At 47.3% G+C, this 72,089-nt stretch overlaps 1 long non-coding RNA gene across 1 annotated transcript; it reads left to right on the top strand.

Moving 5' to 3' along the window:
- The first annotated feature begins 26,120 nt into the window (after window positions 1-26,120).
- On the top strand, window positions 26,121-41,613 carry LOC137541633 (uncharacterized). The gene is made up of 3 exons (XR_011025242.1): window positions 26,121-26,186; window positions 26,429-26,589; window positions 40,876-41,613. It is a non-coding gene; the product is annotated as an uncharacterized lncRNA (long non-coding RNA).
- Window positions 41,614-72,089: the final 30,476 nt, after the last annotated feature.

Genomic DNA, 72,089 nt, shown 5'->3' with positions numbered 1-72,089 from the left:
CATCCATCCCACCCACAAACACATGCTCCCCCTACCCTGCGGTCTCTGGAATGCCAGATCTGTCCGCAATAAACTTACAGCGGTCCACGATATCTTCCTCTCCAAAACCCTCACCATCCTCACACTCACTTAGACATGGCTTACCCCCTTTCACTCTGTCGCAGAGGCTGCTCTTTTCTATGGGGAGCTTCACCTCAGTCACACCTCCAGATCAGACAACAGGACTGGGGGAGGGGTGGGTCTGCTCCTCTCCCTACCCTGCACCTTCTGTGTCCTCACCCCACCTCCCTCCCTACAATTCACATAATTCAAGACCCTCACTATCTGCCTCTACCACTCCCTGCCAGCCATTGTTGTAGTCTTATACTGCCCTCCATCAAGCTCCATAGCACAATTTCTCAACAACTTTGGCTCCTGGCTCCCACACACCATCTCCTATGACCTCCCCACCATCATCCTTGGGGATTTCAATATTCCTATCCATGAACCTAACAACTTTGTCGTGACCTAGATATTCACCGTAGCCAACTCCCCTAGCCTAGTTCAACACACCCCCACCCACTGTGCAGGTCACACTCTCGACCCTATATTCGCTAAATCCACCACCATTACAGACCTTGACATTGCACCCTTCTAACCCTCAGACCATAATCTTCTCACCTTCAACCTCATCACGGAAAGCACCTCCAAACTATGTGCCCACCTGCCTGGTCGATGGTACCTACATAAGCTCATCCCAGTGTCCTTGCTGCAACCCTCCATGCCCTCTTTCACTCTCCCCACTCTAACCTGTCCCAATCTTGCTGCAGCTCAGTATCATCAAACCCTCTCCTTAGCCCTAGAGGAAGATGCCCCCCCCCCCCCAATATTCCACCACAACCGCCCCCCCTAACCCCCAGCCCTGGCGCAATAACCATACTCGCAACCTCCAGAGGGTAACACGTGCCACTGAATGGAAATGGAGGAAAACTCGACTTAACCAGGGTTTCCTACAGTACAAGACTGCTGCAGTTCCACACTGCCCTTGCTAATGCGAAGCAGGAATACTTCACCAAGCTCATCGGCGCACAAGCTTCAAACCCCCGCCACGTTTTTCTCAATTTCAACTCCCTGCTTAGACCCCCCCTCCACCCTCCATTTCATCCCTCTCTGCCACAGATTTAGCCACCCACTTCACCAACAAAATTGTCTCCACCTGCCAGGAAATATCTAATCTTCAATCTTCACCTCCCACCCCCTCCCATCCAGCTCCTTCACCCTATCCTCCCCTCACCTTCTTCACTCCTACTACCATTGAGGAAGTCAACCACCTACTGCAGACTCCCCATACCACTACCTCCCCCTTGACCCCATGTCTGCTGGTTTACTCCATCCTTACTCCATGGATTTGGTCCCAGTCCTCACTACAATGTTTAACATCTTTCTTTCCACAGGCACATTCCTCTCAGACTAAAGGCAGGCCACTGTACTACCCCTGCTCAAGAAGCCCTCCCTCGACCCCCTCACTACCCTCCAACTCCCGGCCTATCTCCCTCCTCCCCTTTGCTTCCAAACTCCTTGAGTGTCTGGTTCCCAAATGCCTGATCCAGTACCCCAATGCTAACTCCCTTCTAGACCCACTGCAATCTGTATTTTGGACTTCCCACTCAACCAAAACAGCTCTCACCAAAGTGGTCAATGACCTTGCCTTAGCTAAAGCTGAAGGTAAATACTCCATTCTCCTCCTCCTTGACCTTTCAGCAGGTTTTGACTAGTGTTGGGCGAACACCTGGATGTTCGGGTTCGGGAAAGTTCGCCGAACATGGCCGCAATGTTCGGCATGTTCGGGCCGAACCCCGAACTCCCCGAACATCCCGCTTTTGGGGGCCCTATGGGGTCGCAGGCATAAGGGGGGAGCATGCCCCGATCGCGGGGGGGGGGTCGGAAATTCCCCCCACCCCCTCCGCTAGCGCTCCCCCCTCTGCCCGCTTCCCCATTCAAAAGTTAGGAAGTGAAACTGTACCTGTGCGGCCGGTAGTGGGTGACTGGCAGTGGGCGGCACTATGGAGAGACTGAGGAGGAGGAGGAGTCCGGAGAGTGACGCGTTGAGGGAGGCCGGGCAGCGGGCGGATCAGCAGTAGTACCGTACTACTGCTGATCCGCCCACTGCCCGGCCTCCCTCAACGCGTCACTCTCCGGACTCCTCCTCCTCCTCAGTCTCTCCATAGTGCCGCCCACTGCCAGTCACCCACTACCGGCCGCACAGGTACAGTTTCACTTCCTAACTTTTGAATGGGGAAGCGGGCAGAGGGGGGAGCGCTAGCGGAGGGGGTGGGGGGAATTTCCGACCCCCCCCGCGATCGGGGCATGCTCCCCCCTTATGCCTGCGACCCCATAGGGGGCCAGTATTCGGGCGAACAGGGCCCTGTTCGTGCCGAACAGGGGCCCTGTTCGGCCAGGCAATGAGCCGTTCGGGCGAACCCGAACAGTTTGGCCGAACACCACCAGGTGTTCGGCCGAACGCGAACATCACCCGAACAGGGTGATGTTCTGCAGAACCCGAACAGTGGCGAACACTGTTCGCCCAACACTAGTTTTGACACAGTAGACCATCCCCTACTTTTCCAGTCCCTCCAGTCCATGGGCATTAATGACCTCGCCCTGGCCTAAATTTCATCTACTCCTTCATGACCTCCTTCAATGAGTACTCATCCACCGCTAACAACCTTTAGGTGGGAGTCCCCCAAGGCTCGGTCCTTGGGCCCCCTACTGTTCTTCCTATACACATGCTCAATTGGCAAGGTTATCTCCTCCATGGGTTTTAACTATCATCTGTATGCAGATGACGCCCAGATCTACCTCCACACTCCTGACATATCCTCCACTACCATGGACAAGGTCTCCTTCTGGATGTCTGCTAGGTTCCTGAAACTAAATCTGGACAAAACTGAATTTATCTTCCCTCCCTGGCCATCGCTGAACCTCCCAGATGTGCATGTCACTGTTAACCACACTACCATTTGCCCTACCTCTCAAGCCCGCTTTCTGCATGTCACCCTAGACTCTGTACTCTCCTTCACTCCCCACATCCAAAAACTCACCAAGTCCTGCAACTTCCACCTCCGTAACATCTGCAAGGTCCACCCTTTCCTGACCTGTGCCACCACAAAACTCATCCATGCCCTCCTAATCTCCCGCCTTGACTACTGCAATGCCCTTCTCTCTGGTCTCCCTATAACCCGAATTGCCCCACTGCAGTCCATCATAAATGCGGCAGCCAGAATTATTCACTTCTCCCATCATTCCTAGAGTTGAGCTGAAATTTTCGTAATTTCGCATTACTATAATTACGCATGCGAAATTTGCGATTACGATGCGAAATTAGCGTAGCGAAATTGCCATTAAAATCGTAATTGAAAATACCGTAAGCGTAATTTTCAACGCGAAATTTCGCGTTTCGTTCATGCCGTAATTTCGCATTAAACGCTACCGTAATTTCGCGTTAAACCGTAACGCTCCGTATAATATAAAAAAGCCGCCGACTTTAAGGGTTAATAGCAAAGCCCCCTTAAATGCTAAGAGCCTCAAATTTGGAGAATATATTAAGGAGATCAGGAGGAATAAGAGGAAAAATTTTTTTTTCAAAAAGACCTTATAGTTTTTGAGAAAATCGATGTTAAAGTTTCAAAGTAAAAATGTATACATTTAAAAACCCGCCGATTTTAACGGTTAATAGCAAAGCCTGCTTAAAGTTTAGGAACACCAAATTCCTAGGGTATATTAAGGGGATCAGTGGGAATAAGAGGAAAAAATTGTTTTTCAAAAACACCTTATAGTTTTTGAGAAAATCGATTTTTAAGTTTCAAGGGCAAAAATGTCTTTTAAATGCGGAAAATGTCAGTTTTTTTTGCACAGGTAACAATAGTGTATTATTTTCATAGATTCCCCCAAGTGGGAAGAGTTTTACTTACTTCGTTCTGAGTGTGGGAAATATAAAAAAAAAACGACGTGGGGTCCCCCCTCCCAGACCTCTTTAACCCATTGTCCCCCATGCAGGCTGGGATAGCCAGAATGCGGAGCACCGGCCGCGTGGGGCTCCGCACCCTGACTATACCAGCCCGCATGGTCCATGGATTGGGGGGTCTCGGAAGGGGAGGGGCAGCCAAGCTTTCCCCTCCCCCTCCGAGCCCTTGTCCAATCCAAGGACAAGGGGCTCTTCTCCACCTCCGATGGGCGGTGGAGGTGGAGGCCGCGATTTCCTGGGTGGGGGGTTCATGGTGGAATCTGGGAGTCCCCTTTAAAAAGGGGTCCCCCAGATGCCCACCCCCCTCCCAGGAGAAATGAGTATAGAGGTACTTGTAGTACCCCTTACCCATTTCCTTTAAGAGTTAAAAGTAAATAAACACACAAACACATAGAAAAAGTATTTTAATTGAACAAAAAACATAACCACGAAAAAAGTCCTTTAATATTCTTAATTAACCATTAATACTTACCTGTCCCTTTAAATAAATGATCCCACGCAATATCCTCGGAAATGTTCTATCAGTTACAATGTAACAAAGTTATTACAATATAACAACTTTGTTACATTGTAACTACGCCGCACCCGACGTCACTCACCGCCGCCGCCGCCTCCGCGTCTGCGCTGCAGGACCCGACAGAGCTCTGAGCTATAGCTCAGAGCTCTCGAAAGCATCTTTGTATTTGGGCTCCAAGGAGCCCTATTGGTCCTTAGCAGACCAATGGGGTTCCTTCTGATTTGAAGGAACCCCATTGGTCTGCTAAGGACCAATGGGGCTCCTTGGAGCCCAAATACAAAGATGCTTCTCAGAGCTCTGAGCTATATAGCTCAGAGCTCTGTCGGGTCCGTGCAGGACGCTAAGTCCCCGCCGGCTCCGCTGCCCTCCCCGCCTCTCCCACATGTCACCCACATGACACCCACATGTGGGTGACATGTGGGTGACAGATGTGGGCGGGGTGGACAGCGGGAGCTGCGGGGACTTAGCGTCCTGCACGGACGCGTATGCGGCGGCTGAGCGGGGAGTGGCGTCGGGTGCGGCGTAGTTACAATGTAACAAAGTTGTTACATAATAACTTTGTTACATTGTAACTGATAGAACATTTCCGAGGATATTGCGTGGGATCATTTATTTAAAGGGACAGGTAAGTATTAATGGTTAATTAAGAATATTAAAGGACTTTTTTCGTGGTTATGTTTTTTGTTCAATTAAAATACTTTTTCTATGTGTTTGTGTGTTTATTTACTTTTAACTCTTAAAGGAAATGGGTAAGGGGTACTACAAGTACCTCTATACTCATTTCTCCTGGGAGGGGGGGTGGGCATCTGGGGGACCCCTTTTTAAAGGGGACTCCCAGATTCCACCATGAACCCCCCACCCAGGAAATCGCGGCCTCCACCTCCACCGCCCATCGGAGGTGGAGAAGAGCCCCTTGTCCTTGGATTGGACAAGGGCTCGGAGGGGGAGGGGAAAGCTTGGCTGCCCCTCCCCTTCCGAGACCCCCCAATCCATGGACCATGCGGGCTGGTATAGTCAGGGTGCGGAGCCCCACGCGGCCGGTGCTCCGCATTCTGGCTATCCCAGCCTGCATGGGGGACAAGGGGTTAAAGAGGTCTGGGAGGGGGGACCCCACGTCGTTTTTTTTTTATATTTCCCACACTCAGAACGAAGTAAGTAAAACTCTTCCCACTTGGGGGAATCTATGAAAATAATACACTATTGTTACCTGTGCAAAAAAAACTGACATTTTCCGCATTTAAAAGACATTTTCGCCCTTGAAACTTAAAAATCGATTTTCTCAAAAACTATAAGGTCTTTTTGGGAAAAAATTTTTTCCTCTTATTCCCACTGATCCCCTTAATATACCCTGGGAATTTGGTGTTCCTAAACTTTAAGCAGGCTTTGCTATTAACCGTTAAAGTCGGCGGGTTTTTAAATGTTTACATTTTTCCTTTGAAACTTTAACATCGATTTTCTCAAAAACTATAAGGTCTTTTTGAAAAAAAAATTTTTCCTCTTATTCCTCCTGATCTCCTTAATATATTCTCCAAATTTGAGGCTCTTAGCATTTAAGGGGGCTTTGCTATTAACCCTTAAAGTCGGCGGCTTTTTTATATTATACGGAGCGTTACGGTTTAACGCGAAATTACGGTAGCGTTTAATGCGAAATTACGGCATGATACGACTGTAATGCGAAAATTACGCGAAAATTACGCTTACGTGAAATTTCGCGAAATCCTTCTTCATTACGATTATGTACTTACGGCCATAATCGTAATTACACTAATTACGCGAAATTTCGCAAAATCGTAATTAGGTCATTACGCTCATCTCTAATCATTCCACAACGGTGGCTTCCCTCTGTGAATCCCTCCACTGGCTTCCTATCCAGTCCAGAATCAGATTCAAGATACTGTCTGACCTACAAATATGTCCACAAAACCTGTCCAACCTACATTTCCGATCTTACTCAGAGGTACACACCTAACTGCTTGCTCCGCTTCTTTAATTAACTTTGCCTGGCCACCTCCCGCATCACCCAGTCCCATGCAGGCCTCCAGGACTTCTCAAGAGCTGCTCCAACACTATGGAACTTCCTACCTCCACCCATTCAGGTAGCCCTCTCCTTCAACCTCTTCAAGAAGGCTCTCAAAACTCACCTTTTCACTCTGGCCTACCACCCCTGACTAGTGCTCTAAACCCACAGCTGAACTCTGGTCCCCTACCTTTTGTGTCCCTACCTCCAGAGCCGTATTAACCACATAAGGACCACAGTCTTTACACCCCTTAAGGACCAGAGCCTTTTTTTTCCCATTCAGACCACTGCAGCTTTAATGGTTTATTGCTCGGTCATACAACCTACCACCTAAATGAATTTTACCTCCTTTTCTTGTCACTAATACAGCATTCTTTTGGTGCTATTTGATTGCAACTGTGATTTTTAGTTTTTAATATATTAATCAAAAAAGACATTAATTTTGTCAAAAAAATGATTTTTTTTTTTACCTTTCAAATAAAGTAAAATTTCTATATACATTTTTGTCCAAATGTATTGTGCTACATGTCTTTGATAAGAAAAAAATCCAATAAGTGTATATTTATTGGTTTGGGTAAAAGTTATAGCGTTTACAAACTGAATTTTCCCATTTTGAAGCATCTCTGATTTTCTGAGCACCTGTCATGTTTCATGAGGTGCTAGAATTCCAGGATAGCAGAAATGCTTACCAAATGACCCCATTTTGGAAAGAAGACATCCCAAAGTATTCACTAAGTGGCATGGTGAGTTCATAGAAGATATTCATTTTTTTTTTTTTTTTTTTTTTTTTTTTTTTTTTGTCACAAGTTAGCGGAAAATGACACTTTGTGACAAAAACTAAAATTAATTTCCGCTAACTTGTGGCAAAAAATAAAATCTTCATATGAACTCACCATACACCTAACTGAATACCTTGGGGTGTCTTCTTTCTAAAATGGGGTCACTTGTGGGGTTCCTATACTGCCCTGACATTTTAGGGGCCCAAAACCCTGAGGAGTAGTCTAGAAACCAAATGCCTCAAAATGACTGTTCAGGGGAATAAGCATCTGCAAATTTTGATGACAGGTGGTCTATGAGGGGCCACATTTTTTGGAACCGGTCCTAAGCAGTGTGGCCTCTTAGATGACAGGTTGTATTGGCACTGAAGTTCAGGAAGCGCAGGAGGTTCTCAAATCGTGACCTGGACATGGAAGCAGAGAACATGGGCATGTGATGTATTTGGTGCATAGACCAATAAGACCGCAATACGTTCTTTTTGACTAGACCCATGTTAAGGAGAAGGTCCCAAAAAAAATTACGTTTGGAAACGTGGAGTGGTTTCCACCGATAAAGCTGGGCATGGTAGCTTCTTGGATTGGCGGTTGCGTATTGTGTGGCATAACGGTTGGTCTCAGCCACAATTAAGTCGTAGAGACCAGCAATGATCAGAAAAAAAAATTCTCACTGCGGTGGGGCGGGTGAGAGTTTGCCCGGTGATCAGAAGCCTGCAGGGGGCAGATTAGGGCCTGATCTGATGGATAGAGGGGTGACAGGAGGTGATTGATGGGTTTCTCAGGGTGTGATTAAAGGAGTGAATAGATGCAAGCAATGCACTGGCGAGGTGATCGGGGGGGGGGGGGGGGGGTCTGGAGGTGATCTGAGGGTGTGGGCGGGTGATTGGGTGCCCGCAAGGGGCAGATGAGGGTCTGATATGATGGGCAGCAGTGACAGGTGGTGACAGGGTGTGATGGGGTGATTGATAGATCAGGGTGTGATTAGAGGGGAGAATAGATGCAAACAATGCACTGGCGAGGTGATAAAGGGGGTCTGAGGGCAATCTGATGGTGTGGGTGGGTAATTGGGTGCCCTCAAGGGGCAGATTAGGGTCTGATCTGATGGGTAGCAGTGACAGGGGTTGATTCATGGGTGATTGATAGGTGATTGACATGTGATCAGTGGGTGATTACAGGGAGGATAGATGTATACAGTACAGAGGGGGGGGGGGGGTCTGGGGAGGATCTGAGGGTGTGTGGGGAGGGGTGATCAGGAGCCCCAGGGGGCAGTTTAGGACCTATTGTAAAAAATAGCGTTGACAGGGGGTGATTGATGGGTGATTAGGGGGGTGATTGGGTGCAAACAGGGGTCTGAGGGGTTCATCAGGGGGGTCTGAGGGGTGCTGTGGGCGATCAGGGCGCAGGGGGGGGGGCAGAATCAGTGTGTTTGGGAGCTTCCTAAGGGGGCTGCCTCCTGCCCTGGTGGTCCCTCAATCACAGGGGCCACCAGGGCAGGAGGCAGCCTGTATAATACACTTTGTATACATTACAGAGTGTATTATAAGCTTACTATGTGGCAGATCAGGGGTTAACAACCTGCTGGTGCTTCCAAACGGCCAGTGGGTTTGATGTCATGGGTGGGTGGAGCCTATTGCTGACAGATGCATGCGCAACTAGTGTGCGATCCTCGTCCAGCTAGTCCAACAGGAGCCACCGCCGATTGGCATATTGCGGTCCTTGCGGGGTCCACTTTGCCGCCGCCCATAGGTAGTGGGCGGTCGCTAAGTGGTTAAGGCCAAATAGGGCCCTAAGCAAAATAGCAGATCCAGGCCCCCCGCCCTCAAGCCACCTCATGTTCCCCTCTGTTCCCCTATGCCATCTAGAGTTGGGCCGAACCTCCGCTATTAGGTTCGCGAACCCTGTTCGCGAACTTCCGCAAAAGGTTCGGTTCGCGAAAAAGTTTGCGAACCGCAATAGACTTCAATGGGGAGGCGAACTTTCAAAGTTTTTAAACGTTCTATCAGCTGGAAAAATGATAGAAAACATGTTTCAAAAGCTCTAATACCTGGAGCCACACCTAATTGAGTGAAATACACATCATTGCTGGAGGACCCACCCTCCCTCCTCCAAGCAAGGTCCTTTATACCATTTGCCTGCCTACACTAATTAGTTATGGGACAGCTGCTACACACTCTGCTAGGGAGATTTTAATTCCTCCCTCCTCCCTCCTCCAGGGGCGTAACTAGAAATCACTGGGCCCCCCTGCGAATATTTGGATGGGGCCCCCCCCATAGGTGCCAAATAATCGTAATGGGGCAGCGTTTCACTGTAAATTAATTGTAAAGCGGGCAGCATTTTACCAGACAATCGTAATGTGGGCCAGAAAATCGTAATGTGGGCAGAGTTCACCAGAAAATCGTAATGTGGGCACCAGTCACCAGAAAATAGTAACGTGAGCAGCAGTCACCAGAAAATTGTAACGTGGGCAGCATTCACCAGACAATCGTAATGTGGGCAGCGTTCACCAGAATATCGTAATGTGGGACAGAAAATCGTAATGTGGGCAGAGTTCACCAGAAAATTGTAACATGGACAGCATTCACCAGACAATCGTAACTTGGGCAGTGTTCGCCAGAAAATCGTAATGTGGGCCAGAAAATCGTAATGTGGGCAGCGTTCACCAGAAAATCGTAACGTGGACAGCATTCACCAGACAATCGTAACGTGGGCAGTGTTCACCAGAAAATCGTAATGTGGGCCAGAAAATCGTAATGTGGGCAGAGTTCACCAGAAAATCGCAATGTGGGCAGCAGTCACCAGAAAATCGCCATGTGGGCAGCAGTCACCAGAAAATTGCAATGTGGGCATCAGTCACCAGAAAATCCTAATGTGGGCAGCAGTCACCAGAATATCGTAATGTGGGCAGCAGTCACCAGAAAATCCTAATGTGGGCAGCAGTCAGTCACCAGAATGTCGTAATGTGGGCAGCAGACACCAGAAAATCCTAATGTGGGCAGCAGTCACCAGAAAATCCTTATGTGGGCAGCAGTCACCAGAAAAATCGCAATGTGGGCAGCAGTCACCAGAAAAATCCTAATGTGGGCAGCAGTCACCAGAAAATCCTAATGTGGGCAGCATACACCAGAAAATCGTAATGTGGGCAGCAGACACCAGAAAATCGCAATGTGGGCAGCAGACACCTGAAAATCGCAATGTGGGCAGCAGACACCTGAAAATCGTAATGTGGGCAGCAGACACCTGAAAATCGTAATGAGGGCAGCAGACACCTGAAAATCGCAATGTGGGCAGCAGTGACCAGAAAATCGCAATGTGGGCAGCAGTGACCAGAAAATCGCAATGTGGGCAGCAGTGACCAGAAAATCGTAATGTGGGCAGCATACACCAGAAAATCGCAATGTGGGCAGCAGACACCTGAAAATCACAATGTGGGCAGCAGTGACCAGAAAATCATAATGTGGGCAGCAGTGACCAGAAAATCACAATGTGGGCAGCAGACACCTGAAAATCACAATGTGGGCAGCAGTGACCAGAAAATCATAATGTGGGCAGCAGACACCTGAAAATCACAATGTGGGCAGCAGACACCTGAAAATCACAATGTGGGCAGCAGTGACCAGAAAATCACAATGTGGGCAGCAGACACTAGAAAAAAAAATGCACCTGTGAAAAAAAACCAATTCACTTACCTGACAGAAGTCTTCTCCTCTCCCGGCATCTGGCTCGCAGCTCCCCGAGTCCTCCTGCAGCACATCTCCCGCGCTGACAGGCAGAGTGCAGGGCTACGGCAAGATGGCTGCCGAAACCCTGTACTAGAGACACAAATAGTCTCCAGTGTAGGGCTTCTTCGACGGCCATCTTGCCGTAGCCCTGCTCTGCCTGCCGGAGACTATGCAGGCTGCTGGTGGAGCGGGGCTGCGGGGAATGAACTGGCAGACGCTGCGGCCAGTTGAGCACCTTGCTGGGGGGTCCAGAGCAGCGCTCCCCCCACGCACAGTGAGCGGGCCCCAGAGCAGCCCCGGGCGGCCGGCCCCCCCTGCGGCTGAGAGAGTCGCATCCCCGGTAGGTACGCCGGTGGTGACAGCCTTTCCTCCTCCGGGCCCCTGACTTGCTAGGGGCCCCCCTGCAACTGCAGGGGCTGCAGGGTCTATTCCTACGCCCCTGCCTTCCTCCCTTTCTACCCTTCTACCTATTCCCTCCTCCCTCCTACCGGAGGGAGGAGGGTCTCTTCTGCCAGGGAATTATACTATTTTAAAAACCAGTATAAATCATACCATAGCTGGGAATACATACATGAGTATACATCATACCATAGCTGGGGATACATACATGAGTATACATCATACCATAGCTGGGAATCGAACCCAGATCTCATTGTGTGGTGGGCACGTCACCCTAAGCACTGTACCACTACAGAAGTAAGTGAAGCTTGCCTAAAATTTAACATTTATGCTCAATGCAATAGAACCATTAGGTTGCTTAAAGGAGAACTGTAGTGAGAGGTATATGGAGGCTGCCATATTGATTTCCTTTTAAGCTATACCAGTTGCCTGGCAGCCCTGCTGATCTATTTGGCTGCAGTAGTGTGAATCACACCAGAAACAAGCATGCAGCTAATCTTGTCAGATCTTACAAAAATGTCAAACACCAGATCATACCATAGCTGGGGATCGAACCCAGATCTCACTGTGTGGTGGGCACGTCACCCTAAGCACTGTACCACTACAGAAGTAAGTGAAGCTTGCCTAAAATTTAACATTTATGCTCAATGCAATAGAACCATTAGGTTGCTTAAAGGAGAACTGTAGTGAGAGGTATATGGAGGCTGCCATATTGATTTCCTTTTAAGCTATACCAGTTGCCTGGCAGCCCTGCTGATCTATTTGGCTGCAGTAGTGTGAATCACACCAGAAACAAGCATGCAGCTAATCTTGTCAGATCTTACAAAAATGTCAAACACCAGATCATACCATAGCTGGGAATCGAACCCAGATCTCACTGTGTGGTGGGCACGTCACCCTAAGCACTGTACCACTACAGAAGTAAGTGAAGCTTGCCTAAAATTTAACATTTTTGCTCAATGCAATAGAACCATTAGGTTGCTTAAAGGAGAACTGTAGTGAAAGGTATATGGAGGCTACCATATTGATTTCCTTTTAACCACTTGAGGACCCACCCTTTACCCCCCGTTAAGGACCAGCGCTGTCTTAGCTGATCTGTGCTGGGTGGGCTCTGCAGCCCCCAGCACAGATCAGCGTGCAGGCAGAGCGACCAGATCGCCCCCCTTTTTTCCCCACAAAGGGGATGATGTGCTGGGGGGGTCTGATCGCTCCTGCCTGCCGGGTGTTGCGGGGGGGGGGCACCTCAAAGCCCCCCTCCGCGGCGAAATCCTCCCCCTCCCTCTCCTACCTGGCCCCCCCTGGAGATCCGGGCTGCACAGGACGCTATCCGTCCTATGCAGCCAGTGACAGGCTGTCTCGTGTCACATGGCGGCGATCCCCGGCCGCTGATTGGCCGGGGATCGCCGATCTGCCTTACGTCGCTGCTGCGCAGCAGCGGCGTACAATGTAAACAAAGCGGATTATTTCCGCTTGTGTTTACATTTAGCCTGCGAGCCGCCATCGGCGGCCCGCAGGCTATTCACGGAGCCCCCCGCCGTGAATTGACAGGAAGCAGCCGCTCGCACGAGCGGCTGCTTCCTGATTAATCAGCCTGCAGCTGGCGACGCAATACTGCGTCGCTGGTCCTGCAGCTGCCACTTTGCCGACGCACGGTATAAGCGTGCGGTCGGCAAGTGGTTAAGCAATACCAGTTACCTGGCTATTCTGCAGATCCTCTGCCTCCAATACTTTTAGCCCTAGACCCTGAACAAGCATGCAGCAGATCTGGTGTTTGACATTTTTGTAAGATCTGACAAGATTAGCTGCATGCTTGTTTCTGGTGTGATTCACACTACTGCAGCCAAATAGATCAGCAGGGCTGCCAGGCAACTGGTATAGCTTAAAAGGAAATCAATATGGCAGCCTCCATATACCTCTCACTACAGTTCTCCTTTAAGCAACCTAATGGTTCTATTGCATTGAGCATAAATGTTAAATTTTAGGCAAGCTTCACTTACTACTGTAGTGGTACATAGTGTTGGGCGAACACCTGGATGTTCGGGTTCAGGAAAGTTCGCCGAACATGGCCGCAATGTTCGGCATGTTCGGGCCGAACCCCGAACTCCCCGAACATCCCGCTTTTGGGGGCCCTATGGGGTCGCAGGCATAATCAGGGAGCATGCCCCGATCGCGGGGGGGGTCGGAAATTCCCCCCACCCCCTCCGCTAGCGCTCCCCCCTCTGCCCGCTTCCCCATTCAAAAGTTAGGAAGTGAAACTGTACCTGTGCGGCCGGTAGTGGATGGCTGGCAGTGGGCGGCACTATGGAGTGACTGAGGAGGAGGAGGAGTCCGGAGAGTGACGCGTTGAGGGAGGCCGGGCAGCGGGCGGATCAGCAGTAGTACCGTACTACTGCTGATCCGCCCACTGCCCGGCCTCCCTCAACGCGTCACTCTCCGGACTCCTCCTCCTCCTCAGTCTCTCCATAGTGCCGCCCACTGCCAGTCACCCACTACCGGCCGCACAGGTACAGTTTCACTTCCTAACTTTTGAATGGGGAAGCGGGCAGAGGGGGGAGCGCTAGCGGAGGGGGTGGGGGGAATTTCCGACCCCCCCCCCCCGCGATCGGGGCATGCTCCCCCCTTATGCCTGCGACCCCATAGGGGGCCAGTATTCGGGCGAACAGGGCCCTGTTCGTGCCGAACAGGGGCCCTGTTCGGCCAGGCAATGAGCCGTTCGGGCGAACCCGAACAGTTTGGCCGAACACCACCAGGTGTTCGGCCGAACGCGAACATCACCCGAACAGGGTGATGTTCTGCAGAACCCGAACAGTGGCGAACACTGTTCGCCCAACACTAGTGGTACAGTGCTTAGGGTGACGTGCCCACCACACAGTGAGATCTGGGTTTGATTCCCGGCTATGGTATGATGTATACTGGTTTTTAAAATAGTATAATTCCCTGGCAGAAGAGACCCTCCTGCCTCCGGGAGGAGGGAGGAGGGAGGCCAATTAAAATCTCCCTAGCAGAGTGTGTAGCAGCTGTCCCATAACTAATTAGTGTAGGCAGACAACTGAGTCAAATGGTATAAAAGGACCTAGCTTGAAGGAAGGGAGGGTGGGTGGGGTCTTTAGCACTGAAAGCAGTGTGTTTCACAGTAACATGTCTGCTGACAGTGAAATGGAGGCGAAAAATTTTGCTCAATACAGCTTTATGGGGCGAATCGAACTTCCGCAAAAGTTCGCCTGATGCAGGCGAACGCGAACCCCCAAAGTTCGCCTGGAACCGTTCACCGGCGAACCGTTCGGCCCATCTCTAATGCCATCTCTTGTCCTCCTGTCCCCTCTGTGCATCCCCTTGTGCCCCACTGGTTTTCCTGTGCCACCTCTTGTGTCCCTCTGTTCCACTTGTGCCACTCTGTTCCCCTCATGTCCCCTCTGTACCACCTTGTAGCCCCTGTGTCACACCGCCACAACACACACACTGCCTGTCCCGCCACAACACACACACACTGCCTGTCCCACCACAACACACACAGACCCTGCCTGTCCCACCACAACACACACAGACCCTGCCTTTCCCACCACAACACACACAGACGCTGCCTGTCCCACCACAACACACACACACTGCCTGTCCCGCCACAACACACACACTGCCTGTCCCGCCACAACACACACAGACCCTGCCTGTCCCACCACAACACAGACAGATGCTGCCTGTCCCGCCACAACACACACACTGCCTGTCCCGCCACAACACACACACACTGCCTGTCCCGCCACAACACACACACACTGCCTGTCCCGCCACAACACACACACACTGCCTGTCCCGCCACAACACACACACTGCCTGTCCCGCCACAACACACACACACACTGCCTGTCCCGCCACAACACACACACACTGCCTGTCCCACCACAACACACACACACTGCCTGTCCCACCACAACACACACAGACGCTGCCTGTCCCACCACAACACACACAGACGCTGCCTGTCCCGCCACAACACACACAGACGCTGCCTGTCCCGCCACAACACACACAGACGCTGCCTGTCCCGCCACAACACACACAGACGCTGCCTGTCCCGCCACAACACACACACACTGTCTGTCCCGCCACAACACACACACACTGCCTGTCCCGCCAAAACACACACACCCTGCCTGTCCCACCACAACACACACAGATGCTGCCTGTCCCAGTACAACACACACAGACGCTGCCTGTCCCACCACAACACAGACAGACGCTGCCTTTCCCACCACAACACACACAGACGCTGCCTGTCCCACCACAACACACACAGACGCTGCCTGTCCCACCACAACACACACAGACGCTGCCTGTCCCACCACAACACACACACACTGCCTGTCCCACCACAACACACACAGACGCTGCCTGTCCCACCACAACACACACAGACGCTGCCTGCCCCACCACAACACACACAGACGCTGCCTGCCCCACCACAACACACACAGACGCTGCCTGTCCCACCACAACACACACAGACGCTGCCTGTCCCATCACAACACACACAGACGCTGCCTGTCCCACCACAACACACACAGACGCTGCCTGTCCCACCACAACACATATATACGCTGCCTGTCCCACCACAAAACACACAGACGCTGCCTGTCCCACCACAACACACAGATGCTGCCTGCCCCACCACAAAACACACAGACACATAGAGACTGCAAGTTTGGTCAAGAGAAAAGCTTTGTGAAATAATCCAATCATATTTTCAGTGCTCTGAAAGTCACAACTTTCTCTACCCCTGCCTGCTGTCCTTCTCACCATCTTTGCCTTGCAGATGTCTGGTTACTGGGAGCAGTGGGAGATCTCTGCCAGCTAGCTGCCTGGGGCTGGTGATACAGAGAGGAGGCAGCTCATGCAGGGAGGGATAACATGAGAGGGTGTCAGACGGCCCTTTGAAAAGACACTGGAAATGCCTTCTCTGGAAATGCCTGCTCTCCTCTTCTGATTCTTCATGCTAAAGCTTACATTCCAGCTGGGATGGGAGGAGAGGGCATAAAGTGCAGGGAAACAGCCAGAGCAGACACAGGCAATTCAATGCTGCAGGAAGCATGGGCTGCTTCCGTTAGAGCAGAACCCGGCTTCCTGCTGTTGCCTGGCAACACACAGCCACAGCTCCGCAGCGTCTGAGAGCTAAACTATTAACTGAATGGGGGAGAAGAACTTTAGCAGTTAATGGAAGCAGCTCTGTTCTCCAGCGTCCTCCCTCCCTCTCTGCAGCAGGACCACATGAGCCTTGCTGGTTTTACGAGAAAGCAGCTAGGATACCAGGGCCAGATTACATGCTGATGGGGCCCCTTAGACTCTGCTGATGGGGCCCTAATCAGGTGATTGGAATGATTAGCGGGATAATCTGGCCCTGCCTACCTCTCCCTCTAGATTGTAAGCCTTTCCGGCAGAGTCCTCCTCCTTTTGTGTCCCACCTGATCATGCTCCTCCATTACTGTGCATCCCTGATATGCATGTGAGTGAACTCAGCTTGCCTAATCCCCAACCATGCTCCCATCCAGTGACTGACTAAGCATTACCTTGTACTCATACTGTGCTGTGTGATCTCCATGCTCCCATCCAGTGACTAAGCATTACCTTGTACTCATACTGTGCTGTGTGATCACCATGCTCCCATCCAGTGACTAAGCATTACCTTGTACTCATACTGTGCTGTGTGATCACCATGCTCCATCCAGTGACTAAGCATTACCTTGTACTCATACTGTGCTGTGTGATCACCATGCTCCATCCAGTGACTAAGCATTACCTTGTACTCATACTGTGCTGTGTGATCTCCATGCTCCCATCCAGTGACTAAGCATTACCTTGTACTCATACTGTGCTGTGTGATCTCCATGCTCCCATCCAGTGACTAAGCATTACCTTGTACTCATACTGTGCTGTGTGATCTCCATGCTCCCATCTAGTGACTAAGCATTACCTGGTACTCATACTGTGCTGTGTGATCTCCATGCTCCCATCCAGTGACTAAGCATTACCTGGTACTCATACTGTGCTGTGTGATCTCCATGCTCCATCCAGTGACTAAGCATTACCTTGTACTCATACTGTGCTGTGTGATCTCCATGCTCCCATCCAGTGACTAAGCATTACCTTGTACTCATACTGTGCTGTGTGATCTCCATGCTCCATCCAGTGACTAAGCATTACCTGGTACTCATACTGTGCTGTGTGATCTCCATGCTCACATCCAGTGACTAAGCATTACCTTGTACTCATACTGTGCTGTGTGATCTCCATGCTCACATCCAGTGACTAAGCATTACCTTGTACTCATACTGTGCTGTGTGATCTCCATGCTCCATCCAGTGACTGACTAAGCATTACCTTGTACTCATACTGTGCTGTGTGATCTCCATGCTCCATCCAGTGACTAAGCATTACCTTGTACTCATACTGTGCTGTGTGATCTCCATGCTCACATCCAGTGACTAAGCATTACCTTGTACTCATACTGTGCTGTGTGATCTCCATGCTCACATCCAGTGACTAAGCATTACCTTGTACTCATACTGTGCTGTGTGATCTCCATGCTCCATCCAGTGACTAAGCATTACCTTGTACTCATACTGTGCTGTGTGATCTCCATGCTCCATCCAGTGACTAAGCATTACCTTGTACTCATACTGTGCTGTGTGATCTCCATGCTCCATCCAGTGACTGACTAAGCATTACCTTGTACTCATACTGTGCTGTGTGATCTCCATGCTCCATCCAGTGACTAAGCATTACCTTGTACTCATACTGTGCTGTGTGATCACCATGCTCCCCTCCAGTGACTAAGCATTACCTTGTACTCATACTGTGCTGTGTGATCTCCATGCTCCCATCCAGTGACTGACTAAGCATTACCTTGTACTCATACTGTGCTGTGTGATCTCCATGCTCCATCCAGTGACTGACTAAGCATTACCTTGTACTCATACTGTGCTGTGTGATCTCCATGCTCCCATCCAGTGACTAAGCATTACCTTGTACTCATACTGTGCTGTGTGATCACCATGCTCCCATCCAGTGACTAAGCATTACCTTGTACTCATACTGTGCTGTGTGATCACCATGCTCCATCCAGTGACTAAGCATTACCTTGTACTCATACTGTGCTGTGTGATCACCATGCTCCATCCAGTGACTAAGCATTACCTTGTACTCATACTGTGCTGTGTGATCACCATGCTCCCATCCAGTGACTAAGCATTACCTTGTACTCATACTGTGCTGTGTGATCACCATGCTCCATCCAGTGACTAAGCATTACCTTGTACTCATACTGTGCTGTGTGATCACCATGCTCCATCCAGTGACTAAGCATTACCTTGTACTCATACTGTGCTGTGTGATCTCCATGCTCCCCTCCAGTGACTAAGCATTACCTTGTACTCATACTGTGCTGTGTGATCTCCATGCTCCCATCCAGTGACTGACTAAACATGACCTCGTACTCATATGGCTTGATTTACTAAACCGTGACAATTTGCGAAAATTCACGATTGCACCTGATAATTTGCGATTGCGTACAAACGCAAAAATTCATGCAAAAATGGCCTTGATATGACTTATCACGGTTTAGTGAATCAAGTCCATAGTGTTTTGTGTGACCTTATTGCTGTATGTCACCCCTAAATATTGTCTGTAACCGAAATTAATGTCCACCACTGCATAATATGTTGGCGCTTTATAAATACAATAAATATTTGCAGGCTAGGATAACTTTTACCAATTGTGGCCACTAGATGCCAATATTGCACTCCCCACCCCCAAGTTAGCTGCATTACCACCTGTGGACACCAGGGGGTGAATTGAGTGTCTTCCGAATTAGAGAATATCGGAGGATACTAAGACCTTCATGGCCAGAGGTGGCACTGTGGAGCACGTTTACTGGTCCAGGTCCCCCCCCTTTGGGAGGCCATATCTCTGGAGTCCTTATTCCCAGAGACCCTAAATTTCAGGTGTGTGTAGCAGAGGATCACGGCTACACGTGGGCATAATCGGGGTCATGCTAGCCCTCCAAGAACCAGAGATGCTGCACCCCAAAAAGAAAGACTTGGGAGCATTTTCTGTTAGGAACATACCAGGCTGTTGACATTTGATGTGTATGTAGAAGGCATATTGACTTTCTTACACTCCAAATTTGGGGTCACTGGCTCCCCCAGAGCCAGAGATGTGCCCCCACATTTTATTGAATTTTGTGCCTGTGTGCTCCCTCTTTGGGAGGCCATATCTCAGTGGACTTTTCCTCGAGTGACCCCAAATTTCCGGTGTGGTTATTAAAGTTTAGGGGCTACATGTGGGTACAGGTGCGGTCACGCTAGCTCCCCCAGAATTGGAGTTACCAGACCCCAAAAATGTAAAGAAAATTGTTCAAGTTTAAAATTGTCCAAGTTTGAGCATTCACTGCTTTTGAACTCCAGGGCTCAGAGCTTAGCTTTTAATGCCAGTCCCTAGCTCAAAGCATATTCTACATGCACTCCAAATTTGGGGTATCTAAATCCCCGAGCCAGAGATATTGGGTTGCAAATAAGGTAAAAAACCATATACTTTAAAAAAAAAATAACCCAAAACAGTTTTTGGGCTCTAGATCAGGAATACTTGGGGCCAGGGGCATGTGTCTTCATCAGGTAGTGGAACACCTGCATGCCAAGCTTGGGGCCCCTGGCCCCCAAAGTTCAGCAATGGGCATCAATGTCCATTTTTGGGTGGCCAGGGCACTTTCAGCAACTTCCGTTCTGTCAGTGCCAGTGGGCCTAAAATTGCCAGAGGGTGCACAGCAAATTTGGTGTTTCTGAGACTTGCAGTTCACCAGATATGGCCATTTCCCCCAGTTATTCAGACACTCTCCTGCTCCCCAACTTGTGGGAACAGTTTAGGGAGGGCCCCTTCCTATCCCGATGAGACTATACACTAGTGCCTATAGCAGTGATGGCAAACCCATGGCACACATGCCCGAGGCGGCCTGCAGAGCCATCTTTGAGGGCACGCGTGCTGTGCCTTCCACCACTACTGATCGCTGTGCTTCCAGTGCTGTCCCCACCACCGCTGCCTGTGCCCCACTCTTTCACTTATAGTAATAGACCTCAGAATTCTGGGCACCAGCCAAGCCAGAGAGGTACACGCTACCTGCGTCTAGTGTACTGCAAATGCAGAAGTGACATCAGTCACTGATCTGCTCTACTGCACAGGTGTGATGTAACGTTTCGTGAAGCAATACAGACGTCTGATTATGTGGTGATCTGCAGAATCACCAATAATGCAGACGCTATACCTGATTATGTGGTGATCTGCAGAATCACCAATAATACAAGTATTGCTAACAGGGAAAAGTGTGAGATGTGCTTGGTGCAACAGTAACTGAATAGTTAAATGAGACCTCACCAGAGGAACTGGTGGGTACTATCAGAAACAGTAACTAAGAAGATTTAGCTAAACCTCACCAGAGGCGCTGGTGGGTACTATCAGAAGAGCACCTCACCAGTGGCAAGGGCCCACTGGTGAGTAGAGAGGTCAGACAGGCTAAGTTCGGCAACTGAGAGGCAGGTACAGTACAAAAACAGAAGGCGAGAGAGTGGTGTGGATTCAGGCAGAGGTTCAGCAACTAGATCAGATGGGCAGAAGTTCAGAAACGTTAAGCAAAAGCAAGGTCAGAGATGAGCCAGAGTCATACACAGAATATCAATAATACAATAAAGCAATAATCCTAGTCTTGTGTCAAATCCCTGGTTTCCTCCCAGATCAAAGCACACCAGATACTAGTCTAAGGTCTGAGCGCTAACACTGATGTATTCGCAACAGCAGACAGGTTGCGAATAACCAGTGAAGGCTTAAAAAGCAGAGGAGACCTCACAGCCGCGCCCATAAAAATCAGCCAATCCTGAGCGGCGTGAGTCCCCTGTGCTGTCAGCCGACCAGCGGGACAGCTGACGCGCCTCCTCCCAGCATAAAGGTCCTGTCTACGCGTGCGGCCGCGCGATACAGCAACCCTATGTGCAATTGAAAATTCCGTCCTCGGCGTGCCACACGTCAGAGGAACAGCTGAACCCCCCCCCCCCCCCGAGCTGGAGAGTGAAGCGGCTGCGGAGTCACCAGGCGTATCCGCAGCCGCTGCTTCAACACTCATTACATGTGAGTTGCCTTTGCCTGCACAGGAGAGCAGACCCGATCAGGTTTGGCTTTTTCTGCCAGAGCCCAAACAGGGAGCCTCTACTGCGCCTGCGCTGGGGCCCTGATGGTAAATATTGCCGTGTGCTGCTGTGCCTGCGTAGTGCTGCTTGTTGGGCTAATTTATAGAGGAGTCAGCGCTGGATCCCCAAGGCTACAGAGGATGGGGAAAGTCTCATTAGGATCCTGAGGCTTCCCCTTCTCCAGGTAAGTACTACATATGGGCTGTGTGTTTCTTTTGTTACAGATGTACTTTAATAGCTACACTATATACTCCTACTGATCAGGGCCTCTCTTTATTATCAATTCTATGATAGTTCTAGGTAGAACCACCTTTATTTAAATCTATACTAATTGTGGGCGGGGCCTCCCTGAATTGGGAGCACTAGACTAATATACAAATACTGAAGAGGACCTCCTTTAACCCTTACCTTTTTTTTATATTATATGCGTTGCGGCATCACATTGGTTTGAGACTCCCACAGTGTAATGCAGAGCGGCACATGATATTTACCTGATCTGGATGCAGGATCAGCTCTCTTCTTTCACCACCGAGTGGCGCTGTAACACTGAAAGCCTCCTTCGGGTACCGATCACATCATATCGTCATCTGGATGTAAGGATGATGTCAGCATTACAGCGCCACTCGGTGGTGGGAGACGAGCCAAACCTGCATGCAGTTTAGGTTAATATTGTGCTCCCTTTGCCGCTTTGCTGGGGGAGGCAGCCCATATATATAGCCTGTTGCAGCAGCCCTGCCCCAAGTTTTAGTACACAAAATAACTCAGATGGGGCTGCTAAAGGGTTAATAAGGAATACTGTGCTGGGGATGGTCAATGAGATCCAAATTTTGAAGTGATGCAGCATTATGTAAATTTATGCAGCTTGAACATGAACCAATCAAATCCTGCTGAGGTAAAATCCAGTTGGTCCACTTTCTAGCTGCATAAATTTGCATACACAATTTGCATAGTCCTTCAGTAACTGGAAATGATTTGCATCGCCTTGGCCATCCCTACACTGTACTAATTCTAGGCATCACTACAGTGGCCTGCTTTTCACATGGCAATATATCCTGGCATGAGGGGGGTAAGGTTAGAGAGCGGAGGATTTGCCTGGTGTTGGTGGGGTGAGGACCCGCACCTAGAGTTGGTCCGAACGGTTCGCCTGCAAACGGTTCCATGCGAACTTCAGTGGTTCGCGTTCGCGTCCCGCAGGCGAACTTTTGCGGAAGTTCGGTTCACCCCATAATGCACCATGAGGGTCAACTTTGACCCTCTACATCACAGTCAGCAGGCCCAGTGTAGCCAATTAGGCTACACTAGCCCCTGGAGCCCCACCCCCCTTATATAAGGCATGCAGCGGCGGCCATTACGCTCACTCGTGTGCCTGCGTTAGTGAGAGTAGGGTGAGCTGCTGCAGACTGTCTCTCATAGGGAAAGATTAGTTAGGCTTAGCTTGTTCCTGGCTGCATACCTGTTCTGTTCAGTGAGCCCACCATACCTGTTCTGTTAAGTGAGCCCACTGGATACCTGCATACCTGTTCTGTGAACCCACCACTGCATACCTGTACTGTGAACCCACCACTGCATACCTGTACTGTGAACCCACCACTGCATACCTGTACTGTGAACCCACCACTGCATACCTGTACTGTGAACCCGCCACTGCATACCTGTACTGTGAACCCGCCACTGCATACCTGTACTGTGAACCCGCCACTGCATACCTGTTCTGTGAACCCACCACTGCATACCTGTACTGTGAACCCACCACTGCATACCTGTTCAGTGAACCCACCACTGCATACCTGTTCAGTGAACCCGCCACTGCATACCTGTTCAGTGAACCTGCCACTGCATACCTGTTCTGTGAACCCACCACTGCATACCTGTTCAGTGAACCCACCACTGCATACCTGTTCAGTGAACCCACCACTGCATACCTGTTCAGTGAACCCACCACTGCATACCTGTACTGTGAACCCACCACTGCATACCTGTTCTGTGAACCCACCACTGCATACCTGTTCTGTGAACCCACCACTGCATACCTGTACTGTGAACCCACCACTGCATACCTGTACTGTGAACCCACCACTGCATACCTGTACTGTGAACCCACCACTGCATACCTGTACTGTGAACCCACCACTGCATACCTGTTCAGTGAACCCGCCACTGCATACCTGTTCAGTGAACCCGCCACTGCATACCTGTTCAGTGAACCCGCCACTGCATACCTGTTCAGTGAACCCGCCACTGCATACCTGTTCAGTGAACCTGCCACTGCATACCTGTTCAGTGAACCTGCCACTGCATACCTGTTCAGTGAACCTGCCACTGCATACCTGTTCAGTGAACCTGCCACTGCATACCTGTTCAGTGAACCTGCCACTGCATACCTGTTCAGTGAACCTGCCACTGCATACCTGTTCAGTGAACCTGCCACTGCATACCTGTTCAGTGAACCTGCCACTGCATACCTGTTCAGTGAACCTGCCACTGCATACCTGTTCAGTGAACCTGCCACTGCATACCTGTTCAGTGAACCTGCCACTGCATACCTGTTCAGTGAACCTGCCACTGCATACCTGTTCTGTGAACCCGCCACTGCATACCTGTTCTGTTCATCAGCCAGGCGACCATATGGGCTGTAAAGCCACCAAAACCTGCACTCTCGCCATGGTGCGCACCAGTCCAGCACGGCCATCACTACACAAACAGCTGTTTGCGGTGCATTACACGGTGAGTTTGGTGTGTCAGTGTGAAGCAGTACCTTAATTACACTACCTGATTGATGTATACACATGCAAGATGTTTTAAAGCACTTTAGGCCTGTCATTTAGCATTCAATGTGATTTCTGCCCTTAAAACGCTGCTTTGCGTCAAATCCAGATTTTTCCCGGGGACTTTTGGCGTGTATCCCACTCCGCCATGCCCCCCTCCAGGTGTTAGATCCCTTGAAACATCTTTTCCATCACTTTTGTGGCCAGCATAATTATTTTTTTTCAAAGTTCGCATCCCCATTGAAGTCTATTGCGGTTCGCGAACTTTTACGCGAACCGAACCTTACGCGGTTCGCGCACCTAAAATCGGAGGTTCAGCCCCACTCTACCCGCACCAGGGCTGTAGCAACACAGGGACCCTTGGAATACAGCTGGGGATATGGGGAGGGATTTGTGGATGAGTCTGTACTGATCAGATCTGAGGTGGTTGGAGTGGTTTTTATTTTGGCTATGTGGACTGTGTGGCCGGGTGGTGGAGTCCCCCAAAAATGAACTCCCTCAGAGGTGAGAAGGGAGACTTTGAGAAGGAGTCACAGTCTGATCTGTAAGGTGAGGCTAAGGCCGGGTATAGTGCACTCTAATGGGCAGGGAGACTCAAAGGGTTCAACTTGATGGATTTTTTTTCAACCTGGTAAACACAGCAGCTTCTGCTGTAATAAGATGCCATAAACCATTATTGGAGCTGTCAGAACAGCTGTGCATATTCTCTGCAAATAGCTCTAGCTTTATGTAACCTTTTTTTACAAATGGTTTAATTTGTGTACATCTAGAATTACAGCCGGCAGCAGCAGTAGTCCTTTTTGTATGGCTAACTGTTAATACTCACCTACTGAGTGAGAAACCCTTCACCTTATGAAAGTGACATCATGCCTCAGTGTTTACATGTGTGGTCATGTGGCTTAGCCACTGATGGAAGGAAAAAACTTTTTTGTTTTCTTTATACAGCACTGCGATCTAACAGCCTGCTAGTCACAATCGCGGACTAGCAAGCTATTTATATGCACGCAATCCCCGCTAAGCTCCTCCCCAGGACTTGACACCAATCAGCGTTAGGCGGTCCTGGGGGAGTCACCCTGCGACCGCTGATCAGCGTTAGGCGGTAATAAGGTGGTTAAAATCCCATACGATTTTTGCACAATGTGAAATGGCATGTAATGCTTTGTTATGGCAACGCACTACTAATACTTCCTCCAGACCTCATTCACTGTTGTGATCGGGGGTGTCCTTTACAGCAGCATAATGGACAAGCATTTATACTGTAAACTAAACCTCGCTCACATATGGGACAACTTCCCCATCTTTACACCTATATGAAAAGCATCTCACCTGACAAGATTTGCTACATGTTTGTTTCTTTCAGACACAACTGCAGCCAAATAGACCAACAGAGCTGTAAGGCAACTGGCATTGTATGAAAGGAAATAAATATGGCAGCCTCCATATACCTATCACTTCAGTTGTCCTTTAAGCTTTCCTAAATCATCCTGGAATGCCAATTTTGCCAGGAGACCATTTAGGAAAACAAACATCTGACCTGACTGCAGGGAGGAAGTTGAGCTGTTCCCCGGAAGCAGAATGTTGCTCCACCCATAACTGCCCTGGCAGTGAGACAGGGAAGGTGGGCGGGGAGCTATGTGACTGAGGCACGGGTGGTGTAACGTCCTGCTTCCATGGTACAGATAAACTTCCTGCTGGTAGGTCGGAGGCTAATATTTAGGATGAGCTCCTGGCAAAACATGGCAGCATTTCTGGATAAAAATAGTGATCTAGGTGAGTTTTATATAAGCACTCTAAGGCACGGTTCATTTAGGAATTTTCCCATTAGGTACTTTTCACACGCTATGTGCACTCTTGGTACCATTCTGTCAGGAAGCATGGCGAGGTTTTCAGCTGTGGGTGGACTGATCTAGGAGGTGTAATAAAATGATGCGGCTGTATCAGGCTTGCCGTCTGTAAGGTTGTGTGAGATCAGTCACTCCCTCTAACTGGCCCTGTTGTTGTCTCCTCCGCAGGCCTTAGAATCCAAGCTTGCTGCATGCAGGAACTTTGCTAAGGACCAGGCATTGTGCAAGTCTTGCATCCCGGGAAGCATGAACAGCAGCAGCACAAGCCGTATACCAAACAGCGGAACAAAGTTCTCCCATCCCGGGCACACTACGTTCTTTGATAAGGGGTACGTAGGGGCGACATTCACAGATGCTTGTATTGTATGGAGCGCTCAGTATCACTTCACACTCCTGCCACCTGTTCATTTCTTCCCTGTGTTGCCTTCACTGCACTACTTCATTCACTTATCATTGCTATACTATCTGATTCTCAGGTTTGTCACCCCTGGTACAGCTCCTGACAAGTGTCTGCCAAGTTATTATTATTATTGATTTATAAAGCGCCAACATATTCCGTGGCGCTGCACAAAGTAAGAAACACACATGGGGTACATAATACAGACAATGGTGTACACCAATATACAAGATACATAATCAGTGACAAAATACAAAAATGATACAAAATACAGAATTGGTGATGACAGTGATAAAAGTAACATGATAAATAAAATTTATGATTTCCAAGACACAAAACGGGGAGAGAGCTCTGCCCTTGCAAGCTTACAATCTAAAGGGCTTACAATCTAAAGTTATGATTGCCATCAAATGAGTGAAGCCTGTATTATTCCGTCAACCGATGCAACGTAATACGCCTAAATTTTGCCCTTTGCCGCGTTGTCCACAGATGAGCTTCTAAAGCATTTTGGATGATTTATCGATAGAATGCGAGATTGTAAGCAGTGGGTAATCTCTTTCCATTAAGCTAGCAGACATTAGATTTTCATCCACCAGTTGTCAGCCTAAAGCCTTAGTCACACACCAGATGGTTCTTGCCTAAGGCGGCCGGTGGGGGCTGCCTATGCCAAGAATCTGGCTTGTGTATTTCAGCCACCGATCCTCCCCAGTGTGTCACTGTTAGATCTGGAGTGACGGGTCATCTCATCTGAGCGCTGGCCAAGGGCGTTGTTCTCCTTACCTTTGTGTCATGCCTCATCACGCCTCCTCCCTTCTCCATATTATCTGGTCTGATTTCCTACAGTCATGGCAAGGTGAGGTCATCAGATGGTCATGTTGATGATGATGTTTAAAGAGAACCTGAGGCCAAAATGTATTATAAAAACATACTTGCCTAAGAAGTGGGAAGCCTCTGGAACCTAATGAAGCTTTCCTCATTGCCCTCTGGTCCCCTGTTCCCGCACGCGGACTCTTCAGCTGATCAGGGCTGCACTCCTTTTCTTGCATGTGGCCTGTCCTGTGCCATAGCACAGAGCACAAGCCAGAGTGGCTTATGGCACAGGCGAGGGCGATCTCGTGCAGGCGCAGTATGGCCACACTCATGTGTGAAGAGGGGCGTGGTCCTGATCCAATTACCGACAATCTTTGGAGGGTCTGCCCTCGGCAATGGGGGACCAGAGGACAGCGAGGGAAGCCTCAATAGGATCTATAAGCTTTTCTCTTCTCATGTAAGTATGTGATTTTGTTCCTGAGCTTCGGCTAGAGTACACTATAAGATGCTGACAAGACTGGCCATGTGCTTGCACGCAGGGCCGGGCCGAGGCATAGGCTGGAGAGGCTCCAGCCTCAGGGCGCAGTGTAGGAGGGGGTGCAGTATTCATTCAGCTGTCATTCCTAATTGTGTTTGAAGCAGAAAGAAAGAAGAAAAGGGGATACATGGCAGTGACTGCAAGCCAGATAACTAGATATTAAGGTGTTGGGGAGGTTGTGGGCCCTGTGGCGCCTCTTAGTGTAATAGCAATCAGTGTGTGACAGCTGGGGTGGCAGGGATGGAGGGGCGCACTTTGGTGTCTCAGCCTTGGGTGCTGGAGGACCTTGTCCCGGCTCTGCTTGCACGCCGGGGGTCTGGAAACTTAAGGCACATACCCTCTACACAATTTATACTATGATTTTTCCAGTGGCCAGAGATTTTTTTTCAGTAATAAGCAATTTATTCTGTGATCTTGCGACGTGTGGCTAGAACTACGGTCATGGGAATCGGTAAAGTCCCCGACAACTCCTGTGCAAACTGCCGCAATCATGTGAACTCTTATTCACCCCCAACGTTTGCCGTCTCGTGTACCCACCAGCAGGAAGATGGTTGGGGGGCGTGGCTAGGATCCATCCTCCTGCGTCATCAGGTGAGTATTCAGCTTTACAATAGAAACAAGTGGAGGAGGATTCCAACAGGGAATTACCTTTTAGTCTTTATTTGTGAAATATATATTTAAATATATTTAAAGTACTTAGAAAATGTCCAAAGACAATTTGCCTATCAATGCGCCGTAATGGTAAAAGATGTTCTGTGTCCATCCGGGAAGTGACAAAGGACCTGACAAAGACGTAAGGACACTGAAATGTGATGTCAGTCCTCTGGCACGCCAACAGTGTGAGGCATCTTTGATCCAGCATATGGACCATCGGGAGCTGGTAACGGCAGGCCACGGCACCGGGCAGACATGGCCAAGGCACCGGGCAGACATGGCCACGGCACTGGACAAACTGTGCAGGACATCTTCACCATTCCAGTGCATTGATAAGCGAACTGTCTTCAGGCATCTAGTAAGTGCTTTTCATCTTTTTTATGAATTGTGAAAATAAAAGGTAATACCCTATTGGAGTGCTCCTTCTTTGCTGCAGTGTGTGATCAGAGCTGGACTTTGAGGAGCAGGAGAGAGCAGGCATTACAGTGGGCTCTTATATATATCATTGTTTGCTCATTTGAAAACTTACAAAGGAACTGAGATATTTTTTTGGGCGAATCTTATGTCTCTGACAATAAGCTGGCATCCCAGGGTGCTCTGGCAGTGAACTGACCTCCCAGAGTGCTCTGGCAGTAAACTGACCTCCCAGAGTGCTCTGGCAGTAAACTGACCTCCCAGAGTGCTCTGGCAGTAAACTGACCTCCCAGGGTGCTCTGGCAGTAAACTGACAACCCAGAGTGCTCTGGCAGTAAACTGACCTCCCAGGGTGCTCTGGCAGTAAACTGACATCTCCGGGTGCTCTCCCAGTAAACTGACATCCCAGGGTGCTCTAGGAGTAAACTGACATCCCAGGGTGCTCTGGCAGTAAACTGACATCCCAGGGTGCTCTAGCAGTAAACTGACATCCCAGGGTGCTCTGTCAGTAAACTGACATCCCAGGGTGCTCTAGCAGTAAACTGACATCTCCGGGTGCTCTAGCAGTAAACTGACATCCCAGGGTGCTCTGGAAGTAAACTGACCTCCCAGGGTGCTCTGGCAGTAAACTGACATCCCAGGGTGCTCTGGCAGTAAACTGACATCTCAGGGTGCTCTGGCTGTAAACTGACATCTCAGGGTGGTCTGGCAGTAAACTGACATCCCAGGGTTCTCTGGCAGTAAACTTACATCCCAGGGTTCTCTGGCAGTAAACTGACATCCCAGGGTGCTCTGGCAGTAAACTGACATCCCAGGGTGCTCTTGCAGTAAACTGACATCCCAGGGTGCTCTAGCAGTAAACTGACATCCCAGGGTGCTCTGGCAGTAAACTGACATCCCAGGGTGCTCTTGCAGTAAACTGACATCCCAGGGTGCTCTAGCAGTAAACTGACATCCCAGGGTGCTCTGGCAGTAAACTGACATCCCAGGGTGCTCTGGCAGTAAACTGACATCCCAGGGTGCTCTGGCAGTAAACTGACCTCCCAGGGTGCTCTGGCAGTAAACTGACATCCCAGGGTGCTCTGGCAGTAAACTGACATCCCAGGGTGCTCTGGCAGTAAACTGACATCCCAGGGTGCTCTGGCAGTAAACTGACATCCCAGGGTGCTCTGGCAGTAAACTGACATCCCAGGGTGCTCTGGCAGTAAACTGACATCCCAGGGTGCTCTGGCAGTAAACTGACATCCCAGGGTGCTCTGGCAGTAAACTTACATCCCAGGGTGCTCTGGCAGTAAACTGACATCCCAGGGTGCTCTGGCAGTAAACTGGCACACCAGGGTGCTCTGGCAGTAAACTGACGTCCCAGGGTGCTCTGGCAGTAAACTGGCACACCAGGGTGCTCTGGCAGTAAACTTACATCTTAGGATGCTTTGGCAGTACTCTGATATACCAGGGTGCATTAGAAGACCAAAGTTGTAACAGCTCCCTACCAAATAAAGTGCAATGTGCTGTGATTGTGTAACTTCCACCCAGAAGTCCAAACATGTAGCGAAGAAGGAATCTTGACCTGGCATCATCTTGCAGTAATATCAGCTCTTCTACTGAGGAATCTTGCAGGATACAGCAAAGGTCGGCAACAATGTGACATTTTGAGAAGAGCCTCCTCTCTTTCTCAAGCTTGCTAGCCCACTAATCATCAGAGCAGCAAATCAGCCTTCAATGAACAGGGACCAATCAGAGTGCCTGGACACCTGAAGGCCAACCAACCAAATTACAGTGGGCAGTCATATCACAAGATCCCTAATAAACAACTGATGGATAACAAACAATGCGGGTTTTATGTACATGTGCCCACGCATGTGTATATTGCTTATTTGTTTTCTGGCACAGTTGTGAGGGTGTTTTTTTACGCTTTTCATGCAATGTTTTTTTTTAACTTCCCATATGCCACACCTTCCCTTTGGTGATTGGTGCTTTTTGTTTGTCTGCAGTTCCCCATCAGGTCTGTTTGGGGCTGATAGTCGGGGAGCTGTGAAAGTTTCACAGTCAATTGTGGTTGGTTGTCCTTCGGACACCCGGGCACTTGGATTGGTCCCTGTTCATTGAAGGGAACTATATAAGGCTGATTTGCAGTTCTGATGTTTAGTGGGTTAGCAATCTGTGATGTTTCCAGAGGAGCTTCCTCTCTTTCTCAGTTGTTGCTGTCTTTTGCTGTGTCCTGCAAGATCCCTTAATAAAGGAGCTGATATTTACTGCAAGACAGTGCCAAGTCAAGACTCCTCCTTTGCATCCCCGGGAGCTCTGGCAGTAAACTGACATCTCCGGGTGCTCTGGCAGTAAACTGACATATCCGGGTGCTCTGGCAGTAAACTGACATCTCTGGGTGCTCTGGCAGTAAACTGATATCTCTAGGTGCTTTGGCAGTAAACTGATATCTCTAGGTGCTTTGGCAGTAAACTGACATCTCCGGGTGCTCTGGCAGTAAACTGACATCTCCGGGTGCTCTGGCAGTAAACTGACATCTCCGGGTGCTCTGGCAGTAAACTGACATCTCCGGGTGCTCTGGCAGTAAACTGACATCTCCGGGTGCTCTGGCAGTAAACTGACATCTCCGGGTGCTCTGGCAGTAAACTGACATCTCCGGGTGCTCTGGCAGTAAACTGACATCTCCGGGTGCTCTGGCAGTAAACTGACATCTCCGGGTGCTCTGGCAGTAAACTGACATCTCCGGGTGCTCTGGCAGTAAACTGACATCTCCGGGTGCTCTGGCAGTAAACTGACATCTCCGGGTGCTCTGGCAGTAAACTGACATCTCCGGGTGCTCTGGCAGTAAACTGACATCTCCGGGTGCTCTGGCAGTAAACTGACATCTCTGGGTGCTCTGGCAGTAAACTGACATATCCGGGTGCTCTGGCAGTAAACTGATATCTCTAGGTGCTTTGGCAGTAAACTGACATCTCCGGGTGCTCTGGCAGTAAACTGGCATCTCCGGGTGCTCTGGCAGTAAACTGACATCTCTGGGTGCTCTGGCAGTAAACTGACATCTCCGGGTGCTCTGGCAGTAAACTGGCATCTCCGGGTGCTCTGGCAGTAAACTGACATCTCCGGGTGCTCTGGCAGTAAACTGACATCTCCGGGTGCTCTGGCAGTAAACTGACATCTCCGGGTGCTCTGGCAGTAAACTGACATCTCCGGGTGCTCTGGCAGTAAACTGACATCTCCGGGTGCTCTGGCAGTAAACTGACATCTCCGGGTGCTCTGGCAGTAAACTGACATCTCCGGGTGCTCTGGCAGTAAACTGACATCTCCGGGTGCTCTGGCAGTAAACTGACATCTCCGGGTGCTCTGGCAGTAAACTGACATCTTCGGGTGCTCTGGCAGTAAACTGACATCTCCGGGTGCTCTGGCAGTAAACTGACATCTCCGGGTGCTCTGGCAGTAAACTGACATCTCCGGGTGCTCTGGCAGTAAACTGACATCTCCGGGTGCTCTGGCAGTAAACTGACATCTCCGGGTGCTCTGGCAGTAAACTGACATCTCCGGGTGCTCTGGCAGTAAACTGACATCTCCGGGTGCTCTGGCAGTAAACTGACATCTCCGGGTGCTCTGGCAGTAAACTGACATCTCCGGGTGCTCTGGCAGTAAACTGACATCTCTGGGTGCTCTGGCAGTAAACTGACATATCCGGGTGCTCTGGCAGTAAACTGATATCTCTAGGTGCTTTGGCAGTAAACTGACATCTCCGGGTGCTCTGGCAGTAAACTGGCATCTCCGGGTGCTCTGGCAGTAAACTGACATCTCTGGGTGCTCTGGCAGTAAACTGACATCTCCGGGTGCTCTGGCAGTAAACTGGCATCTCCGGGTGCTCTGGCAGTAAACTGGCATCTCCGGGTGCTCTGGCAGTAAACTGACATCTCCGGGTGCTCTGGCAGTAAACTGACATCCTCGGGTGCTCTGGCAGTAAACTGACATCCTCGGGTGCTCTGGCAGTAAACTGACATCCTCGGGTGCTCTGGCAGTAAACTGACATCCTCGGGTGCTCTGGCAGTAAACTGACATCCTCGGGTGCTCTGGCAGTAAACTGACATCCTCGGGTGCTCTGGCAGTAAACTGACATCCTCGGGTGCTCTGGCAGTAAACTGACATCCTCGGGTGCTCTGGCAGTAAACTGACATCCTCGGGTGCTCTGGCAGTAAACTGACATCCTCGGGTGCTCTGGCAGTAAACTGACATCCTCGGGTGCTCTGGCAGTAAACTGACATCCTCGGGTGCTCTGGCAGTAAACTGACATCCTCGGGTGCTCTGGCAGTAAACTGACATCCTCGGGTGCTCCGGCAGTAAACTGACATCCTCGGGTGCTCTGGCAGTAATTGACATCTCCGGGTGCTCTGGCAGTAAACTGACCTCCCAGGGTGCTCTGGCAGTAAACGGATGTACAGAGGCGCCAAAAGGATACAATTTGATAAAATTGTTTAAAATGTTCAGGAGGCAGTGGTGGGCCAACCAACCCAAAATAGACACGTTGCTGTAAGTCGAAGTAATAACAATTTATTCACATACTCCTAGAAACGATTGGCAATGCATTTCGTGGGCATAACCCCGCTTCTTCAGGCAATAAACAGGAGTATCACACAGCCAGGGGTCCAGTATTATCTTGTCAACTCTAACAGAGGTGCTAAGCTAATACTGGACCCCTGGCTGTGTGATACTCCTGTTTATTGCCCGAAGAAGCGGGGGTTTTGCCGGAAAACGCATTGCCAATTCACAATGAAACGTGTTGTGAATAAATTATTACTTTGACTTACAGCATCGTATCTATTTTGGGTTGGTTGGCCCACCACCGCCTCCTGAACATTTTAAACTATTTTATCAAATGTTATCCTTTTGGCACCTCTGAACATCTCTACAAATTAAGATATCCACTCCTGGTGGAGGGGTGTTACACCCTCTTCTTCTCCTATCAACAGAGAGCGACATCTTAGTCCTGAGTGGGGACAGGCTTAAACTCCTCACCTGCCTCTACAGTGGTTGCCTTTGTGGTAACCCTGGTTTGTAAGTATAAATACTTACGGTTCATATACTCTCCTATTTTCCAATACATACTACACTATATTTGGCTCTCGGTTTTCTGTTTTATATTCCTGTACTAGCAGTAAATGGGCATCCCAGGGTGCTCTGGCAATAGACATTCCAGGGTGCTCTGGCAAAATGTATTATAAAAACATACTTGCCTAAGAAGTGGGAAGCCTCTGGATCCTGATGAAGCTTTCCTCGCTGTCCTATGGTCACCTGTTGCCATACACGGACTCTTCAGCTGATCCGGTCCAAACTCCTCTTCTTGCATGTGGCCTGTCCTGTGCCATAGCAAGAGTGGCTTATGGCACAGGCGCAATATGGCCACACTCGTGCTTGAAGGGGGGTGTGATCACAATCAGATTACAGACAAGCTCTTATTAGTAATCTTTGGAGGGTCTGCCCTCAGCAATGGGGGACCAGAGGACAATGAGGGAAGCCTCATTTTGACAGTCGATTGTGCATCCCAGGGTGCTCTGACAAACCAGTGTCGGATATTTCATGTCTGATCAGCTGTTTTTTGCAGGTCAAAACATTTCCCACACTCAGCATATCAATGTCTTTTTACCAGTGTCAGAGATTTCATGTCTGATCAACTTATTATCGCAGGTCAAAAAATTTCCCATACTCCTCTAACAATGGCGAGAGGACATATTGATATGCTATTTCATGTCTGATCAGCTCAATGTTGCTAGTCAAAACATTAGCCACACTCAGCATATCAATGTATTCTCACCAGTGTCAGATATTTCAGCTCTGATGAGCTTATTATTGCAGGTCACCTTCTCACCAGTGTCAGCCATTTCAGCTCTTACAAGCTATTTGCAGGTCCCACACTCAACATTTCAATATGTCCTCTAACAAGCATCCGATATTTCATGTCTGATCAGCTTATTATTGCAGGTCAAAACATTTCCCACTCTCAGCATATCAATGTCTTCTCACCAGTATCAAATATTTCAGTACTGACAAGCTGATATTTGCAGGTCAAAACATTTCCCACACTCAGCATTTCAATATGTCCTCCAACAAGCGTCAGATATTTCATATTGAAATGCTGAGTGTGGGAAATGTTTTGAAATGCAAATATCAGCTTGTCAGTGCTGAAATATTTGACACTGGTGAGAAGACATTGATATGCTGAGAATGGGAAATGTTTTAAACAGCAATAATCAGCTGAACAGACATGAAATATCTGACGCTTGTTACAGGACATATTGAAATGCTGAGTGTGGGAAATGTTTTGACCTGCAAATAGCTTGTTAGAGCTGAAATATTTGACGCTGGTGAGAAGATATATTAATATGCTGAGTGTGGGAAATGTTTTGACCTGCAATAAGCTGATCAGACATGAAATATCTGACGCTTGTTAGAGGACATGTCTGATCAGCTTATTATTGCAGGTCAAAACATTTCCCACACTCAGCATATTAATGTCTACTCACCAGCGTCAAATATTTCAGCACTGACAAGCTAATGTTTGCAGATCAAAACATTTCCCACACTCAGCATATTAATGTCTACTCACCAGCGTCAAATATTTCAGCACTGACAAGCTAATATTTGCAGATCAAAACATTTCCCACACTCAGCATTTCAATACATCCTCTCATGAGTGTCAGATATTTCAGCTCTTACAAGCTAAGTTCCTGGTCAAAACATTTCCCAATCAGCATATCAATATGCATCTTACCAGTGTCAGATATTTCATGTCTTATCAGCTGATTATTGCAGGTCATCTTCTCACCAGTGTCAGCTATTTCAGCCCTTACAAGCTATTTACAGGTCAAAACATTTCCCACACTCAGCAATTCAATATGTCCTCTAACAAGGGTCAGATATTTCATGTCTGTTCAGCTTATTATTGCAGATCAAAACATTTCCCGCTGTTGGCATATCAATGTATTTTCAACAGTGTCAGATAGTTCATGTCTGATCAGCTGATTATTTCTGTTTAAACCATTTCCCACTCTCAGCATATTAATATGTCCTTTCACTAGTGTCAGATATTTCACATTTGATCAGCTTATTATTGCAGGTCAAAACATTTCCCACACTCAGCATATCAATATGTTCTCTCACCAGTGTCAGATATTTCAGCTCTGACAAGCTGTTTGCTGGTAAAACATTTCCCACACTCAGCATGTTAATATGTCCTGTAACAAGCGTCAGATATTTCATGTCTGTTCAGCTTATTATTGCTGGTCAAAACATTTCCCGCTCTTGGGTCAAAACATTTCCCACACTCAGCATTTCAATATGTCCTCTAACAAGCATCCGATATATCATGTCTGATCAGCTTATTATTGCAGGTCAAAACATTTCCCACACACAGCATTTCAATATGTCCTCTAACAAGCGTCCGATATATCATGTCTGATCAGCTGATTATTGCAGGTCAAAACATTTCCCACACTCAGCATATCAATACATCCTCTCATGAGTGTCAGATATTTCAGCTCTTACAAGCTAAGTTCCTGGTTAAAACATTTCCCTTTGCTGAAGGGTGAGGGAAGGAAGGAAGGAAGGAAGAGAAAGGCACTGATACTTATATCCAGCTCCCACCCAACTATGATGATCACACAATTCAGTTCAGGGGTACGGCAAGAAAAGAGTATTGCTAATGCCCCAGGTAACTGACTACTCATGAATTTGGGTCTGTGTGCTGAGTTGAAAGAGGAAAAAAGGAAAAAAAAAAAAATCTTTCCCAATCAGCATATCGATACATCCTCTCATGAGTGTCAGAGATTTCAGCTCTTACAAGCTAAGCTCCTGGTCAAAACATTTCCCAATCAGCATATCAATATGCATCTTACCAGTGTCCGATATTTCATGTCTGATCAGCTGATTATTGCAGGTCATCTTCTCACCAGTGTTGGCTATTTCAGCTCTTACTAGCTGATTATTGGAGGTCAAAACATTCCCCACACTTGGCATATCAATGGGCTCTATTTACAAATGGCAGTTCGGTAAAATAATTTCGGTATTTTACACTGTTTTTTTCCAAATTCACGAAAGATTTTCCGCATGAGGCAGAAGTTTTGGTAATTTATTGAACAAACATGCTTCAATTCTCTAAGCCCTACTCTGTAAGTGTCACTTACCAGCCGTGGGGCAGGGAGCTGCGTGTATGTGTCGGAGGTTTTCTCTGCAGGTTTTCTCTCCCCATCATCCCTATAGATGTGCTGCAGCCACCAGGGGGAGCTCTTCAGTATGGCAGAATACAGATTTTCACATCTAAAGGGATGCAGAAAAGCCCCCCAAAATGTCATCTTCCTCTGCTACAGTGAAAGACCCACCCGATACCCAATCACATGTAATCAAATTGAGAAGCAGGGCTGTGTGGCTGTCCCTATTGGCTGCCTGGTTCTCCCTAAAGGCTGTCTGCTAAATTTACCGCACAGAGAGATCATGAAGGAAGCGAGGTTATCGGTTGCTATGAGCTGGAAAAAAATACCAAACACTTTTGCCCGGTATTCCGAATGTGGAAATCTTTGTGAAATGTAAATTCTTGACATTTCCTGAGGCACTTATCACACAAGTTGGTAATTTACCTCACTAGTTGGTAATATTGATTTTCAGTGCAGTAACAGGTGAATCATAATTAGGGAAAGTGATCAGTAAAATCAGCTGTTTTCAGCATTACCAAATGCAGTAATGCTTTGTGACTAGAGCCCAATCTGTCCTTTCATGAGTGTCAGATATTTCAGCTCTTACAAGCTGATTGCAGGTCAAACCATTTCCCATACTCCTCTAACAATGGCAAAAAGACCTATTGATATGCTATTTTATGTCTGATCAGCTTAATATTGGAGGTTAAAACAGTTCCCACACTCAGCATATCAATATGTCCTCTCACCAGTATCAGATATTTCAGCTCTGACAAGCTGATTACTGCTGTTCAAAACATTTCCCACATTCAGCATATCAATGACTTCTCACCAGAGTCAGATATTTCACTTCTGATCCGCTTATTATTGCAGGTCAAAACATTTCCCACACTCAGCATATCAATAAGTCCTCTCATCAGAGTCAGTTATTTCAGCTCTGACAGCTTTTTGACCATTTTGTAGGTCTGAGTGCTGCAGGTCCCTGGAAAGGAGACCTGTCTTCACTTTTCAACTTGCTGAGCTCCTGCTCTGGTGAGGAATTTGCATCAACTTGGCATGCAAATTGCTTAGCTGCTTCCTTTGATGGCTTACAGTATAAATACCATTTCCTCCCAAAATCCCTTGCTGGTCATGATGGTTTGTTCCTGCTAACTTACCTGGAGTCTCAGACTTTGCTAATTGTTAGCTAAGATTATCTTAGAGTAATTCCTTGGGACTGCACTAGCATTCCTTCTAGCGTAGTCAGGTTGTATTATCTGTATTGCCTTGTACTGTCTATCTGTTGCGATTGTCTTATCGCCAGCAACGGTCCACAGGAAATCGTTCTGTCTGTTGGGATCGCCTTCGCCCTAGCGGTAGAGGCGGTGGTTCCTTCTGTACTCTGTCTGGGAGTATAGCCAGAGCAGCGGTTGCTACTGGTTGCTCTGTCTGTCTTGTCTGGAACGAACACTTGCTGTAGGCTCGGTGAGGTAATTGTTTAGCAAGCGTTCGCGTTCTCTATTCATTTTCGTGTTACATTGGTTAGTTAGGGTTGGCATGTTTTGTCTCTGTTGCGCTTTTCATACAGAGACCGCGCTTAGCGAGTGCATTTGTTCTTTTCCTTGGTGTTCTGATCATTGTTGTTTGCTGTGTCTTTCTTGCTACACTTGTGCTCTGTCTTTATTCGGTCTTGTGTCACTGTTGGCAATCGCCACTCTTGCGATTGCGTTCCCACTTGGTTTCCACTGTTGTGTGTTCACCGTGGCTGGGGGGCGACTAGATTGGTGGACACACATACATTCTGTCGCTGTGCTCACTCTCTCTCTCTGAGGGCTAGCTTGCCCTGCATTGTTGCAATTCATACAATTCCCATCTGGCATCCGTGGCAGTGCAGAGGGGGTTGTTCCTCTGCACTCCACAGCTCCATCTGCCGGTGGGAATTTCCCTCTACAAGTGCATTGACCAAGCTGGGTTCTGTCGTTTTATATGCTTGTGGAGGACTTCCGCAGTGTCAGCGTACATCTTGTGAGCTGACCACGGAAATAATTCCACAAGCGTTACAGTCAGATATTTCAGCATTGATAAGCTGATATTTGCTGGTTTAAAACTATTCCCACACTCAACATATCAATATGTCCTCTCACCAGTGTCAGGTATTTCACATTTGCCGGTTGAAATATTTCCCACACTCATCTGATGCTGATGAGGGGACATATTGATATGCTATGTCTTGTCTCATCAGCTTATTGTTGCAGGTCAAAAACATTTCCTACATTCAGCATATGATGTCATCAGTTCATTTTCCCTTCTGGTTTCCTTTAAGTAATACAGACCTATATATAAGACCCGAAACAGACAACTGAGGAGAATAGAAGGACAAGAGACAACTGGGTCATATGCAGACCAACAGCACAGTGCACCAAATAATGTCTGACCGGTTTTTATTCCTGTTTGGCTTTCCGTTTCTTACAGGCAGCATGTTGGAGCTCTCAGGCTACTTCTTGCCATCTCACTATCAATTTTCCCCTTTGTAACATGACTGTACATCTACGTCACCAAGGAGATGACATCATGGCCAATCAGTACTATAGAGAGAGGAGGATTGCCGCAGGAATGCCACATTACTGCAACTTGGAATTTTAGCCCAATCACAGAACTCAGAAGTAATGGACCAATCAAAGAATGGAGAATTATTTCAGTGGAAATCATATTACAACTGTTATTTTACATGTGACACAAGACTGATATTACCCAATATTTCATGAGTCATTTGACCTAAAATTTCCATGGTATTCCGATTACTGCAGTAAATTTCCTCTTCCTCTGATTGGTCCAATACTCAAAAGTATTATAACTAACCAACTTTATTAACAAAATGACAAAAAAAGACTTTCCTCTGAAATGGGTAATCTGCATTTTCAGTGATCCGATTTGTTTTTTCCCTAAAATTGGAAATCGCCATTTCCGACCATCCCTAAGAAACTGGCAATCAGGTCCTTTCAACCACAAAGCGGCCTTATTAAGCACTGGAATACACCCATCACAAACATGTCAGTGTTCTTTTTCTTCTGAAACTAATGGCAGACTTGAGTGGAGAATAGCAACAAGGGAAAACACGGGAGGGAGGGGGGGGGGGGGGTGTCATATGTACACAATTGATGTTTGCATACATTAAAAAAAGAGTGCCGTAGTAATTTGAAGGTCAGAGAAAGCTGCTAGTGAAATATTGGAAACCATTACCAAAAATCCACTACTTAATTTGGATATTAAAATATCAGTCATTTTCACTTAACCTTGTTCTCAAGCAAGCTGTCCCTCTACCGATCCCTAACCGGTCCCCCACCACAAAATGCCTAATTAACCACCCAAGTGATGCCTAGCCCTAACTGCCCGCCCCACCAACTGCAATTCCCGCCCATTCATAGTATAAGATGTTGTGACAACCCGAATCCCTCTTTAAAGTTCTATGATTTTGGATGTGGGGATTCATCATTCTCTTTCTAGACCCTTATCTTGGCTACAGCACCTGTTTGTAGGGCCCTTACATATATTTTGCAACCATATATGGAATAGTTCTTTATAAAAGGCTTGGTTGTCTGTTACGCCACCATTTACTTTTGTCACTTATGTATTTTGCTAGGAACAAAGATACCTGAAGAATTAGTGGAGATTTTGAAATCTGAGTCCTTCCATTCCCACTCTGAGGGACTTCAGTCTGAAGAGAATGGCTGGTTTACATGAAGATGACTTATATGGATCCTTAGAGATGCAGATCACACCTCATTTCTGATAATATAATACATGATACACTAAACATTCCTGTTGTGCGGACAAGTCCGGGGTAATTGGCATCATCCCGATTCAATACTTCTGAATTAAGAGATAAAGGGAAGACCATAAGACCAAAGTGAGTAAAGTATGTAGGGTGTCAAGCCCTTATAAATTACTTTATGCAGGTGTGAAGGGTCTCATTTAATCACAAGCTCCCCCCTTTGATACCCGACTCACTGGATCGGGCAGCCAGATGGAGCCAAATGCACATCAGGGGTATAGGACACCCCTATGCCTCTCTGGCAATCTGCACAGCACTTTGTAATCCCGATCACCTCGTCATCAGTGAAGCCAATAGCCAGCTGTTACTGCTGCTCCAGCTGGGGCCCCACTGAATCCTAGCTCCACCCATAATGGACCAAAGTGCTGTTGAAAATAGTTAATATTTGTTTAGCATTTTCACATTAAAGGCCGGTTCACACGGGCGCTAAAAGGGGCTTGGTGCTCCTCGCTTAAAGAGAACCTGCGATGAGAAGCGTCTCATGTTCCATACTTACCTGGGGCTTCCTTAAGCCCCCTTGAGGCCACTCATCCCTCACAATCCCCCTGGTGGTTCTGGACCCTGGTAATTCAGCCCTTCATTGGACATGCACGCCCCGGCATGCTCCTTCGTCATGCTCCTGTCCCTCAGCCATGGGAGCGCAATGTGCTCCTTTTCCCTCTCCCTGTACATAGTACAAGTTCAGTGAGCACCGTTTTATTTACCAAGCCCACGCTGCATCTGGTCTGCTCTTCCTCCTGGCATCTGCATGCTTTATTCTGAGATCCTTCAACTTCTGATGCATGTCATGTCATCATGAGCCTCCTGGGGGCAGCATATAGCACAGAGGAAGAGTAGACCAGATTCAGAGTGGACTAGGTAAATATAACTGCACTTTACAAGGAAGGGGAATCTGGCTATGGTGCGGGGGGGGGGGGGGGGGGGGGGGTTCTACCATGATGCTTCTGCTTGTGGCCCGGGCCACTGAAGTTCTGCCCATGTGACTTTACAACCAATTAAAGTGAAGCTTCCTCTTGTACCTTAGAACAGTGTTCCCCAACCCTGTCCTCAAGTATAGTGTTGGGCGAACAGTGTTCGCCACTGTTCGGGTTCTGCAGAACATCACCCTGTTCGGGTGATGTTCGAGTTTGGCCGAACACCTGATGGTGTTCGGCCAAACCGTTCGGCCACGCGGTCGAACTAAGAGCGCTGTGATTGGCCGAACGGGTCACGTGGTTCGGACCCGAACGCGCTCTGATTGGCCGAACTGTCACGTGGTTCGGGTAAATAAATACCCGAACCACGTCATATCTCTGCCGTTTGAATGTGGGTTTAGCTTTGGGTAGGCAGGCAGGGTAGTTCGCGCTCCAGTTACGCTAGCCAGGGTCCCCCCAGTCATTGTGTGTCGCTGCTGGGAACAGTAGTACACCGCTCGCTCAGCCACACTATATAGCATTGTGTTTACTGCCACTCTGTGTCTGCTGGGAACAGTAGTACACCGCTCACCCGCCACTGTATAGCATTGTGCTCTGTGTCGCTGCTGGGAATAGTGGTACACCACTCACCCACCACTGTATAGCATTGTGCTCTGTGTCGCTGCTGGGAATAGTGGTACACCGCTCACCCACCACTGTATAGCATTTCTGTACTGCCACTGTACTGCTGCTAGTCAGCGTGTACTTTAAGGATAAGTGAAAGAGGGAGGGGCAAGGGAAGAGGTGTTTCCCCTGACGGTTCACGTACAGGCCACAGGGGAGCACCCATGAAAACCCACTCAATACCGCACATTTATGACTGCATGGCGGCAAAATGCATGCTATCCGCACGCTTCTTGTCCTCATGCAAGGCCTGGATTGTTGTCTGAAAGCGTGGCCTTCTCCTCCTGTGCCTCCTCCTGTTCCATCACGTGTGCTGCTGCTGGGTTAGCGTTGCCGGTCCCTGTTTATGGAACCTCTTATCTTTATTACATTTATGACTGCATGGCGGTAAAAAGCATGCTATCCGCACGCTTCTTGTCCTCATGCAAGGCCTAGGTTGTTGTCTGAAAGCGTGGCCTTCTCCTCCTGCGCCTCCTCCTGTTCCATCACGTGTGCTGCTGCTGCTGCTGCTGCGTTAGCGTTTCCGGTCCCTTTTTATTGAACCTCTCATCTGTATTACATTTATGACTGCATGGCGGCAAAAAGCATTGCTATATCCGCACACTATTTGTCCTCATGCAAGGCCTGGGATGTTGTGTCTCAAAAAGCGTGGCCTTCTCCTCCTGCGCCTCCTCCTGTTCCATCACGTGTTCTGCTGCTTGTGCTGGGTTAGCGTTACCGGTCCCTTTCCCTGGAACCTCTTCTCTGTGTTACATTTATGACTGCATGGCGACAAAAAGCATGTTACCTGTGCAAAGAAACATGACATTTTCCACATTTAAAAGAGTTTTTCCTTTGAAACTTTACAATCAATTTTCTCAAAAACTAGAAGCTCTTTTTCAAATATTTTTTTCCCTCTTGTACCCACTCCCAAGGTGCACATACCCTGCAAATTTGGGGTATGTAGCATGTAAGGAAGCTTTACAAAGCACGAAAGTTCGGGTCCCCATTGACTTCCATTATGTTCGGAGTTCGGCGCGAACACCCGAACATCGCGGCGATGTTCGGCGAACGTTCGCAAACCCGAACATCTAGGTGTTCGCCCAACACTACTCAAGTACCACCAGCAGTGCATGTTTTGTGGAAATATACACAGAAGTATTTAATCAGCTCTGCTGAGACACTAATTACCTCACTTGTGAATATGTGCTATTTCCTGCCAAACATGGACTGTGGGTGGGGCTTGAGGACAGGGTTGGGAAGTCCGGCCCTATAATATTTATCTCTAAGTCAGGAAACTCACTACATGCGATTGTGCATGTGTCCGGATGGCAAAACACACACAATTCCACAGGATATTGAAGTCATTAGTCTTGCTCTGGAAAACGCTCATCATGTTTTGTGTTTTGCAATTTTCCATGCATTTTTAAATCGCACATCTTTCTGCTTTTCCCTGCACGATGTGCACATTTGCATACAGTATATTCTGCCAGAAACGCTGAATAAAAGAGACCAATAGCGGCAAAACTTTAGCAGAAAACGCAAATGTAAAAGCCAATGGAGACCCGGAAATCGATGGGGAAAATGGCCCTGCAAGTGTGTTCCCTGCCTAAGCAGTGGAGATGACTATTGTAGTCAATGTTATGAGTACTCACAATGCACAGAAACCTACAGACTGTGACAGGGAGGGGAGCCAAAATCAGAATGGGAACTCTGGCCATACACAGTACTATCCAACTCTACCACAAAATGACTGAATAAATAGTACTATCAAATCAGTCAGTTCATTGATTGAAACTTTTCTCTTCATCAAACAATGTTTTAATCAATCTTTTCTATGAGAAAATTGCCGCCATGTCAGTGGGTGCTCTACCTCTGTGTCTTATTTGGTATTACAATTTGAAGGATTTTTTATGCTTAAACATGCGATGTACCACCTCTGTTCACATTGCTAGTAAAAATAAACAAAATGTCTTGTCTCTTTGTAATAAAAGAAAATAAATGTAATAAAAAGATGTAAAAAAAAACACATTTTAAAAACAGAAATAAAAACCATGAATAAAATGTTTTAAAGACGATGTACCTTGTTGGTGGCATTCATTAATGAAACTAATAAAATCACCCTTGGCCCTGCTTTACATTGTCCAGGGCAGATGATAGAGATGAGTTTAACCACTTGAGGACTGCAGTGGTAAACCCCCCTAAAGACCAGGGCAATTTTAACTAAATGGGCCACTGCAGCTTTAAGGCATAGCTGCAGGCCTGTACAACACAGCACACAAGTGATTTCCCTCCCCCTCCCCCTTTTCTCCCCACCAAAAGACCTCTCTGTTGGTGGGGTCTGATCACCCCCCAGTGTTTGTTTGGTTTTTTATATAAATAATTGTGGTTTTTTTTTTTTATAAAACATGCTATTTTTGTGTGTGCTGTCCCCCGATAACTCCCTCCCTCCCCCCCGCCAGCTACCCAATCAGCGTGATCAGCTGTCATAGGCTTCAGCCTATGACAGCCGATCACTGTGAAGCCTCAGGAGGGGACAGCCGTGTCACACGGCTGTCCCCAGTACAGCGCTGCTGCCGATCGCAGAGCTGTACAAGTAAATAGATGGCGATCACGCCGTCTAACAGTCTCTTGAGCGGCGATTGCCGCTCGGAGACTGAAGAGGGGGCGGAGCTCCACCCTCCGAGCATGAGATGCATGCGCGATCTCATGTAAATTAGAGCCCCAGGACTTGACGCCAATTGGCGTTAGGCGGTTGTTAAGTAATTAAACATTATGGGGTTATATTTCTTTATTCCCAATTTTAGTTTTTGCCTTGAGCCATATTAGGTTGCCTGGGTGTGAGTTCCCGTGAGTTTCCTGTCTAAAATGCCAGGGCAGTATAGGAACCCTTACAAGTGACCCCATTTTAGAAAGAAGACACCCCAAGGTATTCCGTTAGGAGTATGGTGAGTTTATAGAAGATTTTATTTTCTGTCACAAGTTAGTGGAAGATGACAATTGAATTAATGGAAAATGACACTTGGTGGAAATTTATTTTTATTGTTTTTTTTTTCACAAACTTGTGACAAAATCTTTTATGAACTCATCATACACCTAATGGAATACCTTGGGGTGTCTTCTTTCTAAAATAGGGTCACTTGTGGGGTTCCTATAATGCCCTGGCATTTTAGGGGCCCAAAACCATGAGGAGTAGTCTGGAAACCAAATGCCTCAAAATGACTGCTCAGGGGTATAAGCATCTGCAAATTTTTATGACCGGTGGTCTATGAGGGGCTGAATTTTGTGGAACCGGTCATAAGCAGGGTGGCCTCTTAGATGACAGGTTGTATTGGCACTGAAGTGCAGGAAGCGCAGGATGTTCTCAAATCGTGACCTGGACATGGCAGCAGAGAACATGGGCATGTGATATATTGGGTGCGTAGACCAATAAGACCGCAATACATTCTTTTTGACTCGACCCATATTAAGGAGAAGGCCCCAAAACATGTTACGTTCAGAAACTTGGAGTGGTTTCCACCGAAAAAGCTGGGCATGGTAGCTTCTTGGATTGGTGGTTGCGTATTGTGTGGCATAACGGTTGGTCTCAGCCACAATTAAGTCGTAGAGACCAGCAGTGATCAGAAAAAAAAAATTCTGTCACTGCGGTGGGGTGGGTGAGGGTTTGGCCAGGTGATCAGAAGCCAACAGGGGGCAGATTAGGGCCAGATCTGATGGATAGGAGTGCTAGGGGGTGACAGGAGGTGATTGATGGGTGTCTCAGGGGGTGATTAGAGGGGAGAATAGATGCAATCAATGCACTGGGGAGGTGATTGGAAGGGGGTTTGAGGGGGATCTGAGGGTTTGGTCGAGTGATCAGGAGCCCACACGGGACAAATTAGGGACTGATCTGATGGGTAGGTGTGCTAGGGGTGACAAGAGGTGATTAATGGGTGTCTCAGGGTGTGATTAGAGGGGGGAATAGATGCAAGCAATGCACTGGAGAGGTGATCAGAGGGTGGGGGTCTGAGGGTGTGGGTGGGTAATTGTGTACCTGCAAGGGGCAGGATTAGGGTCTGATCTGATGGGTAGCAGTGACAGGTGGTGACGGGGTGATTGATATGTGATCAGGGTGTGATTAGAGGGGAGAATAGATGCAAGCAATGCACTGGCAAGGTGATTAGTGGGGGTCTGGGGGCGATCTGAGGGTGCGGGTGGGTAATTGGGTGCCCGCAAGGGGCAGATGAGGGTCTGATTTGATGGGTAGCAGTGACAGGGGGTGATTGATGGGTGATAAGTGGGTGAATAGAGGGGGAAACTGATGTAAACAATGCACTTGGGTGGTGATCTGCGGGTGGGTGATCAGGTGCCTGCAAGGGGCAGGTTAGGGTCTAAACTGATGGGTGACAGGGGGTGATTGATGGGTGATTGACAGGTGATCAGTGGGTGATTACAGGGGAGAATAGATGTATACAGTTAACGGGGGGGGGCCTGGGGAGGATCTGAGGGTGTGGGGGGCGGTGATCAGGACCCCCAGGGGGCAGTTTAGGACCTAATCTAAAACATAGCATTTACAGATAGTGACGGGGTGATTGGGTGCAAACGGTGGTCTGAGGGGGTGATCAGGGGGGGTCTGAAGGGTGCTGTGGGCGATCAGGGGGGGCAGGAGTAGTGTGCTTGTGTGCTTACCTTCATGGTCCCTCGATCACTGGGATCACCAGGGCAGGAGGCAGCCTGTATAATACACTTTGTATACATTACAGATCGGGGGTTAACAACCAGCCGGCGCTTCTAAACAGCCAACGGGTTGACATTGCGGGTGGGCGGAGCCTAATGCCGGCGGATGCGTGCGCATCCCTGCGTGCGATTCCCGGCTAATTAGTCCCCCAGGTGCCGTCTCCGATTGGCGTTACGTGGTCCTGGGGGTGCCACTTTGCTAACGCCCATAGGTAGTGGGCGGTCGGCAAGTGGTTAAAAGTCACATACCATATCTGAAGTGGGTGTTGGGGACTAATTGCCGGACGGCCGTTTCATGCTAACAATGCGCTTCTACGGTTTAGCCTCCATAGAAGCGCATTGTAAGCGTGAAACGGCTGTCAGGCAATTTGTCCCCAACACCCACCGCATCACCCTCTTCAGATATGCTATGTGACTTATAAAGAAACGCTGTTACATGTCCTGCACTTTGTGCCTCACATGTTGGAATAAAGCAGCCGCAGTACCAATTATCCTTTTCATCTTCTTCATTGATATCCCTTTAAAGGGAACCTAAAGCGAGTTTTCCATATTTATTCCGTTTTTAAGCAATACCAGTTTCCTGGCTGTCCTGCTGATCTCTATGGCTGCAGTGGTATCTGAATCACACACCTGACTCAAGGAGCTTATCCAGTCAGACTTCAGTCGGAGCACCTGATCTGCATGCTTGTTCCAGGTCTATGGCTCGGGCCACATGTACAGGGGTGTGTTGTGGTGTAGCAGCTGCTTTGTAATGGGGCTTACTGCGCTGCAATGCACCAAATATGCGCAGTTAGCAGTGCGGTAGTAGGGTTGCGGTGTGGTAACGCACTGCATGCAGGTAACAGGTACCATGTAGCACACTTCTCATTGACTGTATGCAACGCTTTGTGGCCATAACGTGCAGTACTACCATTCCATTCTGTTGCTTTCCTCTTATACAAGGAATACAGCAGAATGTCCCAGTGTGAACACGGCCTCAGGCTAGGATCACGGTGGGCAGAATCACTAGTGTTGTGGAAAACCCATGCTTTTTTGCCCACAATGAAAGTCTATGGGCCGCATTACAAAACGCATATATCTTCATTTTACAAATGCATGGAAAAAGCACATAAGGTATTTCAGTGGAGATGCAGAGGACTGTGTTTTACATGCATTATTGATGTTTCTTATTAACCTCCTTGCCGGTTATCCCGAACTCAGTTCGGGGTAACCTGCGCAGGAGGATTGCTCAGGCCCCGCTGGGCCGATTTGCATAATTTTTTTTTTGTTACATGCAGCTAGCACTTTGCTAGCTGCTTGTAACTTCCGATCGCCGCCGCTCCCTGCCGATCCGCCGCGCCGAGCCGCTCCCCCCCGCCCCAGACCCCTGCGCTGCCTGGCCAATCAGTGCCAGGCAGCGTTGAGGGGCGGATCGGGATTCCCTATGACGTCCCGACGTCCATGACGTCGGTGACGTCATCCCGCCCTGTCGCCATGGCGACCGGGGAAGCCCTGCAGGAAATCCCGTTCTCAACGGGATTTCCTGCATACTCTGATCGCCGAAGGCGATCGGAGTGGGTGGGGGGATGCCGCTGCTCAGCGGCTATCATGTAGCGAGCCCTCGGCTCGCTACATGATTTAGAAAAGAAAAAAAAAAACTCCTGCGCTGCCTCCTTGCCGGAGGAATTGAACCGGCAAGGTGGTTAAATATGATGCTGTGTTTTACTCCACTGAAATAGGTAAATGCACTAAAAACACATGAAAAATGCAGTTGCATACATAAACACACACAAAACTGTAGAAACACAAAATGTAAACAACACCTGGTTTTCTGCACTGCCTGGCGTGCTCCTAGCCTCACAGTATTAGAGACACAGGATCAAGGGAACAGCCAGGCAACTCTCTCTGTAACAACCAAGGTACATCTTCTTGCACTGCCATCAGTTACAATAAACAATTACCGACTCATTATAGCAGACAGCAGAGATGGCAAATATGTTGGCAAAAACAAATCTGGCTTGCATGCAAAAATGTTATGCAGCTTGAATTCAACCAAATGCACCTCCTGCTGAACTTGATTGTCCCAGTTCCAAGCTGCCTAATCAGGGGCGGTCCTTCCATAAAGCAACATGAAACGCAGGCTTCAGGGCGGCAACAATTAGAGGGCAGCCCCTCACCAAATGTCCCGCTCCTCACACTGCCCATCTCCCCTCCCTAGGTGCGCAGCGCTGCTTCACTCACCTGCTCTCAGCGTTCCAGCGATGGGATCTCCATCCACCCATCCAGCGTCCTGTATCCATGGCTACAGGTCGGGTCACATGAAGCGCTGCTGTAGTTAGAGAGGAAGCAGCACTTCACGTGTGGCTGGTGAACCCATTTCCATACCTCCCAACATTTTAAGCACCGAAAACGGGACACTTAGGCCACACCCCTAACCACACCCCCAATACCCCCTAGGCTTGCCCACCATTTTTTTTTATTTATTTTTTTTAATTTTTAAATTTTTTTTTAAATATTTTTATTTTAATTAATATTATGACTCCTGAAAGGGGTGGAGGGGAGCGTGAGGGTGCCCGTGGGTGTGGGGGAGCGTGTGGGTGTGGAGGAGCGTGTGGGTGCCCGTGGGTGGGGGGGAGCGTGTGGGTGTGGAGGAGCGTGTGGGTGCCCGTTGGTGTGGGGGAGCGTGTGGGTGTGGGGGAGCGTGTGGGTGCCCATGGGTGGGGAGGAGGCGAGAAAAAAAACTGAGACACCAGCCCCGGGGATCTGTATGCCGGATGGATTGCCGCCGCCATTTCTCCCTCCCTCCCTCCTAATGTGTCCCCCAGTGTCGCCCCCACCTGCCTGCAGAGAGTTCAATGCGGAGCGGGCTGTCATTTAATGAACTTACAATTGCCTCTCCGTACGTTTCATCTGCTCTTCTCGGCATCCTGCTTCCTGTGACGTCACAGGAAGCTCCGCATTGAACTCTCTGCAGGCAGGTGGGGGCGACACTGGGGGACACATTAGGAGGGAGGGAGGGAGAAATAAATAGCGGCGGCAATCCATCCCGCATACAGATCCCCAGGGCTGGTGCCTCGATCAGTTTTTTTTCTTCTCTCTGCCCAGCGGCCGGGACAGAAGGGGGGGCAGCGCGGGATGGCGGGAGGGCCCCCCAAATTGGTACAGTCCCGGTCAAATCGGGACTGTTGGGGACTCTGCATTGCTAATCTGCTGGGGGCGGGTGGATGAGGTGACGTGCAGCACATACCTGGCATCCTGGGAATCAATGCTGCAGGCCAACAGGGAGGAGATGCTGTCTTGGAAGAAGCAGAGGAAGGTAAGCGAGTGCCAGTGCCTGCAATGTGCAGCCTGATGTGTCTCTCCTGGGGGGGAGGGGGGATTAGCAGCTAGGCAAATCTCTGGCAAAGCATAGAAAACCCAAGTTCCAGCCTTCTTGGCTTTTACTGAGTTAGGACTTCCTTCTACCAGTGAAATATGATGGACTCCAAGTATACTGCTGAAAGACCTGAGTTGTAACTCCTCTGAGTGGAGGCCTTGTGGGCGTGGACAAGCCACCTGCGTCACAGAATAGAATGGAACTGGCCATTGCTTGGTGGTTTGTACATCTGACAATGTTTTTATTTGGCTGCTTTGCTCAGAGCAGCCCACTACAAAAGTTATAAATGAAGAAAAAAATGTAGCTGACTAATCTTTATAACAAATAAATTTGACCCAGTTGATCAATAGGAAATTTGGAACCACAGGGCTGTATGATTTATATTCCACATCTCACGTGTACACCACTTTGTATTGGTCTTTCATGTGAAATTCATGAGGCCTACTGGGAGCTGTAGTCCCCCCCATAGACACACACACAAGGCTGGGGAGGCATGCTGGGAGTTGTAGTCCCCTCACCTTCACCCTCTTGCCCTGGATCTCCAGGCTCTTCATAGTGACTATAAAAAAACAAACTGCACTTACCTGGGGCTTCTTCCAGCTCCTGGCAGTCGATCGGTGCCCTCGCCGCAGCTCCTCTCCCGGCATCCAGCGGGGAAGAAGCCGACCTCGTCAGGCCGGCATATGGGTCGGCGTCATGTGTGCTCCACGGAGAGGGTCATGTGGTGCAAGTGATGTTATCGGGTCTCTAATACGCAGGCGCAGTAGTTCTGCGCTCGCGCAGTAGAGACCAGATGACGTCACTTACACCACGTGACCCGCCCTGTGGAGCGCACATGAAGCCGACCCGGAAACCAACCTAGTGAGGTCGGCTTCTTCACCGCTGGATGCCGGGAGGGAGAGGAGCTGCGGCGAGGGCACCGATCGACTGCCAGGAGCTGGAAGAAGCCTCAGGTAAGTGCAGTTTGTTTTTTTATAGTCTGCGCGGATCTTCCCTTTAACCCTGGAGGGGATAAGGCCCCTTGCTTGCTAAACCTCTCTCTTTAGATGGGGAAAGGCTATCTTATCATCCCGCAGGAGTCTACATATCATGAAACAGAACTAAAAGTAAAATATATCACTAAAGTTGACACATAGCTTGCTATACTAGCAGCCAGGCTTGAACAGAATGTACAGTGCAGGGAAAGTCCTGTCCTGCTAGTCAATTCACCCCCAGTCTGCTTCCCTAGTGAAATGATTCAAAGATTTGGATCAAAGATCCGGATCTTTTCAATGATCTGATTCGATTGATCCGAATCCTTGAAAAGATCCGGACTTCCCATCTCTAATAACCATCCTGTTACCACATCCTCACGGGGCCAAATTGGAGGGAAAAATAAACTGGAGAGATCATTGGCCAAGGGGAGGGACAAAGGCTGAGGCTGGGCTGCAGTAACTGGCTGGCTAAACTGAGGGGTGGGACTGTCTTGTACAGCAGGGAACTCCTATTGCAACATGTTGTGGGTGGGGCTTGGCACTAGCATCAGCCTACAGCTATCACTATGGGCTGAGGCTGAGCCTGTCACAATAAATTCCACTGCCCCTTGGCCAATCACTGGCAGAGGGCGTGGAGGGAGATTGGAAAAAGCTTGAATAGCTCTGCCTCTTGGACTTGACTTGCTTGAAATGGATTCCTTTGGCGTGGAATCCCACAGCATGCTGCCTGTCTCTCCTGTACCTGCCATCTTATGCCTGCTCTAGCAGGGCCAGCAGCAGAAGCTAGCCTCATGCCTCAGCATCCTCACAAATAACTAGCTGAGCTCACATACCCCCAGCCAGAAGCAGCAAACAGCCAGCAGCAGCCCTCATCACACAGCCAACAGCAGCAGCCCCCAGCACACAGCCTGCAGCAGCAGCCCCCAGCACACAGCCTGCAGCAGCAGCCCCCAGCACACAGCCAGCAGCAGCAGCCCCCATCACACAGCCAGTAGCAGCAGCAGCCCCATCACACAGCCAGCAACAGCAGCAGCCCCCATCACACAGCCAGCAGCAGCCCCCCGCACACAGCCAGCAGCAGCAGCAGCCCCCCGCACACAGCCAGCAGCAGCCTACCGCAGACAGCCAGCAGCAGCAGCCTACTGCACACAGCCAGCAGCAGCAGCAGCCTACCACACACAGGCAGCAGCAGCAGCAGCAGCAGCCTACTGCACACAGCCAGCAGCAGCAGCAGCCTACCACACACAGCCAGCAGCAGCAGCAGCCCCCAGCACACAGCCAGCAGCAGCTCCCCAGTCACAAAGCAGCTGAATCGTCCCCTCCCACAGCCATCAGCAGCTTCCCCCAGTGATACAGCAGCCAGCAGCAGCCTCCCCCGATCACACGGCAGCCGCATCTGCCCCCTCCCCCCCATCACACAGCAGCCGCAGCTTCCCTCCTGTCACGCTGCAGACACAGCTGCCCCATCACACAGCAGCAGCCCCCCATCACACAGGGAGATGTGGGGAGAGGCAGTGTGTAGCAGGGAGAGGAGAGCTGAGTTCAAAAGTGTAGGTAAGTGGCCAACTGCATTAGGACTGCGCTTGTGTCAGCTAGCTTAGCACAGCAAGAGCAGCCGCCAGCACAGCATAAAGGGATACCTGAGGTATGAGGTTTATGGAGGCTGCCATATTTATTTCCTTTTAAGCAATACCAGTTTCCTAGCTATCCTGCCAATCCCCTGCCTGTAATATTTTTAGCTATAGACCCTGAACAAGCATGCAGCATGTCAGGTGGTTCTGAGTGTTCTAACAAGATTAGCTGCATGCTTGTTTCTGGTGTGATTCATGCATTACTGCAACCAAATACACCAGCAGGACTGCCAGGCAACTGGCATTTTTTTTTAAAAGGAAATGCATATGGCAGCCTCCATATCTCTTATTACAGTTGTCCTTAAAATGATATATGGGAGGCAAATTAAAAAAGTGTTAAAGGGAACCCAAGGTGAGAGGGATATGGTGGCTGACATGTTTGTTTCCTTTTAAAGAGACTCTGTACCAAAAATTACAACGTTTTTTCTACCATCCTACAAGTTCCTAAAGCTGTTCTATGTGCTCTGCCTTACAACAGCACTTTCTACTATAACTGTCTCTGTAATGCTGGGAATATACGTTTCGTTTTTGCCTTCGTTTTAGCCTTCGATTCGTTCAGTAAACAAATCGAGTGTTGAAAACGTATGTGAAAATAGTCATAATCTCATTATAGTTTCGATTAATAGACCCCAAAAACGAACGACTAGTGATTGAACATGTTTGATATTATCTCTCTTTATCCATCTAATCGAGCCATAGGTAGGCTTGATGGCTGTTCAGATCGATTATATGTTCGTTGTCATGTTGACATGTTTGTTTCAGCCATAGCCCCTGAACAAGCATATGCTGATCACATGTCTATGACAAATCTGACAGGATTAGCTGCATGCTTGTTCTGTGTGTGATTTACACCCAACTGACCAGAATTCTCAGTAGGACTGCCAGGCACAGGCAACTGGTATTGTGTAACAGGAAATCCATGTCAGCTTCCATAGGTCTCACACCTTGGCTTCCTTTTACATCAGGGATTTCTCTACATCCCAGTAAGTAGCTGATGCCCCCTTTCCCACAAGCAAGATTTACCTTTTCTCAGATAGATCAGGAGGGTCTGTATGGTGGATATTGTGGTGAAGCCCCTCCCACAGTGGGATGTCCTGACAGTTTGCTGTCTTTGACCCTCATTGCATTGTGGGAAATTGTGGCATTTTCCAACCAACAAGCAATATCTTCCTCTGTGCATAGAACTCAGTAATGAACATTCCGCGCAGATTACCTGGCAGAACTAAAAATGTCACTCACCACCAGGGATATATTTCAGAATGTAAATCGGGGAGAGGAAAGATTTTACAATGGGAAACCACTTGCTAAATAATCATGATGAATATCGTGAACCATAAGTAATTATGTTGTCATTCATTACAGTTCCTCCTTTAAATCAGTTTAGCTTTACTTACCTGGATCCTCCTCCAGGACTAGAAGTCTTGTGTAGTCCTCGCTGCAGTTCTGCTGCCACCCATTCTTCCTGTGTCCACCTCAGCAGTGGCTTCTGTGCAAGCACGGGTGTGTGTGTGTAATGCTGAGTTCTCATGCCTGGGAGCATTCTGCACAAGTGCAGTACTACTGCGCAGAACACTCCCAGCCACAGGCGCATGAGCGGTGCATGCACCCATGCATGTGCAGAAGCCAGTGACCACTATGGAGTGGGTGACAGCAGAACTGCAGCGAGGGACACAGACTTCTAGGAGCTGCAGGAAGCCCAAGGTAAGTAAAGCTACATTGATTTCATTTGCCTCATGTTTCCTTTAAGTGCACCTGCAGAATTTTTGTACCAAATTGAACCTCTCTGTAAGGGAGATTTGGAACTTGGTATGCTAATGGGGGTTGGGGAGCACCATTTCTTACCTGGGGGCTGCTCGTGTAGCCCCTTGTCCCTGTGATGATTGCCAGCTACAGCTTGCCGCACCTAAAAGAATCCTACTGTAGAGTGTGCTCCTGACCGCACTGCATACTACAGCTCCCAGCATACATTGCGGCATGCATTGCGGCTGGGAGTGTACTCTGCTGCAGGATTCTTTGAAGTAGCCCTCAGTAGGTAAGCCATGGTGCTGCCCTTAAACACCCCCCCCCCCCCCCCCAAAAAAAAGCATACTAAGGCCTCGTTCACATCTGCTGCGCTGAAAAACGTGTTAAAGCGCATGGTAAAAAACGCATGCGCTTGTGCACGCTTTAGTCCGCGTTTCTATGCGTTGCGCTGCGCTTCTTTAAAGCACGTTTTGCTTATTGTAGCAGCAGCAGTTGTCAATAAAACTTTGTTTTTGTATGTAAATGTATTTTTTTCTCCAATTAGGGGTAAAAAACGCATGCGCTTCTATGCGCTTGTACGCGCTTCTATGCGCTAAAAAAGCGGACCCATTCACTTGCATTGCTGTGCGCTTTACAGCTCAGCGCACAGAAATGCATGGAACACTACGTTTCTGTAACGCTGCTCAGTGCAGCGCATAGATGTGAACCAGCTACATTTAGTTACATGGAAAAATCAATACCTTGCTGATCGCACAGGGCAGTGCGCTGTGGAAAGCGCACAGAAACGGCCCTGATGTGAACGAGGCCTAAGTTAGGAACCTCATTTATGGCAATTGAGTCTGCAAGAAAATAAAGGTTACCTTTTTTATGAATTAGTGCTCAATGGGCTCTATTCACAATAAGCAGTTCGATAAAAATAAATGGAGATAAAATACCTCATGTGGTATTTTACTTTTTTTTTTTTTTTTTTTTTTATTCCAAATTCACAAAAGTTTTCTCCCATGAGGCAGAAGTTTGGTAATTTACCGAACAAACTGCCTCAATTCACTAAGCCCTGGTCGGTAAGTGTCACTTAGCAGCCTTCTAGCAGGGCAGCAGGCAGGGAGCTGTGTGTGTGACTCAGAGGTTTTCCAGACTGTGCCGCCTGTCATCCCTTTAGATGTGCTGGAGCCACCAGGGGGAGCTCTTCTATGTGCTAAAATACAAATAGGCACATCTAAAGGGATGCCGGCAGAGTTGTAGCTTGTCTCTGCATTGATACACTGAAAGTCCCACCTGCATACCTATTGCATCCAATTAGCATGAGAAGCAGGCTGTGTGTCTCTCCCTATTGGCTGCCAGGTTCCTCCCAAAGGCTGTCTGTTAAGTTACTGCACAGAGACAGCATGAGGAGAGCAGGTTGTCAGCTGCTGTGGGCTGGAGAAAATTACCAAACGCTTTTGCCCGGTAAATGAAGTGTGCAAATCATTGTGAATTGCCATTTCTTGCTATTTCCCAGCGTAATTACGGCATAAGTCAGTAATTTACCTCACTAGTCGGGAACTGTTTTTTCTTATATATTTTTTTTGTGTGGTAACAAGTTTAGTGAATTGTAATTTGGGAAGTTGATCAGAAAAATCAGCTGTTTTGAGCATTAAGGAATGCGGTAGTGCTTTCTGAATAGAGACCATTGTACTTTAAAGTAGGGCTGATCCATGAAAGTAAGTTCATGAGGACTTGTCTAAATGTTTATGCAAATATATGCAGTTTGAAAATGGACCAATCAATTGAACCTGTGTGGGACTTGCCTGGTCAGATTGCAAGCTGAATATATTTGCATACAAATTTACATACATCCTGATCTGTGGAGCCGGAGTCAGCTGAAGCAATTTTGGCACCTGGAATATTTAGTGTCACTAAACTGAGGAGTCAGAGTTGGATGATTTTTGTAGCTACTCCACAGCTCTGCATGAACTCCAATAGTTGCATCTCATTGCTCATCCCTACTTTATAGTGTACAAGCATTTATACTTGGCACTTCCTCCAGCCCCCTGCAGGCTGTGGGCTCCCTCGCCATCCTCCAGGGCTGCTCCGTTCCTCTGCTGGCTGGCCTGGTGAAGGGAACCTTTACTGAGAGGGATATGGATGTTTCATTTTAAACAATACCAGTTGCTTGGCACTCCTGATGATCTCTTTGGCTGCAGTAGTGGCTGAATCACACACCTGAAACAAGCATGCAGCTAATCCAGTCTGACTTCAGTCAGAGCACCTGATCTGCATGTCTGTTCCAGGGCTGTGGCTAAAAGTATTAGAGACACAGGATCAGCAGGGGAGTCGGGCAACTGGTATTATTTTTTAAAAGAAAAATCCATACACTTCTCAGTTTAGGTTCCTTTTAAAGCTGTGACTGGACTCAGTCATGTTCCCCTGTGTATACCTGACTGTGTGCAGCCCCAATGGTGCTTCTGTGGCCGGTTGTCTGCGCAGAATACTCCTAGCCACAGGAGTGCAGCCACGGATGCTCAGTCATGCATTTGCAGAACTTCCAGACTACCGAGCTGGACAGCGGATAAATGGATGGGACTGGGAGGATGGTGAGGAAGCCCACGGCCTACAGGGGGCTGGAGAAAGCACCCAGGTAACTATAAATGCTTGCAGTCTGGAAGGCTTGGGTTTCCTTTAGGACAGACAGGAGGTTGAGCTGTGTGCTTGTTGTGTCCCGTCTGCTGCCTGCCAGTTGGTATGGGTCAGCCATCCTGCAGCACAGTAGGTCACACAGCATAGCATCGGCAGATCAGGTGGTCACTCAGCCAGCTGACACAACACAGTCCACATCACCAGCTCATTAAGCCAGGCAGCACAGTTCCACAAGCTTGTTAAGCCAGCACAGCTCCCATCACTGCCAGTCCAGCCAGCACAACATCACCAGCAGGCCAGCCGAGCACAACATCCAGGCCAACACAGAAGCTCTGCCATTATTGTAAAATGCTGCCTGTTTATGGTATTTCTATGTGGGAACACGTGTCACAGCTTGACTCTGGCCTGGTGCCCCAGATCTCCCAGGGCCCTAGCAATGCCCCTGGTCAATGAAATGGTAACCATTTTGTGTTGATGCCAATTTTTTATATTGATTGAAGGCAATTTTTTTGCTGCTTAGAATTTGACCATTAAAATATAGCCAGTATTTGTTATAGTTCCTGACTATGGCTCGGCAATGAAATGCAAATGATAGCAAGCTGGTGCAGTATTATGCAAAATGTACATGCAAATGTATGCATCTTGAAAATGGACAATCACCATGGCAGGATTTATCTGGCCAATTTCCAAGCTGTATATATTTGCATATAAAATTGCATGATCCTGCATCAACTTGTTAGCATTTGCATTTAATTGACCCTCCCTACTACTGCATTGGGCTCTATTCATAAAACATTTGCGGAAAAACAAACTCTTGGAGGGAAAACACAGCATCGGTATTTTAGACTTTTGTGTGCTAATTCATAAAAACGTTTACACTTGCGATAATAGGTCGGGGAATTCCCGCACTAAACTAGCGGTGCTGCTGAGGTGATACATTTTCTCTGTGCAGAGAGTTACTATAAAGTAGGCAGCCCCAGCATCCCTTTACATGTGAATTTTTTTTTAACCTGCCTCTCCTTGCCCTGAATCTTTTCTGACTCTGTCTTAGGGTGCATACACACATCAGACTATGGTCTGTGATCTTTCATTTTCCAAAGACTAATCTTACCACCCTTCATGTAGTATGAGAGCCATACTCTACACAGTCTTTTCTATGGAGCTGAACTCCCCATCAGAAAAAAATCTTTGCAAGATGCTGCACACACAGAGGCTGTACAGACACAAAAGATCAGTATCTGCAAAAGATCTGTTCCTGCCAAAAATCCATTCCTGCAAATTGCAATGATAGTCTATGAGATCTGCAGATCATCATACACACGATTTAACTGACATTCATCTGCAGATCAGATCCACTAGGATGGATTTTCAGATCTGCGGATGATTGCTTGATCTGCAGATGAATGTCAGTTAAATCATGTGTGTATGATGATCTGCAGATCTCATAGACTATCATTGCAATTTGCAGGAATGGATTTTTTGGCAGGAACAGATCTTTTGTGTCTGTACAGCATCTATGTGTGCAGCATCTTGCAAAGATTTTTTTCTGATGTGGAGTTCAGCTCCATAGAAAAGACTGTGTAGAGTATGGCTCTCATACTACATGAAGGGTGGTAAGATTGGTCTGTGATCTTTCATTTTCCAAAGACTATAGTCTGATGTGTGTATGAGCCTTTAGTCTTTCTAAACAATCTATTTAATTGCCACAACTTAGAAGAACTTCAAGAAATGTTACACATGCAGGCTTTCTGATGTGAAATTTATCTGAAAACAGGTACCCAAGGGGTTAAACACAGCCTTAGTATTCCGGGATGCATTTTTTGTTCTGTTCTGTTCTCACTGCAGCTGCCTGGGAGGTCTGTTTCTCCATTAGCTTGCCTGTTATTGCTGGCTTATCGCGTTATCTAAACAGTCGGTGTTCTCCGTTCACATTCCGCCTGCTCTAGTCTTTATGAAGTGACGTGTTGTGATAATCTCCGCACAAGGCGGTAATTTCCTGCACTGCTCAGGAATGTCAGCTTTTCATGTGGAAACAGCTTTTATGAATGGACACTTTGCTGAATGGTGAGGAAAGTCAGCTGTTTTGAGCATTACCGCAAGCGGGAATGCTTTATGAATAGAGGCCAATGTGGGAGTTCCCGCCTCCTGCACACAGGTGGTCTTAGCTCCAACTATAAGCTAATTTCTGACCACCAGGGTAATTGGTCTGGTGTGAAGTGCTTTCCTGAAGTTTTTTTTTTTTATTGGGGGGGGGGGGGATGTGTTATTTTGGAAGGCGGGTGGGTTATACAGCAGTATACATGGTAAATATGCTGCTGTGGTGGATAATAGGTCTGTATTATATATGATGGTCAATTGGATATCAATTATATGGAACCTGGATCAATGTAATACTTTCTATTGGTTTTAGATGTTGCAGACATGCATATTGCATGTAGGGATGAATAGGCAAAAATCTATAACTTGATTTTGTAGCAAGTTTAACTTGGTGTTTTGTGTGTGTTTGAGTTTTTGTTTTTTTTCTTTAATGCATTTAACCACTTCACAACTGAGGGATTTTACCCCTTGAGCACCAGAGCAATTTTCACCTTTCAGCGCTCCTTCCATTCATTCGTCTATAACTTTATAATTACTTATCACAATGAAATTAAATATATCTTGTTATTTTCGCCACCAATTAGGCTTTCTTTAGGTGGGACATTATCCCAAGAATTATTTTATTCTAAATGTGTTTTAATGGGGAAAATAGGAAAAAAAAGTGGGAAAATTATAATTTTTTAGTTTTTGGCCTTTATAGTTTTTAAATCATGCATGCTACTGTAATTAAAACCCATGAAATGTTTTTGCCCTTTTGTCCCAGTTATAAAACCATTTAAATTTTGTCCCTATCACAATGTTTGGCGCCAATATTTTATTTGGAAATAAAGGTGCATTTTTTTCAGTTTTGCATCCATCCCGAATTACAAGCCCATAGTTTTATAAAGTAACAGTGTCATGCCCTCTAGACATAAAAAAAATACATAAATAGTTACCTTAGGGACTGAACTTTTTAAATATTTAATTGTAATTTTTTTTTTTTTTTAAATGCAAAAAAAAAAAAAAATTGGGGAGTGTAGGAGGTAATGAGTTAATTTTTAGTGTAAAAGTAATGTATTTGTATATGAAAAATGCTTTAGGGTGTAGTTTTACTATTTGGCCACAGTAACTTTTTTGTTTGTGACCTGCAAGCGTACAGGAAGGGTTAGAAGGCTGAAAAACTTTTTTTTTAAACTTTTTTATTTTTTTCTCTTTCACAATGATCGCTGCTTCTCGTAGAAGCAGCTGATCATTGCGGGGGGCAGAGATCAATGAATGGGAAAAGTTTTTCCCGTTCATTGATCTCTGAGCGGGCGGCGTGCACGAGCAAGCGAGCGTGAGAGACGAGGGAGCGTGGAGAGTGGCGGGAGCGGTGTCAGGTACGGATTTCTCCTTCCCTTGGTGTTAACAGGGTGGAAAAAGGGACTGAGAAATCCGCACCGTTGGGGGGTAAAGTGGTTAAAACCCAGTGCAATGTAAGGGCCTGAGCACTTTTATGGCCACTGTTAAGCGGATGGAAGTGTACTGGTGTATTCAGACCCTAAGGCCAGAAACCCATTAGGAGCGACTTCTAATTGCTAGTGATTTGAAAAGGCTCTTGCTAATGGAATGCTACGGGGGATTTTTTTTTTTTTTATAAAATCACATCGCTCAAGTGTGATCACACCCATAGCATTACATTAGCAAGTCTTCAAATCTCAAATCGCTCAGAAAATTGCTCCTAGTAGGGTTCACACTTTATGCAAATTCCATTTTTTTTTCTTTCTTCTATTTGCTGCTGTGTGCTCCCATGCCCCCCCCCCCCCCCCCCCTGTTAGCCTGAAGATCAATAAATGGCAACATGGTTCCCATTCATTGATCTAAAGGTGCGTATACACGTCAGATAAAAGTCTTTGGAAAATGAAAGATCACAGACCAATTTTACCCTCTTTCATGTAGTATGAGAGCCATACTCTACACAGTCTATTCTATGGAGCCGAACTCCCCATCAGATAGAAATCTTACCACCCTTCATGTAGTATGAGAGCCATACTCTACACAGTCTATTCTATGGAGCCGAACTCCCCATCAGATAAAAATCTTTGCAAGATGCTGCACACAAAGATGCTGTACACATTCAACAGATCAGTATCTGCAAAAGATCCATTCCTGCAAAATGCATTCATAGTCTATGATATCTGCAGATCCCATACACACTTTGTTTAATGGACATTCATCTGCAGATCAGCCAATTATCTGCCGATCTGAAGATCCAACCTGGTGGATCTGATCTACAGATAATTGTTCATTAAACAAGGTGTGTATGAGGTCTGCAGATATCATAGACTATGAATGCGTTTTGCAGGAATGGATCTTTTGCAGGAACAGATCTTTTGCAGATACTGATCTGTTGCATGTGTACAGCGGTCTTTGTGTGCAGCATCTTGCAAAGCTTTTTATCTGATGGGGAGTTCAGTTCCATAGAATAGACTGTGTAGAGTATGGTTCTCATACTACATGAAAGGGGGTAAAATTGGTCTGTGATCTTTCATTTTCCAAAGACTTTTATCTGACGTGTGTACCCACCTTTAGTCCCCGGTAGAAAGACACACCGCCGCTGTCTTCCTGAACAAAAAATCACATCCTCCTTATACTTCCTGTAAGCGAGAGTGCATGTTTGTTGTTAGTTTGTTTTTTATATTTGCTTCACCATTGACTTTTCATTATGTGAGTTTTTGAAAAATATGCGACAAAACCAGAGTTTTTAAAAATGCAAATTATAAAACACATATGCATTTTGATGCGGCCCGTTGACTACCATTGCAAGAAAAAATGCTGTTTTCTGCAACGCTAGTGTTTCTACTGTGTTCCCAGCCTCAGGCCAGAAACCATCTAATCACTAGCGATATGAAAAGGCTCTTGCTAATGCAATGCTATGGGGGATTTTTTATCAAATCAAATCGCTCAAGTGGGATCACACCCATAGCATTACATTAGCAAGAGTTTTCAAATCGCAAATCGCTCAGAAAATCGCTCCTAATGGGTTTTTGGCCTCAAGCTGCATTTATATTCAAAATTTGCATAATGCTACATCAACTTGAAATTATTTGCATCCCATTGACCATCCCTACTGCTAATCATTCTGGCATCAGCAGTGTCTGTTTATAAAGAAAAAATATTATTTTTTTCCTTTCCCCTGTAATATCTATATGTTATACCTTTGACTTCCACCTGTAGCGATCAGTTGTTGCTAGGGGATAGTTTGGGGCCCCAGTGCTCTACAGATGCATTGCTCTGCCATTGCCTAGCACTGCATACATACAGCACTGAGGTACTTGACCTGTCCCCCAAACAGCAATCACATCCAATCATTACTGACATGCAGGCTGGGGATAATGGTCTGCTGCATGGCCAGATAGTAGTGAAATACGGGATCCTTTGAATTGGGAGGGGCCAAACTGCGGGACTTGCTATGCAAGACTGAGAAAACGAGTTTCTGCATTTTTCCTACTAAAAAATCCATTAAAATAATTATTGGGGAAAATCTAACCTGTGAAAAAATTAAAATGGTGATCCCAGCGCTGGTAATGCAGAACGGATTATACATTAAGGCAGCATAGAGAATATGGAATGGTGTTCATAAGACCATATAAAGAACAAAGCAGATGGTAAAAAGAACTCTTGCGCCTGAATTTTCAATAAACCAGAATTTAATAAGATAAGAATCTAAACATAGCAGCCAGATACTTTATATATCAACTGGATGCTCATCCACCAAGGTAACAGTACTGGACCACAATATGGGGTCACTGGTTCAAAGTGGCCCGTTTTGATCACCGGAAAACGGCCGTAACCCAGTGCACCCTGGGTAACTAGACTGTACAATGGAGCAGATGAGCCTTAGTAAAGTAAGCTATAAATTCAAGTATTCATGTGAATAGACTAGAAAATCTTTATTGTCATTGTAACAACCGAAATTGTACAACGAAATTCTTAAGTGCAATTTTCCAGCAAAAGCAAAGACAGCATAACATTCCATTCTTACATACATTGCATTGCACACACCCCTTATCAACATGGCCACTTAGCAGCATTTAACATAGAAATGGCTGAAGGATAAAAACTGTTCTTTAGTCTATTTGTCTTAGTTTTGTACAAGTCTAAACCGTTTTCCAGAAGGGAGATGTTCAAATAACACATGTCCTGGATGTGAGGCGTCGCTTAAAATTTTCTTAACATTCCTGAAACAATAAGAAGTATATAATTCTTCTAATGGAAGGAGAGGACAGCCAACTATCCTCTGGGCAACCTTAATTACCCTATGAAGCTGCTTTTTCTGTGCTACTGTGCAGCTTGAAAACCACCCACAGAGACAGCAGACTAGGACACTCTCCACTGTACTGCGGTAACACCGCGCACAGAGACAGTAGACTAGAACACTCTCCACTGTACTGCGGTAACACCGCGCACAGAGACAGTAGACTAGAACACTCTCCACTGTACTGCGGTAACACCGCGCACAGAGACAGTAGACTAGGACACTCTCCACTGTACTGCGGTAACACAGCGCACAGAGACAGTAGACTAGGACACTCTCCACTGTACTGCGGTAACACAGCGCACAGAGACAGTAGACTAGGACACTCTCCACTGTACTGCGGTAACACAGCGCACAGAGACAGTAGACTAGGACACTCTTCACTGTACTGCGGTAACACCACGCACAGAGACAGTAGAGTAGAACACTCTCCACTGTACTGCGGTAACACAGCGCACAGAGACAGTAGACTAGAACACTCTCCACTGTACTGCGGTAACACAGCGCACAGAGACAGTAGACTAGGACACTTTCCACTGTACTGCGGTAACACCGCGCACAGAGACAGTAGACTAGGTCACTAGGACACTCTCCACTGTACTGCGGTAAAGACAATAAGACAAGAATACAGCACCCAGCATAACATAAATTGCTACAATTGACAATAAAAATAGTGACGTCTCACTAAAAAGGTATATAAAAACTTCTGCAAAAAAATGACATGTCAGTGCATTCAAAAAATATTAAAAGATCAATCCTTGTAAAATATATAGCATCCTAGGTGGTTTAAGGATGGCGACCTGTTAGAGGAGAAAATACAGTACTGAATCCAAAGTCACTGTGGATGTTAGGTACTCACGCTGTATCAGCGCATGGTGCCAAAGCGACAGGTAAGTTGCAAATGTCCGGCTAGGGTGGAGCGCGGAGAAGGAGGTTACTCCGGAGAAAAGCTCTATCATAACCTAACCTCAACAGTGACTTTGGATTCAGTACTGTATTTTCTCCTCTAACAGGTCGCCATCCTTAAACCACCTAGGATGCTATATATTTTACAAGGATTGATCTTTTAATATTTTTTGAATGCACTGACATGTCATTTTTTTGCAGAAGTTTTTATATACCTTTTTAGTGAGACGTCACTATTTTTATTGTCAATTGTAGCAATTTATGTTATGCTGGGTGCTGTATTCACATGAATACTTGAATTTATAGCTTACTTTACTAAGGCTCATCTGCTCCATTGTACAGTCTAGTTACCCAGGGTGCACTGGGTTACGGCCATTTTCCGGTGATCAAAACGGGCCACTTTGAACCAGTGACCCCATATTGTGGTCCAGTACTGTTACCTTGGTGGATGAGCATCCAGTTGATATATAAAGTATCTGGCTGCTATGTTTAGATTCTTATCTTATTAAATTCTGGTTTATTGAAAACTCAGGCGCAAGAGTTCTTTTTACCACTAACCTGTGAAAAGCCTAGTAGCTTGTCTTTAGTTTATTTATTATATGTTGAATGTATGGGCCCATATGCAAGTCCCTTTTTTCTCCTGAGTTACCTCCTAGAATTTTTTTTTTTTTTTTTTTTTTTTTTTTACAAATAACGTTTTAGCATTTTACAATTGAAAAAGCACTATCCAAATCATTGTGAGTATTTTCTTGCTTGCTGGGGGTTTAAAATGCATTTTCTAGCAAGGTGTGAAATCTCACCTAGGAGAAAGTGAATTGCATATGGGCCATGTAGTAACAGCTCAGGAATGGGAAGTGGTGAAAATCTCATTTCCTTTGGTGTCTGATGGATTATTGCAGTGCATGGGAAATGGATGCCAGATGTGATACAGATGGCATTCATTATTATACTGACCAGTGAAGCCTGGTAAACACTTTCAATTATGTTTGGCCAATCGCTGACCAATTATTTGACCTCCATGTAGTAGAAGGACCCTTTCACTCTGGGGCGGTGCATCAAGTGAATGCACTGCTACCGCAGTCCGGTACAAACCTATGGGGTAAATCACATTACCAGCATGGCGGTCCCTCGGAAGTCCTCGCTCTGATGCTGGTCCAGAACTACGTTACAGCGCGGTGACCTGAGTCAGCCCGTTAGTTGTTAGTCTATGGCAGTGATGGATAATTTTGGCACTCCAGCTGTGGTAGAACTACAATTCCCATGAGGCATTGCAATACTCTGACAGCTCTAAGCATAACTTGGGGAGGCAGAGGCCTGATGGGATTTGTAGTTTTGTCACAGCTGGAGCGCCAAGGTTAGCCACCACTGGTCTATGGTGACGTGAGTATTTTTAAAAACTTTCCAACGTGATGTAGTAGCGCAGAAGTGTGTTCTTATAATACGCTTCCCTGCACTTCCTGCTTGGCCAGATGAGGAATACTATGTAGTAACGTGGTATTCTCCTGAAGCCCTGATTTTTGCAGTGTGAAATCGGTCTAAGGGTCGACAGCTATGGAAAACGCATATGCAATTCTGCCCAGTGTGTTCCTACCTCCATACTACATGGAGGTGGTAAAATTGGTCAGTGAGTAGCCAATTATAATTTAAAGGTGTGTGTCTGTCTGTCTGTCTGTCTGTCTGTCTGTCCTAAGCAAGATAACATTTTGTATTGGCTCAGAACCATTAGCATTATAGTAAATATGTTGACTGGTCTGTCAGAAGGGAGGGGGATGGATGAATTGGGTAGGAGAGGTTTCAGGGGTGTGCACTGGGTGGATCCAAGAAGTTTAATTACTACACAAAATTGTATCTACTAGGTAAGGCCTTTAATGATACAATTTGTTTACAAACGATTCCTGATTTGAATGATTGGAAATGATTGTTTGGCACTACTAATGGACAAAAATCTCATAACCAATGTGATCATCAGATTAATGACATATATATTTTTTTTTTATTTTAAGGATTCTGTCAATCTGATAGAACTGATTAGGAGATTTTTGTCTATTAGTGGTCCCAAGGTAGCATTTCCAAATGTTCATGTGAAGATTGTTTGTGAACAATAGTTTGGCAAATTGTACCATTAGTGGCCACCTTTTTAAAGACTTCCTCATCTTCACTTAAAGGAATCGTCAGGCAAAAAAAAATAAAAAAATTCAGCGTTACTCACCTGGGGCTTTCTCCAGCCCCTTGTAGCTGACTGTCCCACACCGACCGCTCCGCTCTCTGCTGCTGTCCCTGGCTCTCCGCACGGTGCAAAACTACTGTGCCTGCCCAGTGCACCGCGGACAACGTGGCCATGATTGACAGCGGCGCTTAACCCAGGTGCAGTAGGGATGACGTAGAGGTCATCCTCTGCACTGTGCGGGGAGTCCGGGACGGCAGCGGAGAGAGCGGATCAGTCGGCGTGGGACAGTCGGCTGCAAGGGGCTAGAGAAAGACCCAGGTGAGTAAGGTGTTTTTTTTTTTTTGTTTTTTTGTTGTTGTTGTTTTTTTTTTGTTTGTTTTTTCTCTGATTCCTTTAAGTCAGATGGGGTTAAAAACTATTTTTAATCCTTTGGGTGCCAATGTTCCTATTTCGAGTTATTTATCTTTTGTCTCAGAGTTGCACCTCTTCCAATGGGGTTGTAATTTTTCCAGTGCACAATTTGATGTGTATTGTGGTTTGCATGTGCTTGCCTGTATGACTTTCTGCATAATTTTGTTCTCCTTATCCATCAGAAAGGCGTATGATTGGCCTGAAATGTAATCTACAGCAGGAATATAACCCCAAACACACAGCCAAATTGAGTAAGAAGTATATTCAGTGTAATGAAGTCCTGGAAGTGATGGTATGGCCCCCACAGAGCCCTGATCTCCACATGGAGTGTGTCTGGGATTACATGAAGAGACAGAAGGCTGTGAGGAAGCCTACAGCCACACACACCAACTTCTGATATAGAGTTTTCATCTGTTCATTCAATGCATTTTATTTTAATTTTTTTGATGAAAATAAATACTTGCATTTTTGACAGCATTTTTTGTATGTATTTATGTAAATGTCTAAAATATAGAATGATTAAGTTACAAATGCCAACATAATATTTGTGCATATATTATGCATGAGTACACAATATGTGTATAGTATGTATACACAATACATGTTTTAACCACTTCAGGATTCGGCGTACGCTTAACTACGCCCCTGAATCCTGAAGTGGATTGCATGGAAACGGCCGCTCGTATGAGCGGCCGTTCCATGTCAGTTCACGGAGGGTGTCTCCGTGAACACCCTGCGAGCCTCCGATCGTGGCTCGCAGGGTAAATGTAAACACACGGGGAAGATCTTCCCCGGTGTTTACATGTATACGGCGCTGCTGCGCAGCAGAGCCGTGGCGGAGATCGGCGATCCCCGGCCTCTGATTGGCCGGGGACCGCCGGCACCTGATAGGCTGAAGCCTATCCTATCCGGCGCAGGACGAAATTCCGTCCTGCGCCGCTCACAGGGGGAGGTAGAGGGAGGGAAGGGGAAGGCGGCCAGGAAGCGCTGCGGAGGGGGGCTTTGAAGAGAGCCCCCCCGCAAGCGCAAGCAGCCGGCGGCAATCAGACCCCCCCAGCAGGACATCCCCCTAGTGGGGAAAAAAGGGGGGGAAGTCTGATCGGCCTGGCTGCTAGCTGATCGGTGCTGCGGGCTGGAGAGCCCACGCAGCACCGATCAGCAAAACCACCCGGTATCCGGAAGTGGTTAAATGTATGAATATAGATATACTATGTTTACACAATACGTTTGTATAGTGTGTGTACACAATATGTTTGTAAATTCTGTGTGTATACACAATGCATGTTTGTATATATTGTGTGTATGTATACTCGATACATGTTAGTGTATCTTATGTGTTTATATACTATGTATACACACAAATGTTTGTACAGATGTGTATATATTACGAATACACAATGTTTGTATATAGTGTGTCTACTATGCATACACAATACATATTTGTATATACTATGTAGTATGTATACACAATACATGTTTATATAAATATATGATGTGTTAAGATAGTGTATATACTATATATACACATTACATGTTGGTGTATATACAATACGTTTGTATATATTGAGTATAGATACAAAATATTGCATGTAGTATGTATACTCAATACCTGTTAGTGTATATTATGTGTGTATATTCTATGTACACACAATACGTGTTTGTGTATATACTATGTATACACAATATGTTTGTATATTTTTGTGTGTATACACAATACGTATAGGTGTATGCTCGATACATGTTAGTGTATATACTATGTATACACACAATACATGTTTATACATATATGTGTGTGTATATACTATGTATACACACAATATGTATGTATATGTGTGTGTATTCTATGCATACACACAATACTTGTATATATTGTGTGTGTATTCTATGCATACACACAGTACTTGTGTATATTGTGTGTGTATTCTATGCATACACACAGTACTTGTGTATATTGTGTGTGTATTCTATGCATACACACAGTACTTGTGTATATTGTGTGTGTATTCTATGCATACACACAGTACTTGTGTATATTGTGTGTGTATTCTATGCATACACACAGTACTTGTGTATATTGTGTGTGTATTCTATGCATACACACAGTACTTGTGTATATTGTGTGTGTATTCTATGCATACACACAGTACTTGTGTATATTGTGTGTGTATTCTATGCATACACACAGTACTTGTGTATATTGTGTGTGTATTCTATGCATACACACCATACTTGTGTATATTGTGTGTGTATTCTATGCATACACACAGTACTTGTGTATATTGTGTGTGTATTCTATGCATACACACAGTACTTGTGTATATTGTGTGTGTATTCTATGCATACACACAGTACTTGTGTATATTGTGTGTGTATTCTATGCATACACACAGTACTTGTGTATATTGTGTGTGTATTCTATGCATACACACAGTACTTGTGTATATTGTGTGTGTATTCTATGCATACACACCGTACTTGTGTATATTGTGTGTGTATTCTATGCATACACACAGTACTTGTGTATATTGTGTGTGTATTCTATGCATACACACAGTACTTGTGTATATTGTGTGTGTATTCTATGCATACACACAGTACTTGTGTATATTGTGTGTGTATTCTATGCATACACACAGTACTTGTGTATATTGTGTGTGTATTCTATGCATACACACAGTACTTGTGTATATTGTGTGTGTATTCTATGCATACACACAGTACTTGTGTATATTGTGTGTGTATTCTATGCATACACACAGTACTTGTGTATATTGTGTGTGTATTCTATGCATACACACCATACTTGTGTATATTGTGTGTGTATTCTATGCATACACACCATACTTGTGTATATTGTGTGTGTATTCTATGCATACACACCATACTTTTATATGTTACGGCCAGAACCCGAAGTTTGGCCAGAACTAGAAGTGGCCGGCCACTTCGGGTTCTGGCCGGCCAATGCGCGAACTGGCCGCTGCGCTGCGGCCAATGTGAGAAATGAAACAATTCCTGTAAGGTTTAATGTGATGTTGTGGCCGCAGCGCAGCGGGGGGCAAAAAATGTATCACACATCTTTACTTTATTCAATGGCATTAAGCCGCCCGGCTTTTTCCTCTGCCTCTCTCTCCTCCCCCCCCCCCCCGCCTCTCTCTCCCCCCTTCTCTTATGGCTTCTCTTATGGGCACAGCCGGGCGGGGACACGCGTGTCCAGGAGAGTCGTTCCTCGCGGCAGGAGAGCAGAGCGGGGGAGGCTGCAGACATTGCTTCTGCCAGCACCCGCTCTGCAAGAACGGCAGGATTCCCCTGCCGCGACGAACGACTCCGGAGGGACACGCGTGTCCCCGCCCGGCTGTGCCCATAAAGAGAAGGAGAGAGAGAGGCGGGGGGGGGGGGGGGGGGAGGAGAGAGAGGCAGAGGAAAAAGCCGGGCGGCTTAATGCCATTGAATAAAGTAAAGATGTGTGATACATTTTTTGCCCCCCGCTGCGCTGCGGCCACAACATCACATTAAACCTTACAGGAATTGTTTCATTTCTCACATTGGCCGCAGCGCAGCGGCCAGTTCGCGCATTGGCCGGCCAGAACCCGAAGTGGCCGGCCACTTCTAGTTCTGGCCAAACTTCGGGTTCTGGCCGTAACATATATATTGTGTGTATATTCTATGCATACACACAATACTTGTATATATTGTGTGTATATTCTATGCATACACAATACATGTTTGTGTAATTATATAATGTATGAATATAGTGTATATACTATGTATACAGTCCTGGCCTAAAGTTTTTTAAGACTGTCAAAAATATGAGTTTTCACAAAGTTTGCTGCTAAACTGCTTTTAGCTCTTTGTTTCAGTTGTTTGTGATGTACTGAAATATAATTATAAGCACTTCATACGTTTCAAAGGCTTTTGACAATTACATGAGATTTATGCAGAGAGTTAGTATTTGCAGTGTTGGCCTTTCTGTTTCAGGACCTCTGCAATTAGACTAGGCATGCTCTCGATCAACTTCTGGGTCAAATCTTGACTGATAGCTAGAGATGGGCCGAACGGTTCGCCGGCGAATGGTTCCCGGCGAACTTCGGTGGTTCGCGTTCGCCTCCCGCAGGCGAACGTTTCCGGAAGTTCGGTTCGCCCCACAATGCACTATGAGGGTCAACTTTGACCCTCTACATCACAGTCAGCAGGCCCAGTGTAGCCAATTAGGCTACACTAGCCCCTGGAGCCCCACCCCCCCTTATATAAGGCAGGCAGCGGCGGCCATTACGGTCACTCGTGTGCCTGCGTTAGTGAGAGTAGGGCGAGCTGCTGCAGAGTCCTCTTATAGGGAAAGATTAGTTAGGCTTAGCTTGTCTCCCTGGCTGCATACCTGTTCAGTGGACCCGCCACTGCATACCTGTTCAGTGGACCCGCCACTGCATACCTGTTCAGTGGACCCGCCACTGCATACCTGTTCAGTGGACCCGCCACTGCATACCTGTTCAGTGGACCCGCCACTGCATACCTGTTAAGTGGACCCGCCACTGCATACCTGTTAAGTGGACCCGCCACTGCATACCTGTTAAGTGGAC

The sequence above is a fragment of the Hyperolius riggenbachi genome, chromosome 12, assembly GCF_040937935.1.
Source record: "Hyperolius riggenbachi isolate aHypRig1 chromosome 12, aHypRig1.pri, whole genome shotgun sequence".
NCBI lineage: Eukaryota > Metazoa > Chordata > Amphibia > Anura > Hyperoliidae > Hyperolius > Hyperolius riggenbachi.
This window is presented reverse-complemented; position numbering and strand designations above follow the sequence as displayed.